At 43.2% G+C, this 58959-nt stretch overlaps 2 protein-coding genes and 1 pseudogene across 6 annotated transcripts; 2 read left to right on the top strand and 1 right to left on the bottom strand.

Moving 5' to 3' along the window:
- The first annotated feature begins 4318 nt into the window (after positions 1-4318).
- On the top strand, positions 4319-16995 carry LOC106588421 (triosephosphate isomerase A-like; annotated as a pseudogene). The gene is made up of 6 exons (XR_001324657.3): positions 4319-4555; positions 9831-9954; positions 12915-13132; positions 13882-13967; positions 15872-15959; positions 16302-16995. The product of XR_001324657.3 is annotated as a triosephosphate isomerase A-like (transcript).
- A 1216-nt stretch (positions 16996-18211) lies between these two features.
- Positions 18212-40438, bottom strand: LOC106588424 (gamma-enolase). Of its 3 annotated transcripts, XM_045709271.2 has the most exons (13): positions 40156-40438; positions 36212-36401; positions 27962-28047; positions 27667-27762; positions 27413-27471; positions 26972-27041; positions 26677-26810; positions 26220-26442; positions 22473-22670; positions 21838-22039; positions 21045-21153; positions 20845-20903; positions 18212-18862 (listed from the first exon to the last, which is right to left on the bottom strand). In XM_045709271.2, the coding sequence occupies exons 1-13, from the start codon at positions 40163-40165 to the stop codon at positions 18793-18795; spliced, it is 1506 nt and encodes a 501-aa protein (XP_045565227.1). In that variant the 5' UTR covers positions 40166-40438; the 3' UTR covers positions 18212-18792. The 3 variants fall into 3 exon arrangements, with proteins under 3 accessions (XP_045565227.1, XP_045565228.1, XP_045565229.1); XM_045709272.2 differs by lacking the exon at positions 36212-36401 and having other exon boundaries at positions 40156-40238; XM_045709273.2 differs by lacking the exons at positions 36212-36401; positions 40156-40438 and adding an exon at positions 29903-30018.
- On the top strand, positions 40047-56122 carry LOC106588426 (cell division control protein 42 homolog). Of its 2 annotated transcripts, none has more exons than XM_014177403.3 (6): positions 40047-40283; positions 41987-42091; positions 52923-52995; positions 53394-53503; positions 55072-55269; positions 55587-56122. In XM_014177403.3, the coding sequence occupies exons 2-6, from the start codon at positions 41987-41989 to the stop codon at positions 55674-55676; spliced, it is 576 nt and encodes a 191-aa protein (XP_014032878.1). In that variant the 5' UTR covers positions 40047-40283; the 3' UTR covers positions 55677-56122. The 2 variants fall into 2 exon arrangements, with proteins under 2 accessions (XP_014032878.1, XP_014032877.1); XM_014177402.3 differs by having other exon boundaries at positions 40262-40379.
- Positions 56123-58959: the final 2837 nt, after the last annotated feature.

Below are 58959 nucleotides of genomic sequence, written 5' to 3'. Positions count from 1 at the left end.
GGTCAGTAAACCAGAGGTGGGGCAACGGTACTGGGCGGCAGGCAGGCTCAGGATAAGGTAGAGGTTGGTAATCCAGAGGGGGGCAAAGGTACAGGTTGGCAGGCAGGCTCAGGCAGAGTGGTCAGGCAGGCGGGCTTGAAGTCAGAACAGGCAAGGGTCAAAACCAGGAGGGCGAGAAAAGAGAGACTGGAAAAAGCAGGCGCTGAGACATAAAACGCTGGTTGACTGGAACAAACAAGACGAACTGGCAACAGACAAACAGAGAACACAGGTATAAATACACAGGGGATAATGGGGTAGATGGGCGACACCTGGAGGGGGGTGGAGACAATCACAAAGACAGGTGAAACAGATCAGTGTGTGACAAATATATAACTATTTGGACGATCAATGTCAGAGAGGCATAAACTAAGATACAGTAGAATAGAATAGAATACAGTATATACATATGAGATGAGTAATGCAAAATATGTGATCTTTATTAAAGTGACCAATGTTCCATTATTAAAGTGGCCAGTGATTTCAAGTCTATGTACATTGGGCAGCAGCCTCTGAGGTGCTACTGATGGCTATTTAACAGTCTGATGATCTTGAGATAGAATCTGTTTTACAGTCTCTCGGTCCCAGCTTTGATGCACCTGTACTGACCTCGCTTTCTGGTTGATAGCAGGGTGAACAGGCAGTGGCCTTCCTGTGACATCGGGTGCTGTAGGTGTCCTGGACGGCAGGTAGTTTGCCCCCAGTGATAGGTTAGGTAAACCGCACCACCCTCTAGAGAGCCCTATAACTAGCAATTTTGATAGATATGCGGCAAAAGAGATGGGACTCTGAGCCCAAGGGCTGGCATTTATATGCTGATAAGCGAATTATCTAATGAAGGTAAATGAATCAATAATCCATCATTAATTAGTAGTTATGTAGCATAGATAATAAAACTGTAAGTCAATGTACTAAACGTTAGTCCCATCAAGTCTAGACATGGGTGTGTGAGATACCGGGAGAAGCCTTCAAGGTTCTCCTAATCTATGGGGAAAGGAACAGGCAGGGCTGGAACAGTGGTAGCAGGTCGAGGAAGAGATACTGTTCACCTACTGTCTGTGCGTATGTGTGTGCATAGGTTATCAACTTTTGGGTGTGGATGTGTGTGCGTAAGCGGAGAGAGGATAAAATGAACATCTTTGTGTATGTTGGGCAGAATGTTCTCTGAATAAACTGTACAAGACCTTTTGCAGAAAGCTGAGTCCTTGCCTAGTTATTAACCCAGTGTCTTACAAACCCTGGGGATTAGTCAAGGCTTATTGATTGTTAATTTATAGCATAGGATATAAAATTCCGTTATCATATGCCCTCCAAAGAAAGGTTGGTGGACTAAGATTCAAGGTCAGATTAGGAGGGAAGAGGTGGTGTTTGCTCGATTGTGCTTAGGACATTGTACATTGAACTCGTCGTTACATCTGGTTGGCAAGCATGTGAATGGCTTGTGTCTGGAGTGTATGGTTGATGAAACAGTGGAGCATGTGTTGTTATAGTGTTGTAAGTCAAATCAAATCAAACTTTATTTGTCACATGCGCCGAATACAACAAGTATAGACCTTACCGTGAAATGCTTACTTACTTACTTGCAAACCAACAGTGCAGTTCAAGAAAGAGTTAAGAAAAGATTTACCAAATAAACTAAAGTAAAAAAAATATAAGTAACACAATAAAATAACAATAACGAGGCAATATACAGGAGGTACAGGTACCGAGTCAATGTGCGGGGGTCCAGGTTAGTTGAGGTAATTTGTGCATGTAGGTTAGGGGTGAAGTGACTATGCATAGATAATAAACAGCGAGTAGCAGCAGTGTACAAAACAAATGGAGGGGGGTGTCAATGTGGCCATTTGATTAATTGTTCAGCAGTCTTATGGCTTGGGGGTAGAAGCTGTTATGGAGCCTTTTGGTTCTAGACTTGGCGCTCTGGTACCGCTTGCCGTGTGGTAGCAGAGAAAACAGTCTATGACTTGGGTGACTGGAGTCTCTCACAATTTTGGGGGATTTCCTCTGACACCTACTAGTATATAAGTCCTGGATGGCAGAAAGTTTGGCCACAGTGATGTACTGGGCTGTACGCACTACCCTCTGTAAATAAAATAAAATAAAATAAAATAAAATGTATTTATATAGCCCTTCTTCTTACATCAGCTGATATCTCAAAGTGCTGTACAGAAACCCAGCCTAAAACCCCAAACAGCAAGCAATGCAGGTGTAGAAGCACGGTGGCTAGGAAAAACTCCCTAGAAAGGCTAAAACCTAGGAAGAAACCTAGAGAGGAACCAGGCTATGAGGGGTGGCCAGTCCTCTTCTGGCTGTGCCTGGTGTAGCGCCTTACGGTCAGATGCCGAGCAGTTGCCATACGAATCGGTGATGCAACCGGTCAGGATGCTCTCGATGGTGCAGCTAGAACGTTTTGAGGATCTGGGGACCCATGCCAAATCTTTTCCGTCTCCTGAGGCGGAAAAGGTGTTGTCATGCCCTCTTCACAACTGTCTTGTTGTGTTTGGACCATGATAGTTTGTTGGTGATGTGGATTCCAAGGAACTTGAATCTCTCGACCCGCTCCATACAGCCCTGTCGATGTTAATGGGTGCCTGTTATGCCTGCCTTTCCTGTAGTCCACGATCAGCTCCTTTGTATTGCTCACATTGAGGGAGAGGTTGTTGTCCTGGCACCACACTGCCAGGTCTCTGACCTCCTGTTGAAGAGAGGGAAAGATTGAACTGTAGGGTCATTGATGCTGGACGGGGTTGGGGGGGTTCAGAAGGGATTTGGGGGATTTGGGGGATTTGGGGGATGGGGAAGGGTCTATTAGAAGTTAGTAGGGCTCTTAGAAATGTTGTATACTGTGATTGACCACACACTCCAGCACATTAGGTGGCGGCATGCACCTTTAACGTTTGTTTTCAGAGCCCCATTATATCATAGAAGAAGAAGAAGAAGAAGAAGAAGAAGAAGAAGAAGAAGAAGAAGAAGAAGAAGAAGAAGAAGAAGAAGAAGACGGGGGTAGGGGTGCTCATGTTGCTGGGGTTCCGACGTGTCCGGTGCGAGAGAGGAAGGTTGAAGTGGCCAGAGTCAGAGTAGTGCAGAGGATGTTGAATGCTGAGGCAGTGAAGAAAGTAGAGGAGGATTTTTTTATTTTATTTCACCTTTATTTAATTAACCAGGTCGGCCAGTTGAGAACAAGTTCTCATTTACAACTGCGACCTGGCCAAGATAAAGCAAAGCAGTGCGACACAAACAACACAGAGTTACACATGGGATAAACAAACGTACAGTCAATAACACAATAGAAAAATATATATGCAGTGTGTGCAAATGTAGTAAGATTAGGGAGGTAAGGCAATAAATAGGTCATAGTGGTGAAATAATTACAATTCAGCAATTAAACACTGGAGTGATAGATGTGCAGAAGATGAATGTGCAAATAGAAATACTGGTGTGCAAAGGAGAAAAAATAAATAAATAAATATGGGAATGAGGTAGTTGGGCTGGCTATTTACAGATGGGCTGTGTACAGGTACAATGATCGGTAAGCTGCTCTGACAGGTGATGCTTAAAGTTAGTGAGGGAGATATAAGACTCCAGCTTCAGTGATTTTTGCAATTCCTTCCAGTCATTGGCAGCAGAGAACTGGAAGGAAAGGCGGCCAAAGAAGGAGTTGGCTTTGGGGATGACCAGTGAAATATACCTGCTGGAGCGCGTGCTACGGATGGGTGCTGCTATGGTGACCAGTGAGCTGAGATAAGGCGGGGCTTTACCTAGTAAAGACTTATAGATGATGGGTCAAGGATGGGTCAAGGGTGAGGGATCCTATTGAGTAATATATTTGTGCCAGCACAGAGGGATAGGGCAACGAGTGAGTTATGCTTCAGTAAGGTTGGCTTCTTAGCATTCATAGCAACGGTTATCAACACTACCGAAAAAATTGAATGCAAATCGCAGAGAAAAGATGTTGTGGTGGCAGCTGCAGAGAAGTATTTGGGTATATGAGATTTGACATCAGAAGAGTTACAGGGTGCAGAAGCGGATAGAGTAAAAGTAATGGAATGGGGTGGTGGGTTTTAGTGTAGGTGGTAGCTGCAGAGAAGTAGGTTACCTGTTTACATGTAAGTATTTACTGCAGAAGAGGTGATTTGTATTTTTATGAAATAGTGTTATTTAGGTGTAGGGTTAGTTGTTGGTGCAAGTTTTTCCTTTTAGGAACAGGAATAATTCAATTAATTTGACTGGCCTCACACTTTAGTACAGTAGGTGGCGGTGTATGGACCTTTAAATTGGATGCGATCCGCCAACCAATCCCAAAGAAGAAGAAAAAGACAGCTTCTGTTTGCCCGCTGTTTGTATCAAAAGCATCACCTCCTAGGCCCGTGTCGTCGTTTTTCTGGTATCATCTACCGCCCAGCCATCATGTACAGAATATTTTTCGTAGGACTAAACTGGAAGATGAACGGTGACAAGAAGAGCCTGGGCGATCTCATAACGACCCTGAACAAAGCAAACCTCCACGAAGAAACCGGTATACTATTTTCTTTTGTCTCAAAATATCTTGTCTAAAATTACCACTAATACGTCGTTTACAGTTCATTCTGACTGATACCAATATCCAATACTTGCATGTAAAGTGTAACTGTGAAATATTTGTTTTAACACTAAGCGTCAAACGACACCATGACACTGCTCCATCCATGCAGGTTTGTTGGCCTAGCCTAGCTTAGCGCAAGCTGTGCTCATTAGACTGAGCATAGTTTCTCATATCTGAGTGCATCGATGACACCTGGGCTTTGAATTCCCAATAAGCCTGCTTGTCTGCAATGCCTTTTGACTGAGAGTGACTGGTAAACACTGTTCCTGAGGCAATTTTACCACAGTCCTAATCATCTGTCACTTACAAAGAAACCTTATGCTTGGCCAGTGTTTATGGGATAGGCCAGGGTTCCCCAACTGGTGGACCGAATTTGGCCCGCGGGTTGTTTTTCATGGCCCCCCATGTTTTCAATTGTTTTTTTATTTTTTTAAATGTCATTGTTGGACATAGACTGTAAAAACTAGAGGTCGACCAATTATGATTTTTAACGCCGATACCGATTTATTGGAGGACCAAAAAAATGCTGATACCGATTAATCCACCATTTGTTAAAAATATTTTTTATATATATTTGTAATGACATTTACAACAATACTGAATGAACAATGAACACTTATTTTAACTTAATATAATGCATAAATAAAATATATTTAGTCTCAAATAAATAATGAAACATGTTCAATTTGGTTTAAATAATGCAAAAACACAGTGTTGGAGAAGAAAGTAAAAGTGCAATATGTGCCATGTAAAAAAGCTAATGTTTAAGTTCCTTGCTCAGAACATGAGAACATATGAAAGCTGGTGGTTCAATATTCCCAGTTCTACAATATTCCCAGTTAAGAAGTGTTAGGTTGTAGTTATTATAGGAATTATGACGCATCGACTATTTCTCTCAATACCATTTGTATTTCATGTACCTTTGTCTATTGGATGTTCTTATAGGCACTTTAGTATTGCCAGCCTAATCTCGGGAGTTGATAGGCTTGAAGTCATAAACAGCGCTGTGCTTCAAGCATTGCTGAAAGCTGCTGGCAAACGCAGTAAAGTGCTGTTTGAATGAATGCTTACGAGCCTGCTGCTGCCTACCACTGTTCAGTCAGACTGCTCTATCAAATATTAAATCATACACTTAATTATATATATATATATATATATATAATAAACACAGAAATACGAGCCTTTGGTCATTAATATGGTAAAATCCGGAAACTATCATTTCGAGAGAAACTTTAATCTTTCAGTAAATATGGAACCGTTCCGTATTTTATCGAACAGGTGGCAACCCTAAGTCTAAATATTGCTGTTACTGCACAACCTTCAATGTTATGTCATAATTGTGTAAAAATCAGTCAAATTAATTATGGCCTTTGTTAGGAAGAAATGGTCGCATATACCCTGACTGCTTGCACTGAACGCAAGAGAAGTGACACAATTTCCCTAGTTAATATTGCCTACTAACATGAACTAAATATCCAGGTTTAAAAAAATATATACTTCTGTTTATTGATTGTACATTTGTGCAACGATTGTGCTTTTTTTTTTGCGAATGTGCTTTTGTTAAATCATCTATTTGGCGAAGTTGAAGTAGGCTATGATTCGATGATGAATTAACAGGCACCGCATTGATAATATGCAACGCAGGACAAGCTAGTTAACCTAGTAATATCATCAACCATGTGTAGTTAACTAGAGATTATGTGAAGATTGATTGTTGTTTTTTTATAAGATAAGTTTAATGCTAGCTAGCAACTTACCTTGCAGCCACAAGGTCCTTTTGACGCTGCACTTGCGCAACAGGTGGTCAGCCTGCCACGCAGTCTCCTTGTGGATTGCAATGTAATCGGTGCCCAAAAAGGCAGATTACCGATTTGTTTTGAAAATGTGAAATTGGCCATGCCGATTAATCGGTCGACCTCTAGTAAAAACACCAGGAAATCAGCTCCAAGTGATTTTAATTGAAGAAATCTGTCACCAAGTATTCCCACTCATATAGAGACACGTGATCGTATACAAATGTAAGCAAGGTTTGAAATGATGTTTTAGTCAAACATTATCTTTTTGGGCTTCTTGAGGTCAATTTGCAGTCTACAAATGATTTGTAATTATGTTCCGGCCCATGACCGTCGGCCCGCGGCTGAATCTAGTTGATGATCCTTGGGATAGGCTATCAACATAGATAAAAGGGGAAGCCTTAAAGGCTTTTACAGTGCCTCTCAACTGATGACTATGTGGGTGATGAAACTTTGGAAAGCCATTCATTTCCAAGCGAAGTGGGCGGAGGACTGTTGGGCAGCGCGAGCATGGGCAAGGGACGTGAACTGGGAAGGACCAAAGTTGGGGAAAGCTGAACTTCATGCAAATATTTTGGGGAATATTCAGAGGTGGAAACTTTCCATGGGAATTAATGGGAATAAATGCAAATGAATACAATTTAAATGTAGATGTCTTTTGCATTGGATATATTTACTATATCATATGGAGACAGAAACATAAACCTTTTACCTTAAGTAGACATAATTGTAAATGTATTAAATCCTTCCAGTATAAATAAAACATAACAATTTAGTTACGAATTGAACTTTAAATTAGTTGACTCTTCACATGGGATGATTTCACTGAACAACAAAAGAAAGGGAATGATCCCCAATGATCCATCGCATCTCCCAAAAACGTTTTCAACATACATCTGTAAAATGATAGTCTACAAACTAAAACTTTGGTTGTTTTACTCTCAGGCTTCTATGTCTTCTCCCTGGACCTCCTCAATGTCCACCTCTTGAACATCAGACTGAGGCCTCATCTTCACTGTCACTTTATTTTTCACCAATTTTTCAACCCTTGTATTGGTCAGCCTGTTGCGTGCTTTGGTGTGTGTGTTCCCAAACAAGGACCAGTTGCGCTCTGAGGTGGCTGATGTTGGTGGGATTTGGAGGATGATGGAGGCAACAGGGGAAAGAGCCTCAGATCCACAAAGTCCCTTCCACCAGGTGGCTGATGAGATATGTTGGCACGACTGCCATATTGCTTGGAAGTGTACTTCGCCAGACTGCCAAGAACCTTGCCCTCATCCAGGCCAAGGTGGCGAGACATTGTAGTGATGACACCATAGGTCTTGTTGATCCCTGCACCAGACAGGATGCTCTTGCCAGCATTCTTGGGGTCCAACATGTACGCTGAGGCGTGTATGGGCTTCAGGTAGAAGTCTTCACGCTTTTTGATGTATTTCATTACTGCAGTTTCCTCTGCTTGGAACAACAGTGAAGTGGGCAGGGCAGTACGGATTTCTTCTCTTACATCTGCAAGCAGAGTGAACATCAGACAGGATGGCATTGTCTCCCTCAATCCGTGCAATGGTTACTGCTATAGGTTTCAGGAGTTTCAGGCTGCTTACCACGCTCTCCCAAAATACATCATCCAGGAGGGTCCTCTTGATGGGGCTGTCTATATCGGCAGACTGTGATATGGCCATTTCTTGGAGAGACTCCTTCCCCTCCAGGAGACTGTCAAACATGATGACACCACCCCAACGGATGTTGCTGGGCAGCTTCAATGTGGTGCTCTTATTCTTCTCACTTTGCTTGGTGAGGTAGATTGCTGGTATAACTTGATTACCCTTCACATACCTAACCATTTTCTTGGCTTTCTTGTAGAGTGTATCCATTGTTTTCAGTGCCATGAAGGGCAGATTCAATGCATGAGCAGCACAGCCAATGGGTGTGATGTGAGGGTAGGACTCATCTACTTTAGACCAAGCAGCCTTCATGTTCACAGCATTGTCTGTCACCAGTGCAAATACCTTCTGTGGTCCAAGGTCATTGACTGCCTTCAGCTCATCTGCAATGTAGAGACCGGTGTGTCTGTTGTCCCTTGTGTCTGTGCTCTTGTATAATACTGGTTGAGGGGTTGAGATGTAGTTAATTATTCCTTGCCCACGGACATTGGACCACCCATCAGAGATGATTGCAATACAGTCTGCTTTCTCAATGATTTGCTTGACCTTCACATGAACTCTGAACTCTGCATCCAGCAAATGAGTAGATAAAGCATGTCTGGTTGGAGGGTGTATGCTGGGCGAAGAACATTAAGAAATCTCTTCCAATACACATTGCCTGTGAGCATCAGAGGTGACTCAGTTGCATACACAGCTTGAGCAAGACATTCATCAGCATTTCTCTGACTAAATTCCTCCATTGAGTCAAAAAAAACTTCTGATTTCAGGAGGACAATGAGCTGTTGCTATCGATAAGGTGTCTGATTCATCATTTTCACCTCGAATAGAAGTAGAGGGACTTTTGTCAGAGGTTGTGAGCATTGAGGGAACTATATGCACTTGGCCAGATGATTCTGCATCTTTGTTGCATTCTTCACATATGATTTGGCACAGTATTTGCAAATGTACACAACTTTCTTTTACATTAGCTGCAGTGAAATGTCTCCACACATCAGATAGTGCCTGTGGCATTTTCCTGTAAACATTAGGGAAAAAAGTTTAAAAAGATGATAGGTGTGTGTGCAGATAAATAGTTAAGCAGTTAAATTAAACAACTCCTTTTGTAAGTTAAATGTTTTAAAATGAAACGTGTATGGAAACAGGTGAATTAACACTCCTCGGTTAGCAGGCTCTAGCAAGCTAAAACTCACATGGTAGTGAAAGCTAACTAGCAGAAATTGTTAACAAGTTAGAAGTGATTTAAACACACTTTGCTGTAGGCTACTATTTACTATTTAACAAAAAATCATGTCATAAAATATATTCACCCCACCCAGTATTGTAATCAAAACTTTCCAGAAAGCATGTTGTCCTTGGCTCAGACAGTGTAGTAGTGTATGCAAGAGCTTGACAATCAGCTGTACATGTGATGGAAGAATGCACTGTGCATGCAGAGGGTTGCAATTCCATTGAATTGGGGATAGTTTAACCAAAATATACCACAAGACCTAGAATTGCCTTAAGTGTATTCCACAAAAAAGGTTAGCTTATAACAGCAACTTTTTTTTTATGAATTTAAGCAAAATACCCGGCCTTAACTTCCCATGGAAAAATTCCAGAAATATACCGGAAAGTTTCCGACCCTTTGCAACCCTAGATGTGACAAATACAATTTGATTTGATTTCTTCTGCTGTTCTCCTAACTCCTCCTACTGTCTCCATCTCTTGTCTCCTCACCCCCACCTTTGTCTCCCTCTCTCTTATACACTCACACAGACGTGGTGTGTGCCGCTCCCGCCGTCTACCTCGACTTTGTCCGCTCGAACCTGCGTGCCAGGATCGGTGTGGCCGCACAGAACTGCTACAAAGTCGCCAAGAGGGCTTTCACTGGCGAGATCAGGTAAGGCTCCACTCTTGCATACGACAACACGTCTTCCACCTTGAGACAGAATCTGTGACAGAGAACTTGTTAAAGATGGCCTCTTTATTCTGCTATTTTTATTTTTTGGGGGGTTGTCAGATTGTTCTGGTAATTCTCACATAGGAACTTCATTGGGAGGAAGGACGTTGAACATGTTTTTTTACATTTGTACAAAAAATATATATAATAAATTATCATGATGAAATTGGCCTATTTAGACCTATCCATGTGTCCTGTAAGAGCCTATGATCTGTGAACCGTACATGATACAGACAACATCTTGGATGTATTATACTCCTTATAGTGTTAGACATATGGCGTATGTCTAGATTCTGAAATACACATTTTCACATTAATTTATCCGACATTAAAAATATTAATCTCAAAATGTTTTCTTTTTTACATTTTGGTTAACATTCTCTTCAAACATGTCATATTTCCACAGGGGGCTCTCTGGTACTTTTTTAATGATATGACGCACTTTATACATAGAAATTGACATTATAGGTCATTAACCACTAGCGCCGACTGTCAGCTAAAGAGCCGATTACTCATTTTCACCCAGCTACTTTTTCCGCCAGAGGTGTGTTTCCATCAAACAGACTTGTTGCGGATAAAAGGCTGTGCGTGAACACGAAGTGCACATAAACATTTTGCCGTTGAATTCCCATGTACCGAATGGGGGAAAAATACCAGTTAAATGGGTTTCCATGGCATTTTCAACTCGACTGATGGTTTCGTCATGACAGACGTTGCGTTATGTAGCGAATGTGCCCACTCTGGTCTTGATATGTGCTCTCTAGCCAACAGCTGGCAGATACAGTGAGGCTAGGCTACCTACATGATGAGATTATTATAGATATGAGCGAGAATTTTTATTTGTCAAATGTCAGCCAAGCATGGATCATCATGTCACCAGAATAAGACCCTCGACATTTATTGGAAAGGAGCATCGTGCTCGTCACCGTTCACTTTCACCACCCTGTGAAGTTGATCACAACTTACTTCATCTGTAGCCTAATAAACGTTGTTCTTTCCTGAGTCGAAGTTAGAGGACTGCTTGACTCTAAGTTTACTTCGATATGATGTTTATTACATCAATATTTGCACATAAATGCATGTCCACATCCGTTTCTCGCAAATTTTATTTGACAGAAACAAGATCCCACCATGTCTGTTGGCATTTCTAAAATTGTACCGGCATTTCATGTTTCCGTCTGCCCGGTCGTGACTTTTTTCTCATGCGTCAGGTAATTAATCCGCATGAAATGGTTGGCTGGAACCTGTTTAGTGAATTTCAGGGCTCTACAGTGCGACCATTATACTCGCACTATTAAAAATAGGTGTGTGTGTGTGTGTGTGAACTGAAAGTAAAGTGAGCACATGTGCGAGTTGTGATTTCATAGCAACAAAATAAATCCTGCCGGAGCTACTGTCAAAGTATTTCTGCCGTTTGTTTCATAAGTGGTAGCTAATCACACAAAGAACCATAGAAATAAGATCGGTTTCCTATTTGTATGCCAGGAACTACGTAGGGTCCCATATATCCCACCTGGCGTGCAGCAACAGTGCCTGGACCGCAGCAACAGTGCCTGGGGTGCTGTGCACACTGAGTGAAGTTGGTTGAATTTACCCAAAAGTCTACTAAAGTGACTTTGTCCTTGTTGCTTGGCTATTTACATTATTTTGTTCCTACACTAGGTTGTTCAAAATTTGAAGAACAGACATTGTGGCTATTCATATTTTGCAGTAAAACTGTAAATAAGACATTCATCTCAAGAGAATACAGGTTAATGGTGCAATATGTAGAAATCAATCTGCCATTTCCTGGCTGCTAGAATCCTAATAGTTTGTCTAATTTCAGTTTGTGACAAAAACAAGCTGTCATTATGCAGAGAATTATTGTACCATCAAAACCGCTGTGAAACATATTTTCCATAACCCAAAATATTGTATTTTCAGTTTGAAGCTGGTGTACAAAACCGCAAGTTAAAGACGCAAAAACGAAAACTTACGAACGGGAAGCATGGAAATGGCGCACTTACAACACCTCTACCGCATCTTAGACTTGCTTTCAATGCGAATGACAGATCTATAACTCACGTTTCTATGTGAATTTGGTCTGTTTGCCAAAAAAGTGACATATTGCAACTTTAAATGTTTAATGTGCTTTTACTTAGAAAATAGTCCTGATCATAATAGGCCTAGACAATATCCAAAATAACTACAAATACACTGAATTCATACATTACCTGTAATTTAAATGGTAAAGTCATGTCCTTCTACACACAATGCCACAACTGTTTCCAATCTGGATGGTACATTTGATAATGTATTCAATTTTGCGGTGTATTTCAGATGGAATCAAGGCATTGGAATGTACCAGAGGCCACTAAAATATAGGTCATTTGGCCCGGGAAGGCCTGGCTCACTTTTTTTTTAAATTTTTGGCTGGCTATGCCTGGTGCTAGTGAAACTCGTTTCACAGCCCTCCTTTAGGATTGCACATTCAGCAAGTCACCAGCAGAGGGAGTTTCCTTTTTGAATCCATTTTCCCATTCACTGTGTTGATGGTGCTCATAACATTGATCATACCTTCAGACTTAGCGGAGAGCCCACACTGGAAATGTGATGTACCTGTAGAGTGTATTGTTCCAAACAATACCTTAAAATGAACACAATCAAAACGGGTAGTTGACAATTCTCACATTGAATATCAGAATCAAAAATGGCCCATTTTCATCATGATAAAAAAAAAAAATGCAAATGGTTTGATACAAATGTAAAATACACTTCAAACATTCTTCCTCCAAATGAAGTTTCTGTGAGAATTGCCAGAACAATCTGAGATACCAAAAATGTATTTTACCCTATTTTCAATTAAATATACTATTCTATTTTTAGTGGATGTATTGAGTCTCCCTCTCTCGCTTCCACAGCCCTGCGATGATCAAGGACTGTGACGTGGAGTGGGTGATTCTGGGCCACTCGGAGAGGCGTCATGTGTTCGGGGAGAGCGACGAGCTGATTGGTCAGAAGGTGGCCCACGCCCTGGAGAGTGACCTGGGGGTGATCGCCTGCATCGGAGAGAAGCTGGAGGAGAGGGAGGCTGGAACCACGGAGGAGGTGGTGTACGCCCAGACGCAGGCCATCGCAGGTAACAGCTGGGCTCGAACCCTGGGTCTGATGTGCGTACTGTAATCTTTCTTGCGATACACCACACCAGCACATGATGTACAATATATACCCATTGTTTTCTCTACTGAATCATTCTGTGGGATTTTTATTTTTTTATTTTATTTTTTTATGTCAATGAAAGCTCAATTGTATTCCTTCTACCCACTCTAGATTCAGTTAGCTCGCTCCGCATAGCACTGTTGCACACCTTCCAAAAATGTTTCCAAAACCCTTCCAATTTCGGTTTAAGTGGAAAATGTTTGTCTCAAAGGCCCTGGATGTTGCCTTGGGGGATTTTGTGCCCCTTATTCAGGAGGTAGTGAAAGGGGTTGGCAGTAGTTCACTAAACGGTGGTGTTGCATGATGGGAACCCTTGCCTGAGACCTAAAAATCCATTCCTTTCAATAGTTTTTTTTTTTTTACCTTTATTTAACTAGGCAAGTCAGTTAAGAACAAATTCTTATTTTCAATGACGGCCTAGGAACAGTGGGTTAACTGCCTTGTTCATGGGCAAAACGACAGATTTCTACCTTGTCAGCTCAGGGATTCGGTCTTGCAACCTTTCAATTACAAGTCCAACGCTCTAACCACTAGGCTACCTGCCGCCCCCTGTTTACCTACCACATATTGTATTATACATTAAGGCAATTAGTGGTAGGCCAAACATACCTTATCATTATCTACATACAGTGCCGTCCATTATCTTGATAATAAGCTGTTGTGTTGTAGACAACGTGAAGGACTGGAGAAACGTTGTGCTGGCTTACGAGCCTGTGTGGGCCATCGGTACCGGCAAGACAGCTTCACCCGAGCAGGTACGACTCATCACCATTTCATAACAATATTGACTTATTTACATACAACATGCGTACTTTACTGTGTTATTTAATAGTTACAAGCCGCTCTGTGGGAAATGCATATTGGTTTTACCCTCCCCAGACAGTCTGAAAAATGATTGCTTGAGAAATTGCTCTTTGCTATGAAGCATTTAAAAAAAAAAAATAATAATAATATTCAAAACAATCACAGTAAAGTACTTAATTGTTAACCAGGAACGATTTGATATTGAGATGGCTGCATTGGATCTTTTTTAATCTTTACTTATCCAGGCTAGTCTGAGAGAGACCTGGTCCAAGAGAGACCTGGTTCAAGTGTGCATGTACCTATTTACTATACAGTGCATTCAGAAGATATTCAGACCCCTTTACTCTTTCCAGATTTTATGTTACAGCCTTAATCTAAAATTGATTTAAATCTTTTTTTCCCTCAATCTACAAACAATACTCCATAATGACAAAGCGAAAACAGGTTTTTAGAAATGTTTGCACGTTCATAAAAATGTATGAAACTCATCACATTTACATAAGTATTCAGACACTTCACTCAGTACTTTGTTGAATGACGCTATTAGCTTGGCACACCTGTATTTGGGGAGTTTCTCCCTTGTCTGCATATCCTGTCAAGCTCTGTCAGGTTGGATGGGGAGTGTCGCTGCACAGCTATTTTCAGGTCTCTCCAGAGATGTTCAGCTCTGGCTAGGCCACTCAAGGACATTCAGAGACTTGTCCCAAAGCCACTCATGCGTTGCCTTGGCTGTGTGTTTAGGGTCATTGTTCTGTTGGAAGGTGAACCTTCACCCCAGTCTGAGGTCCTGAGCGCTCTGGAGCAGGTTTTCATCAAGGATCTCTGTACTTTGCTCCGTTCAGCTTTCCCTCGATCCTGACTAGTCTCCCAGTCCCTGCCGCTGAAAAATATCCCCACCGCATGATGCTGCCACCACCATGCTTCACCGTAGGGATGGTGCCAGGTTTCCTCCAGATGTGATGCTTGGCATTCAGGACAAAGAGTTGAATCTTGATTTCATCAGACCAGAGAATCTTGTTTCTCATGGACAGAGTCCTTTAGGTGCCTTTTGGCAAACTCCAAGCAGGCTGTTATGTGCCTTTTACTGAGGAGTGGCTTCCGTCTGGCCACTCTACCATTAAGGCCTGATTGGTGGTGTGCTGCAGAGATGGTTGTCCTTCTGGAAGGTTCTCCCATCTCCACAGAGGAACTCTGGAGCTCTGACAGCTGCAAAGGTCGTGACCAAGGCCCTTCTCCCCGATTGCTCATTTTGGCCGGGCGGCCAGCTCTGGGAAGAGTCTTGGTGCTTCCAAACTTCTTCCATTTTAAGAATGTTGATGGCCACTGTGTTCTTGGACCTTCAATACTGCATAAAATGTTTTGGTACCCTTTGGTATCTGTGCCTCGACACAGCTCTACAGACAATTCCTTCGACCTCATGGCTTGGTTTTTGCTCTGACATGGACTGTCAACTGTGGGACCTTATATAGACAGGTGTGCCTTTCCAAATCATGTCCAATCAATTGAATTTACCACAGGTGGACTCCAAGTTCTAGAAACATCTCAAGGATGATCAATAGAAACAGGATGCACCGGTGGGTGCTCTATTTCAAGTCTCATAGCAAAGGGTCTGAGTCATTATATAAATAGGGTATTTGTTTTTTATGTTTAATAAATGTGCAAACATTTCTAAACCTGTTTTTTTGCTTTGTCATTGAGGTATTGTGTGTAGATTGAGAAAAACATTTATTTAACCAATTTTAGAATAAAGATGTAACGTAACAAAATGTGGAAAAAGTCAAGGGATCTGAATACTTTCCAAAAACACTAAATTCCAGCGTGCGTGTAAGTGAGTGAACTTCTCGTCTCTCCCCAGGTCCAGGAGGTGCATGAGAAACTGAGGGAGTGGATCAGGGCCAACGTCTCTGAGGCCGTGGGCGACAACATCCGCATCATCTACGGAGGTCAGTAGGGGACACCCTGAACCCAGCACTGGGAAGCCTATCTTATCAGAGGGTCTTTTACATTCTCTACAAGGCTGCTGATATCTGAGACAATCCCCAGAGACACTGTTCCTAATGGAAATGGAAACGTATGTATTGGGCTGAATAGAGTTGGGCCCAATCAATTGGAATTTAGAGCATGTATAACATTACTTTGGTAGGTATGTACGTTGGTATCTTGAGAATAATATTAGTGTTCCTAAACCTTTGATATACAAGAATTTCATCAGAGTTTTATAATATATGTACACACACGCTTGTGAGGTTATTTTGTTTAACCAAAGTCCCTCCCCTCTCCTCCAGGCTCAGTTACAGGGGCCAACTGCAAAGAGCTAGCCTTCCGAACACGACGTGGACGGCTTCCTGGTGGGCGGAGCCTCCCTCAAGCCAGAGTTTGTTGACATCATCAACGCGCTTGCCTAGAGCGCACAAGAGCAACCTAACCTGCTACTAGTAGTGTCCTGTGATTGTCACATTGTCCCTCTTCCCAGAGTCCCTATGTCTTACCTGTGTTTTTGTCTGTCAACAAGGGACTATTCGACTCACTTTGTACTACACTGTAGTTTAGGGGCCCGCCACAGTAAAAGTCCCATATTAACAATTCCAGATTTCTCCATTGGTTGATGCAGATGGTATTCTATGTGTTAAGGATGTGACTTTTTATTATGGAACGGCCCTTTGGCTGCAAGTTTCTAACAACTGCTATATCAGTATACATTCTAAAATATATTTTTCTGATATATTAATAAGCTTGATGTGCCACACTGGATATGTGTTCACTCACAACTGTAGAGGGACCAGTACTTAGTGTATTGCTAGTGACTGTACAATTTGCATTGTCACTAGAAGCACAGTCATGCACGCGCTTGTTTTAGTCCTGCCCTTTCTCTCCTATTGGTTGAAGCACATGTCAGTAACATTTTCCAGCAAAAGACTGTCAAGACAAACCCACAAGGCTGAAGACTACTTGAATAAATGGTTTAGTCTGTGCTGTGAACTTGCCTGTGTTCTCCCTCTTGAGTCTGTCCTCCGTTTTCTATGGCTTTTTATTGTCATGTCGTCGACCTTGCATCATTTATTAGAGCCAACTGAAGTCTCTCCAGTTACTGCATGACCAGTAGAAATGACTCCTTCCATCCACCAAAAGCACACTGGATAATACTTTCTTATAAACAAAACGATTGAAAAAGGTGGAACAAGAACTCGCTATTAAGACGTATTTCTGTTATTTAAACAATTAAAAGCTTGATGTTTCAGCCATCAAAGGCCTTCATCAGAACCTTTTTACAATGATCGCGTTTTGTCTGCACCTCTACTCACCTGGTTGAGCACCCTCCACTTCTTTCCATTCTAAACAATCAGGATTTTAGTGTTTCCCCCTATGTTCATTTAGCAGCGGTATGCTGCTTTTAAGATCAGAGTAACAAGTTAAATATCTTCCTCTGAGAAACCTCCCAAGGTAACTAGCAAGCTGTCTTGTAATCCTGAAAGTGTAGTCAACCCAATTTTTTTTTTTTTTTAAGGGATACTTTGAGAATTTCGGCTATCTACTTCCCCAGAGAGGTGAACTCGTGGATACCATTTTTATCTCTGCGTTCAGATTGAAGGAAGCTGCTAACTAGTGTTAGCGCAATGACTGGAAGTCTATGGGGAACCACTAGCTGTTCCTGTAGACTTCGTCATTGCGCTAATGCTAGTTAGCATTGGCTCATGAAACTACCTCATTTACACAGGCAGCCCAAACTCCCTTCAGACATAAAAATGGTATCCACCAGTGTATGTGACTCTGGGGAAGTAGATAAAGGGTTTCATTGCCAACATCCTGAAGTATCCCTTATAGATGAGTAATAATTGTTAGCTAAGATACAGTAACTTTACACTAGCTAAATAGTTTACAAATGGTAACAATATGGTATAATCAATTCACTTGCCAAACATGAAATTGTGTTACAGCAAGTATTTGTCATCTGTTCTGTGTGGGATAGTGGGAGCATACTGTGGCATCCAGCGCCGTAAATTGAGAACTACAAGTACAGCACGCAGATGTACATTGGTTGTAGAACCAGAAAAGGTTTTAACATCAGTAATTTACATTTGTGTGTAGGTAATGATGTGGGAAGAGTTTGCCCCCAAATGCTGATCTGCCATTTTTGTATAACAAAAGGGGGGGCCGATCCTAGATTTGTACAACACTTTGATATTAATACAAAAAAGAGACTGTACCATTTTATTTCACATTTTTTTCATGACAGGCGTTCTGTCTTTCAACACAGCAATTCTATTGCCAGAGTAACCAAAGAAAAGTAGGCAAAGAGGAAACCGGGACAAGCATGGAGGAACAGGCCAATTCCTGCAATCATACCAACACCAGGAGAGCGTGTGGAAGTAACAAAGAAACAACAAAAACAAGGGATGACTGCAGAGCCAGGAAAGGAAAGTGGAGAAGAGGACGAAGGAGGGAGAGTGCAGTTTTGTGTCATGGGTGAATGAGAGCAAACACAACTGCAATACAATGTGTGTTTTTTTCTCAGTCAGCCTGTAGTTAGTCTGTCCTTGTCAGCCACCAGTCGGAGTGTTACTTTTTTTGTATACAACGTTGTGTTTAATTTTGTCTTTGACACTCATACCTGTCTTTCTTAGGTGCACTTCAGGCTTCATATCTACACTTGTGTGTGTCGGTCGGTCTCTTTATATCTTTATCTGTCCATCTGTCTTTGTGCCTCAAAGTAACTGTGCATCTCATGTTGCTTAGTGGCTCTGTGCATATGGTTGGCGGCGATGTGTCTGTCTAGTCTCACAGGGCAGTGGGGTTTCTGAAGTTATAGCCTGCAAAGCGAGCTTGATCCCCCAACTCCTCCTCGATCCTAAAGAGACCAACAGAATGGACAAGGAGGGAAATAGAACAGGTAAATGCATGTGAACTGAATTTGTATCTGACATCCATTTGCTCAAGGTAAAAGCCCAGGCAATCTGATCCTAGGTCTGTGGTTATATACACCTCCACCCGTAACTATTAACCCAGTGATCATCAGGGGTTATAGGAGCTGCAATCTCATGTAACTCCAAACTGGAACCATTAGCCCAGTGGTCAGGGTGTTATAATGGCTGTTAATGGTGCTGTCATTGTTTAAGAGGCCCTCCCTCCCCTGTCCTGCTAAGAGCCCAATGGGATTACACAGCGGATCCCAGGTGCTCTCCGTGCTCTGACTGGCTCTCACACATGGGGTGACACTGGCGTGTCGTTAGCATGCACGTCACAGCAGTTAGCTTTGCGACGCTTGTTTAGAATGGGATATGTGGGAATATGCTCTTGGCTACGCTCTGAGCTACGCTCTTATATGTAGATACAGGACTAGATTCAGTTTACTGTAACTGAGTACTAACCTGACCTTGAACCATTGAGGGTGGAATGTGAAACTGCCGTTAGATCAGTGTCTAGGGGCAACGTTGTCCTACTCCTATTCTTACTTTTAGGGATTGTTGACCAGGAGCTTGTTGGTCTCTACATAGTACAGCTATAGTACACGTTCATGCTTGTGTAGCACGTGGGGATGTGTGAAACCTACACCTCAGCTTGAACTGTCCTGCTTGCGCCGCCTCATTTGAGGTGGCCCGATCCGCTAAGACGCTGGAGGGAGGACGGTCACGTGTGTTTGTGTGGCAGAGGTCCCGAGGTCGCGCCACGTATGGGCCGAATCGGGAGGAAGTGGTACTCGCTAAGAAAGCAGCGTGACGTCCTTTACACTTACACTTTGTCTCCTTGAGATGAACGTACTTTGGTGCGAAAAGTGCAAATCAATCCCAGAACAACAGCAAAGGACCTTGTGAAGATGCTGGAGGAAACGGGTACAAAAGTACTATATCCACAGTAAAACAAGTCCTATATTGACATAACCTGAAAGGGTGCTCAGCAAGGAAGAAGCCACTGCTCCAAAACCGCCATAAAAAAAGCCAGACTACGGTTTGCAACTGCACATGGGGACAAAGATGGTACTTTTTGGAGAAATGTCCTCTGGTCTGATGAAACGAAAATAGAACTGTTTGGCCATAATGACCATCGTTATGTTTGGAGGAAAAAGGGGGAGGCTTGCAAGCCGAAGAACACCATCCCAACCGTGAAGCACGGGGGTGGCAGCATCATGTTGTGGGGGTGCTTTGCTGCAGGAGGGACTGGTGCACTTCACAAAATAGATGGCATCATGAGGGAGGAAAATTATGTGGATATATTGAAGTAACATCTCAAGACATCAGTCAGGAAGTTAAAGCTTGGTCGCAAATGGGTCTTCCAAATGGACAATGACCCCAAGCATACTTCCAAAGTTGTGGCAAAATGGCTTAAGGACAACAAAGTCAAGGTATTGGAGTGGCAATCACAAAGCCCTGACCTCAATCCCATAGAAAATTTGTGGACAGAGCTGAAAAAGCGCGTGCGAGCAAGGAGGCCTACAAACCTGACTCAGTTACACCAGCTCTGTCAGGAGGAATGGGCCAAAATTCACCCAACTTATTGTGGGAAGCTTGTGGAAGGCTACCCGAAACGTTTGACCCAAGTTAAACAATTTAAAGGCAATGCTACCAAATACAAATTGAGTGTATGTAAACTTCCGACCCACTGGGAATGTGATGAAAGAAATAAAAGCTGAAATAAATCATTCGCTCTACTATTGTTCTGACATTTCACATTCTTAAAATAAAGTGGTAATCCTAACTGACCTAAGACAGGGAATTTTTACTAGGATTAAATGTCAGGAATTGTGAAAAAGCAGTATGCTTTCACAAGAAGCAATATAAGCCACTGAGTACAATTCGGAGGGATAGCTAAAGAGGATCATGTTTGACCTCTGACCTCATGAGCTGGTTGTACTTGGCCAGCCTTTCAGATCTACATGGGGCTCCTGTCTTAATCTGAGAGAGAGAGAGAGAGACAGAATTAGAACAGATTTAGTGAAAGCGATACAATATTGTGGTCTGATTTGTATAATGGTTGGGGTCTTCTGTGTCTGTACGGGACGCTCCGCATGTCTTTCTGAGTGAGTGAGTGAGTACCTGTCCAGTGCAGAGCCCCACCACCAGGTCAGCGATGAAAGTGTCCTCTGTCTCCCCCGAACGGTGACTGACCATCACCCCCCAGCCATTGGCCTGGGCCAGCTTACACCTGAGAGAGAGAGAGAAGGTGTCAGGCAGCTATATATAGAGAGGGATAGAGAGAGAGAGAAACGAAGGTGGGGGCTCGGAGAATAAAGTAAATGTATGATTGATGGCTATATTAATACATTTTAATTAAACGACTTTGAAGGACTGTTGGCTGTACTTTCGGTCAAGATTGACAACAGTTATAGATGATGGATAGCTGTAAAATGTCAATGATTGATGGCTATGAGTGTTGTAACATTTTACAAGTATATAGATGGAAGTAAAGTGTTGGCTATATAAATATGGCTGATTGATGATCATACGAATGTAAAAAAAAAAGCTAATTATTTTCTTAAATCAATGATCTTTTATATAAGTAGGTAACTGCCATTGAGATGATCTCTTTTTCAAGGACTCTCAACCTGGCCAAGAGACAGACTTGATGATTGACGGCTACATAAATGTGCATGACTGACGTCACACTTTACTTGAACCCTACCTACGTCATAAGGGCTACATAACCTTGTTATAGATCATCATAGTGTTTCTCTTATATATTACCAGGTAATCTCTTTTGCAAGGACAATTTAGCCTGGCCTAGCAGTAACCGAGATCGACAGATTGGCTTGATGATTGATATATAGATGTCAAAGGGATTTATTGACAGGTCATGTGACGTGGGGTCTTGTGACGTGGGGTCACTTACGCCTGGATGGCTTCGGTGACAGAGCCGATCTGGTTGACTTTGAGCAGTAGGCAGTTGCAGGCCCGCTCCTCGGCAGCCTTCTCTATCCTCTTGGGATTGGTCACCGTCAGGTCGTCCCCGACAACCTGGATGCCCACGGAAGCCGTGAGGCGGGACCAGGCGGCCCAGTCGTCCTGGTCAAACGGGTCCTCGATGGACACCACTACAAAGAGGACAAGGGGAGAAGGGTTTAGTGGAGTGCACACTCAGTTGGGACATGTACTCAGTCGTGGTTTGGAACGGAGGTTTTTCAATAGGGAGCAAAGCAGTAGACAGCCATAGTGTTGTAAGAAGAAATGTGTTGTGGGATCTTTCAACATGAAGGTAGATATGACCTTGAACTTCTCTTTTGAATGTAAATGTAGGATCAGCCTGTTGCCTCTATAATTGAATTGAATTGAATGGATCTGAATTGAAACAAATTAATTGAATCAGTCAAGGGACCTCATTGACTTTTTTTTGTGTCATCCATGTCTAGTTTTTAAAAAATTATGCACTGTGTATTTTTTTGTATCTCAAATAAAATCAATCAATCAATCAAATTCATGTCAGATTGAATTAGGAATCCAATAGGTGTCAGGTGACTGTCTGCCTACCTGGGTAGTCGTTAACGAAGCCTTGGTAGATGTCTGACAGCTCCTCTCCGCTGATGTGCCTGTCAGCGTCCGGAGGAGACTTGAAGTCCAGGTCGTACTTCCCCTGGCGGTAGAACTCGGACGCCGCCACATCCATCCCGATCACCACCTTATCCGTGAAGCCCGCTTTCTCGATGGCTGTCTTTATCAGCTCCAACGCTGAGGGGAGGGACGGAAAGAGGGAGGGGAGGATGGGAGGAAAGAAAGATAAGTGTTGGGCGGAGATAGAGAACGAGAGAGGAAGGGTGTAAGGGTAGACTCTACCAAGCCTGTGGACCACTCTGTTTTTACTTTAGCCTACTTGTCTTGTTGCTTGTTTGGTGACATGATACTGCTGTGTTGCTGAATGCAGAAATAGTCAAGTATCCAAGCTAGAGTGGGGTCGAGAGTGAGGCAGAAAGGTTGCATGAATACACACACGATTCTGTTCTCGATGCTTGAGAGATACTACAGACCAAAAATCTATTATAAGAGCCTACAGCTGACGCTCCTTTAGGCTTTTCACACTTCTTTTTGATCTTGCCAGGGTTTCGACTTCCTGTCACACCTAGCTACTTCTTCAATAGTGGGATAGCGGCATTACTCTTTCCCCAAGCCCAGGGTTATCTCTCTCTCACACACACACACACACACACACACAGTTAGTTCAAAGAAAGCCTTGAGGAGGACACGTGACGAACACACAGATGGGCAGACACTGTACCAGAGGCAGGTTGGAAACTCATTAAAGCATACCACCTTAGTTTTATGATTTTATCTCTAACCCCATTTTAGATTTATGGCTGCTGTTGTCCCATAGACATCGCAGCAAAGGCTAGATTGTGGGTGAAACGATTTGTCTATTGGTGTAAATGCCCATACAGAATGTGGGCAACCAAAATATTAATATTGGTACAGTCCACTATTTTCAGTGCTCCCAAGTATGACTGTGGTGACCGTGGAATTTTGTCAGCCGGTGATTGTCAAGGAAATAACTGTCGGTCTCACGGTAATTGACCGTTAATTAACATAAACACATTTAGCATCTCCTGGCTTCCACACACAGCCTACAAGCCACTGATGCAGACCTTTGGAACATCTACATTTGAAAAAGTCTAATAAATCCATGTAATATAGCCTACACCTTCACAATAAATCCATTATTTATTTTAGACAGGTGTAAAGAAGCATGATATGAAGAAAATGTTATCTATTTCAGAAGAACAGAATAGCATAGCAGTTGTACTTATGTTAGGTCCTCATCTGGCTATGCCAAATGGCTGTGGGCTACAGTAGTTTATTTAGCAGACAAGATTTTCTTAGAATTCCATGGCATTATTTTATAGTATGAAGAATACAATTGAACAAAGCTGAATAAAAGAGAAAGATATTTTCTCCAAACGATTTGAGGGAGTGTGCAGATGCGACTATTCTTTGTTGAGCGGATAACATAGAAATAGGTATATGTAACTTTAGTTGTTCTACAAATGTTGGGCTATATGTTTTGATTTGTAATACATTGTAAAGCTGCATGATAAGACTCTAATGATGATTTTTTTAAAGTCGGTTGAAAGATATGAGCTCTGCTTTTTTTTGCGCAGGCTGTACACAATTCATCAGTCTCGTTCACAATTTGACAAGCACTTGATAATGCCTCAAATTTCACGGCAGCTCCCCTTTGTGTGGCCGTTGTGCCCGTTTGTGCCCTTGTCCCGGAGTGCTGCGTTGTGCCCTTGTCCCGGAGTGCTGCGTTGTGCCCTTGTCCCGGAGTGCTGCGTTGTGCCCTTCTCCCTGAGTGCTGCACTCGCCAAAGCACCTCTCACTCACATCGCTCTCCATCATGTTATCGGGTCTTTCTCACAGGCTACAAGTGAAGACAGACACATAGGAGACGCAACTGTGCACATCCTTATCCAATTCCGAGGTGCATATTGAAGATACTGGTAGAACTGTCCACATTTACTTTTCATCAGCCAACAACATGAGTAGGCCTAATGAACAGAAAAAGCACTAGCCTATGTCAATCTACTATCCCCCATAGTACAAAAGTTTACCTATTCTGTGCGAGTAATAAATATTCCAAACATAGTCTGGGACAGTTGTGGGATGTGATAGATCCCAAATTAATACAACTACTAGCATCCCCCCCCAAAAAATTAAGCTTTGTAGCTGACGCAACAGATCAGAGCGTTTAGCTTAAAATGTTGATAAACAGCGGTCTAAGGCACTGCATCTCAGTGCAAGAGATGTCACTACAGTCCCTGGTTCGAATCCAGGCTGAATCACATTCGGCCGTGATTGGGAGTCCCATAGGGCGGCACACAATTGGCCCAGTGTCGTCCGAGTTTGGCCTGGGTAGGCCGTCATTGTAAATAAGAATTTGTTCTTAACTGACTTGCCTAGTTAAATAAAGGTTAAATAAAATAAAATAAAAACATTTGGCTATTTCTTCACATTATAAGCGCAGAAATGTATAAACAGCAGTAGGCTATAAGCATTAGCGGGAAAACAGCATTATCAAAATGTGATTATGCATGTAATGCTTTTATTATAAAGGTGCATTTTTATGATGAAAATTAGCTTCCCCAAACTTGAAACTCACACGCTTATATATGCCAGTTAGGCTCTACACCCCTTATAAAGCAGATGAATGTGCTTATTTTTAAGAAGTTATTTGGCCACTTTAGTTGTGATACAAACCTTATCAAAACATATAGGCCTATAGGTGAGGCTAAAAGAGGTGTGCGACTATGATTCTATAAAGATGCACAAAAAAGGGCATTGTCTCTTGCCTTATGCTGGGCATCATTCACAAGTGATAATATATAATTATCACAGTAATTCAAAAGTGATAGGTTAATATCACCCATCAGACTATTCTTGATTTAATCTTACCTTTACATATACTAAATAATATGTGTGAAATGTGTTTTGATTTAGAATGGACCGTTATCATGCGCCTATCTCGAAACAGGGGCAGGGGAAAAAATACATCTTAAATAGCGAATGGAGGATCGCTTTTACCTTGGTTCATTTTCATGCCATCTAGGTAGGCTATACTCCTGTTGTAAAGATAAGCAATGTGCTTAGTATTAGGAGTTGAGAAATAAACATAGTAGGCCTAGCCTATAAAAAGCTGATGGGATCCTCCTCTTTTTAATAGAGGCCGTCATCATGTTTTCATACGTAATTGCATAGCCTATAGAAATGTTGCGCAACATGAGCTCTCATGAAGTGTTTGATTAGATAGTCGATGACATTTGCATTGATGTCAGAGTGATTAGAGGGACAATAGAGTGGTGAGTACCAGGCAGTTAGCAAGTTTAGTAGGCTACTAATGACCATCAGCAGCATCAGAGCTTGGAGAAGACTAATTACCGTGACTAAACGATGCAACAGCCCTACCCCCAAGAGCATGTATAATTTGAACCCTGGTTAAATTGTTACAAGAGTAGTGTTCAGTGGGGCACACAGCAAAATGTTTTGAAACAGAAAACAAAAACGGAGTAGTCCATACTGCTTTCTTGTGTTTGGTACGTTATGAACATGACCCAAGATGAAGTAAAGTGCCATGGATATCCTATGGTTGGATTTGTACCGGAGATGTCTTGCTCGGGTAATCCAACGTTTTAACCATTAAATCAACTATAAAATCCCTGTAGACCGAGGGTGAAAACTGCGCTTACAGGTCACAAGACTGGGGTTCTAAATGAACTCTGCTGCACTTACCCTCACTGTTCTCCAGGATATTGGGGGCGAACCCCCCCTCGTCGCCCACGTTGGTAGCGTCCTGGCCGTACTTCTCCTGGATCACCCCCCTGAGCGTGTGGTACAGCTCGGAGCCCACCCGAAGCGCGTCCCTGAAAGACTCCGCCCCGACAGGAAGTACCATGAACTCCTGCATGGCTAGCTTGTTGCCTGCGTGGGAGCCTCCGTTGATCACGTTGAATGCCTGGGACGGAGATGAGAGGAGACAAAGGGATATTAGCAGTTAGGCCAATACCCATGTTCAGCAGGTACAGTTTCTAATTTCCCATATATTTTTCATATACAGTATATGCTCGTTTTATCATACATACCATTATGGTAAAACCATTTACACAATGACTGTTTCAGTGTTGAATCATTGTTATTATGCTACTGCTACACCTTCTCTGGTATAACCGTTATATAAGTAGTGTCTTACTGGAACTGGGAGTACCAGCTCTGTGTTTCCCGCCAGGTCAGCGATGTGACGGTACAGGGGGACCTCTTTTTCTGCTGCACCAGCCTTGCAAATGGCCAGGGAGACTCCCAGGATAGCATTAGCACCAAACTGAGCTGTCGACGAGGAAGCAAATGTGACAAATTTCAAAATGGTCTACCAAAATCCGGGTGCAGACAAAAGCCCATTCTCTCAGTTGATGGTGGACCTGAACTGATTGGGGGATACATCTTGACACATTTGTTATGTTTCTTTGGTAGGAACCCGGGAGACTCACACTTGTTCTCTGTGCCATCCATTTCAATCATCGTGTTGTCCAGTTGCTCCTGCTCCACAACACTGATACCCTATGGGACACGTCATATTTACACAACTCCTTTATAAGCATATTATAAGCATATCGAGGACCAATTTTCTAATTCAACAAATGGATGGATGACCCGCGACATATCTGCACACAAGAAATATCTCATATTTGCAGCCACCAATGACCCAAACCCTCAAAAGTATTCCCTCTTGCACAGATCATATATATAACAGATTTGGTTGTATAGAATCATTGAGTTGTAAGATGTTCAGCTCATTTCTATATTTACGTTCTATAACCGCAGCCCAATGTCTCTCTCTCTCATCTGCAAATCAATATGCACTCACACGAAAACATGATGACTGTCACCTAGCTGACAAAACATGTCCAAATCACAGTCCTCCAACTCACCGATGCTATGAGGGCTGGAGCCAGAGTTTCATTGATGTGGCCCACTGCCTTGAGCACACCTAGAGCAGAGAAAGAAGGCAGATGGGAGAGAAGATGGGGAAGGAGGGACCAACATCATTCTGTTTACTCAAGCATTAGATATACACACACACACACACACACACACACACACACACACACACACACACACACACACACACACACACACACACACACACACACACACACACACACACACACACACACAAACAAACCTTTGCCCTTGTAGCGGCTCTTGTCTCCATCCCTCAGCTCTAGAGCCTCATAGATGCCTGTGGACGCTCCGCTGGGCACTGCAGCCCTGAAAAGACCTGAGAGAGACAGAAAGAGAGGGATGGAGGTGTAAGAGATGGCAACAGAGAGAGTGACGTTAGAGGGGAATGATCCGGGAAATAGTACGAGGCCTTAGACGGCGACGCTCTTAAGAATTTGATTGTAGCCTTTGGCTAATCTTAACACTCTTTGTACGGTTCGATACTACGCTTTGTAGACAGGCTTGAGAGGGGTCACCTTTCTCTGTGCACAGGTCCACCTCCACTGTGGGGTTTCCCCGGGAGTCTAGGATCTCCCTCGCAACGATGCTGACAATCGACATCCTGTGAAAGAGAGAGAGAGAGAGAGAGAGAAGGGGGGGGAGAGAAAGAGAGAGAGATCAAGTGCCTCTATTTTTACCATTGCATTTGCACATACAGTAAGGAAGTGCATAATGGGAGTGCAAACGAAGTGTGCAGAGAGTGACATTACGGTTGCTATAAACCATTATGATTTATGAAAGAGTTACCCCCAGATTTTACAATGCTTCGTGTACCAGGAAGTCAGATGGAGCTATTACCACGGTAAAAGGACCAGACTAAAATATAAGTCCATGATGCTAAAACATGGCTCACTCAGACACTACGTCGCTATCGGGTGTGGAATCTGTGGACGGCCGGTGACTCGAGCGAAACGACGTCATCGTTCCTAGTCACTTGGCTCACAACTCCACGAGACACAGGGAATCCGTCACCGCCATTGGTCAAGATTGGACTGTCAGCGCTCACCGTGTCAAGCATTACCCATAAATCCACAGGCTAAAAGGCTAGGATTTATATGTTGGTATGGATGTGGGTACGCAGACCCGCGAGCCACTGCGGCTCCTCATGACGAGTGCCCATCCCTGCCCTATGCTGTACCATATGATGTCATAACGTTCCTTATTAATAGTCTCTGACAGTCTTTGTTGCTAATTGCTCACTTATTTGAATTAACAAAATAACATGGATCCCTACAGAACTGCACAGCTATATAATCTCCGGTCTTTACAGAAAGACTGAAATGTTACAGCAACTGAAATGACAACTGAAATATAGTGCGCTGAATAATAAGCCCTTGTACACTTACAGCTCTATTCCATGACATTCTGTCAGCCATTACTGTGTAAAAATGTATGAATGTCGCTGTATGTTTTTCACTGAAATGGTTGTAGTGCAGAAATATATTATACATACTTTTCAGCAACTATGAATTAATTTTTCCTTATGTTCTTCATTTAAATGCTTGTGATAGAGGTTAATGGGGCCACAATATGCATAAATCCCTATCCACTTTCAGCCAATCAGCCCCATCCATTATCGTGACTCATACATGAATGCAGCTGTAAGTTATATAACCCCTCCCTCCCAGCAGTGTGCAGCATGAGGACACCCATGTCCACACCGCACCTCCTGAAGATTGCAGCGCTCAGCACAAATAACCAGAGAGAGCATGATGGGAGGGAGGGAGGGAGGGAGGGAGGGAGGGAGGGAGGGGAGGCAGGGAGGGAGGGGTGAGGCGATGGGGAGAAAAATAGATAAATCATTAAATCCCTCCTTTTGGCTGAAGAAGAGAGGAGATTCAGAGATGGAGGGATAGAGGAGGAGGAGAGAGGGATGGTTGAGTAAAAAGGAGAGCAGGAAGGGAGAGAGAGAGGGACACAGAAGGATCATTTTCGCAGGAGTGGCACCGATTGGACAGACGCATGGAGACCAGTCTAACGCATGGCACACACACACACACACACACACACACACACACGCACTAGCTCAAACACAATCACATTTTCTCCATACACACACACAGATCATGCACTGAGGCAACTTCAAAAAACCCAGACACAAATGCTCTAATACAAACTGACACACACGTATCACACAGTACACAAACACACACTCACAGTGAATCAATATAACACCTCGAACCCAGAGCCAGGCAGGGCTGACACATTAGTTAGCATACACAACCGTAATGCCTCACATACAGCACTAAGCAAGCAGCATCCTCACCATCACCACGACCTACTCCAACCCAGCACATCTCTGCTACTGGGAGGCAATCAATACAAGATGCAGGAATAAAACAGGGGATGACAGCCTGGAGAATGAAAAAAAGAGAGTGGAAGAGGGAGAGAAGAGAATGAGGATTTTCCATCGTTACCTGCCGTTTGTGTTCCGCCTAATAGGGAAAGCCAGAAAATACTGGAGAGACGGATGAGAGAGGGAGACAAACAGAGAGAGGAAGGGGGAGAAACAGAGAGAGAGAGAGGGAGAGCAGAGAGGAGGAAAACAGAGGGTGGGGGTCAAATGTATGACAGAAGGGGGAGGGGATGACGGGATGACTCACAAAAAGAGGCTGAGAAAAGAGGAGCGAGAGAGGGAAGGGAGTGGGGAAGATTGATTAATTAGACAGAAAGAGGGATGGAGGAGAGGTGGATTGGAGAGAAAAAGACAGGGTGCTGCATTTTGAACTGCAAATCAGCGGTAAAAATAGAGAGGGGAAGGAGGAAGTGGTCTGTCTACCCCTTCTCGCTCTCTCTCATCTCTTTCCATCTCTCTCATCTCTCTTCACCCCTCATCTCTCTTTACCTCTCTCATCTCTCTTTCCCACTCTCATCTCTTTACCGCTCTCATGTTTCTCTTTCCCTCTCATCTCTCTACATCTCTCTTTCCCTCTCTCATCTCTCTTTCCCTCTCATCTCTCATCTGTCTCTTTCTTTCATGATGCTGTTAAGGCTGTGTAGTCTGTATACAAGGCACCATTCATATACTGTACACCATTGCATCATCTATACTAAACACTGGCTCAGCAATGATGCACCTACAGCGTATACCACTTCTTATATATGACTAACTGTATAGGCACTAAACAATGAACGGCAATGTTGCACTGTTACAGCATCAAAGTGGATTTGGAAACATTGAATGTATTCCCCATTCTATAGCATATATCGAAATTACTACTATTATCTTGTTGTTTGAAAAATGTTTGTAAACTGTAAGAGAACAATTACACGTAAGAAATACCAACACATTTCAAATGTATTTTGCTTTAAGATGTGCTTATATGCAAAACCCTCCATGAAAAGTAATGCCCTTAAAAAATAGCAATTTGTTGATTACTGGAAGAGTTTAATGTTTTAGGACTGCTTGATGGTTATACAGATAGACAGGCGGTGTGGGTGAAACAGCGTGTGTGTGTTTGTGTGCACATTTATTTATTTATTTTTAATCAAACCTTTATTTAAACAAGGCAAGTCAGTTAAGAACAAATTCTTATTTACAATGGCGGCCTACCCCGGCCAGACCCGGCCAATTGTCCGCCGCCCTATGAGACTCCCAATCCCGGCCCGATGTGATACAGCCTGGAATCGAACCAGGGACTGTAGTGACGCCTCTTGCACTGAGATGCAGTGCCTTAGACCGCTGCGCCACTCGGGAGCACATGCGTGTGTGCGCATTGCTGTGTATGTGCATTTGTGTGTGTGTGCATTCCTGTGCATGCATGTACGTGTGTGTGTGTGTGGTGTGGTGTGGGTGTGTATGCCTAGACAAAGGAGAGTGAGAGATCTATAATTCTATAAATAAATGGTCAAGTAAAAATGGGATTATCTTTGGAATACAACAACAACAACAATGTCCTTGACACCCATCTCACTCAGAGAGAGAGAGAACTGTACAAGGAAAGTGCCTCTATCCAACTGCTATTTTAATCATGGTTGATTGACAACACTTCCTCCGCCCTCTGGTCACACGTCTGGTTCTCCAACCTCTGTTTCAGTCCACACAGCTGCTGCTGTCCCATCCTCCTTTCTCTCATTTCCTCCTTTTCCTTTTGCTATGTTTGTCTGGGGAGTGTGAATGTGAGAGTGGGGTTGTTCTGTATGTGTGTGTGTGTGTGTGTTATTTGTGAGGAGAGAGGGAGCCAGAGGAGGTGCAGATGTCAGGGGAGGCACAGGGGTGTATGGGAGGCCAGTGGACAGAGAGCCAGTGTGTCAGTAAGGGGAGTCTGAATGGACTTCTCTCATAGGGCAGTGTGTGTGTGTGTGTGTGTGTGTGTGTGTGTGTGTGTGTGTGTGTGTGTGTGTGTGTGTGTGTGTGTGTGTGTGTGTGTGTGTGTGTGTGTGTGTGTGTGTGTGTGTGTGAGTGAGTGAGTGAGATAATGCATTGGTGTTAACGCTCTAGCTTCTAACCATCCTCTATCGTTTCCAGATTCATGTCGAGATTCATGGACACATTACTTTCTACAGTGGGGGGGAAAAAAGTATTTGATCCCCTGCTGATTTTGTACGTTTGCCCACTTACAAATAAATTATCAGTCTATACATTCAATAGTAGGTTTATTTGAACAGTGAGAGACAGAATAACAACAAAAAAATCCAGAAAAACGCATGTCTAAAATGATTTGCATTTTAATGAGGGAAATAGGTATTTGACCCCTCTGCAAAACATGACTTAGTACTTGGTGGCAAAACCCTTGTTGGCAATCACAGAGGTCAGACCTTTCTTGTAGTTGGCCACCAGGTTTGCACACATCTCAGGAGGGATTTTGTCCCACTCCTCTTTGCAGATCTTCTCCAAGTCATTAAGGTTTCGAGGCTAACATTTGGCAACTCGAACCTTCAGCTCCCTCCAAAGATTTTCTATGGGATTAAGGTCTGGAGACTGGCTAGGCCACTCCAGGACCTTAATGTGCTTCTTCTTGAGCCACTCCTTTGTTGCCTTGGCCGTGTGTTTTGGGTCATTGTCATGCTGGAATACCCATCCATGACCCATTTTCAATGCCCTGGCTGAGGGAAGGAGGTTCTCACCCAAGATTTGACGGTACATGGCCCGGTCCATCATCCCTTTGATGTGGTGAAGTTGTCCTGTCCCCTTAGCAGAAAAACACCCCCAAAGCATAATGTTTCCACCTCCATGTTTGACGGTGGAGATGGTGTTCTTGGGGTCATAGGCAGCATTCCTCCTCCTCCAAACACGGCGAGTTGAGTTGATGTCAAAGAGCTCCATTTTGGTCTCATCTGACCACAACACTTTCACCAGTTGTCCTGTGAGTCATTCAGATGTTCATTGGCAAACTTCAGACAGGCATGTATATGTATTCTTGAGCAGGGTGACCTTGCGGGCGCTGCAGGATTTCAGTCCTTCACGGCGTAGTGTGTTACCAATTGTTTTCTTGGTGACTATGGTCCCAGCTGCCTTGAGATCATTGACAAGATCCTCCCGTGTAGTTCTGGGCTGATTCCTCACCGTTCTCATGATTATTGCAGCCCCAGGCCGAGGGAGATTGACAGTTCTTTTGTGTTTCTTCCATTTGCGAATAATCGCACCAAATGTTGTCACCTTCTAACCAAGCTGCTTGGCGATGGTCTTGTAGCCCATTCCAGCCTTGTGTAGGTCTACAATCTTGTCCCTGGCATCCTTGGAGAGCTCTTTGGTCTTGGCCATGGTGGAGAGTTTGGAATCTGATTGATTGATTGCTTCTGTGGACAGGTGTCTTTTATACAGGTAACAAGCTGAGGTTAGGAGCACTCCCTTTAAAAGTGTGCGCATAATCTCAGCTCGTTACCTGTATAAAAGACACCTGGGAGCCAGAAATCTTTCTGATTGAGAGGGGGTCAAATACTTATTTCCCTCATTAAAATGCAAATCTATTTATAACATTTCTGACATGCATTTTTCTGGATATTTTTGTTGTTATTCTGTCTCTCACTGTTCAAATAAACCTACCATTAAAATTATAGACTGATCCTTTCTTTGTCAGTGGGCAAATGTACAAAATCAGCAGGGGATCAAATACTTTTCCCCCCACTGTATAGGTGGATTCTGGATGACGAGGGGGTGTGCCAGGCTATGCATGGGTAGCTTTGTTTGCAGGTGTATCGAAAAATGAGTGGACTGCAGAATTCCTATACTACCAAATTTATCAGATACACTACACTAGCTCCACATTGTCCAGATGTCTTATGTCCTTCTCGTTTCTTTTCTGCCTTGAACTGTGCCTTCATATCAGGGGTCTAAAGTGGCTTCCTGCTCCTCCTGTCTCTGTATCCTTCGTTGTGATCTGGAAATTGGATTGATAAAAGCAATATGGTGGATGTGGTCTATGAGCCAATGGCTGTCGCTTGTCTAGTTTTTAAAAATCAGTTCAGATATACAGTGCCTTCGGGAAAGTATTCAGACCCCTTGACTTTTTCCACATTTTGTTAGGGCCTTATTCTATAATTGATTGAATTGTTTTTCCCCTCATCAATCTAAATCAAATCAAATGTTATCTGTCACATGCGCCGAATACAACAGGTGTAGACCTTACAGTGAAATGCTTACTTGCGAGCCCTTAACCAACAGTGCAGTTAAGAAAAAGTGTTAAGTAAAAAATAGATTAGTATAAAATGTAGGTAACAAATAATTAAAGAGCAGCAGAAAAAGAACAGTAGCGAGGCTATATACAGGGGGTAATAAACAGAGAGTAGCAGCAGCATAAAGGGGGGGGGGGACAATGCAAATAGTCTGGGTAGCCATTTGATTAGCTGTTCAGGAGTCTTATGGCTTGGAGGTAGAAGCTGTTAAGAAGCCTTTTGGACCTAGACTTGGCGCTCTGTTACCGCTTGCCGTGCGGTAGCAGAGAGAACAAACTATGACTAGGGTGGCTGGAGTCTTTGACAATTTTTAGGGCCTTCCTCTAACACCGCCTGGTATAGAGGTCCAGGATGGCAGGAAGCTTGGCCCCAGTGGAGTACTGGGCTGTACGCACTACCCTCTGTAGTGCCTTGCGGTCGGAGGCTGAGCAGTTGCCATACCAGGCAGTGATGCAACCAGTCAGGATGCTCTCGATGGTGCAGTTGTAGAACTTTTTGAGGATAGGCTTTGTTGAAAGCTTCACAACTGTCTTGGTGTGTTTGTCGACACACAATACCCCATAATGACAAAGCAAGAACAGGTTTTTAGAAATTGTAGCTAATGTATTAAAAAAAAAAAAAAATGAAATATCACGTTTACATAAGTATTTAGACCCTTTACTCAGTACTTTGTTGAGGTACCTTTGGCAGCGTTTACAGCCTTGAGTCTTCTTAGGTATGACGCTACAAGATTAGCACAACTGTATTTGGGGAGTTTCTCCCATTCCTCTCTGCAGATCCTCTCAAGCTCTGTCAAGTCGGATGGGGAGCGTTTCTGCACAGGGTTCAAGTCCGGGCTCTGGCTGGGCCACTCAAGGACATTCAGAGACTTGTCCCGAAGCCACTCGTGCATTGTCTTGGCTGTGTGCTTAGGGTTGTTGTCCGGTTGGAAGGTAAATCTTCGGCCCAGCCTGAGGTCCTGAGCGCTCTGAGGCAGGTTTTCATCAAGGATCTCTCTGTACTTTGCTCCGTTCATCGTTCGCTCAATCCTGACTAGTCTCCCAGTCCCTGCTGCTGAAAAACATCCCCACAGCATGATGCTGCCACCAACATGCTTCACCGTAGTGATGGTGCCAGGTTTCCACCAGACGTGACACTTGGCATTCAGGCCAAAGAGTTCAATCTTGGTTTCATCAGACCAGAGAATCTTGTTTCTCATGGTCTGAGAGTCCTTTAGGTGCCTTTTGGCAATCTCCAAGCGGGCTGTCATGTGCCTTTATCTGAAGAGTGGCTTCCGTCTGGCCACTCTACAATAAAGGCCTGATTGGTGGAGTGCTGTAGAGATGGTTGTCCTTCTGGAAGGTTCTCCCATCTCCACAGAGGAAGTCTGGAGCTCTGTCAGAGTGACCATTGGGATCTTGGTCACCTCCCTGGCCAAGGCCCTTCTCCCCTGATTGTTCAGTTTGGCCGGGCGGACAGCTCTAGGAAGAGTCTTGGTGGTTCCAAACTTCTTCCATTTAAGAATGATGGAGGCCACTGTTCTTTGGGAACTTCAATGCTGCAGAAATGTTTTGGTACCCTTCCCCAGATCTGTGCCTCGACACAATCCTGTCTCGGAGCACTACGGACATTTCCTTTAGCATAATGGCTTGGTTTTTGCTCTGACATGCACTGTCAATGGTGGGATCTTCTAGACAGGTGTGTGCCTTTCCAAATCATGTCCAATCAATTGAATTTATCACAGGTAGACTCTAATCAAGTTGTAGAAACATCTCAAGGATGATCAATGGAAACAGGATGCAACTGAGCTCAATTTCAAGTCTCATAGCAAATGGTCCTAATACTTTTGTAAATAATGTATTTATATTTTTTATTTGTAATACATTTGCAAAAAAATTCAAAACTTGTTTTCACTTTGTCATAATGGGGTATTGTGTGTAGATTGCTAAGGATTTTTTTTATTTCATCAATTTTAGAATAAGGCTGTAACGTAACAAAGTGTGGAAAGGGTCAAGGGGTCTGAATACTTTCCGAAGGCACTGTAGGAAAGGTGACAAGGAGAGCTTAGGACACCACTTTAGAGACTATTGACTATTGGACGGAGTGTGTAGTCTGGAGACCGTTGTACCCACCCTTTGCTGCTACCACACAGCTTCCCATACTTCAGTGCCCTCTTGTGGTCATCTTCCCATTGCTGCCTGAGAGAGTCCAACCTAATGTAGCGTCCCTGTATGTCAGCAATCCTGTATGGGTTGGCGTGGGTAGCCTCAAGGTTAGAAAGTCGGGCCAGTAGCCGAAGGCTTGCCGGTTTGAATCCTAGGGCTGACAAGAAAAAAGGTGGAGAGAGAGAAAGAGATGGCATTTAGACCTCAGGTACCACCTACTGCCATTGAGCCTTTGAAAAAATGCACAATAAAGATCTATTCTATAATGCACGGGTCTGAATGTTATGGTACTTTCAGGACAGGTATCAAGCTTGTCTTGTAGCTGCAAGTTCATGCCCCATCCCTGCTATTCTCCTGACGACTCACACTAAATGAATTCGCTACATACTTTAGTCAGAGACTGCCATCGTTGAAGTTGTTGGTGGTGAGAAAGGGAACGAAGGGTGTTGTAAGAAAACAAAGTCATCAGAGATTGGATTGTCTCTAACCAATCAGAGTATCAAAGCCAATGACAAATTTTCATACTGCTGCGTCACCCAGTTTCCTCTAGATAGCACAGCCACAAAGTCCCAAAATGGGCTATATCTAAGAAATTCATGAAAACAAAAATGTGCTTATGGTCTTAATTTAAGGTTGGGGTTAGGCAAAAGGTTAGCAGTGTGGTTAAGTTTAGGGTAAGGTTTAAAATCACATTCTAAAGCTTCAATATGTAACTTTTTGGGCGACCAACCAAACCCACATAGATATGTGAGTTATAGATCTGTTATTCTCATTGAAAGCAAGTCTAAGATGCGGTAGAGCTGTTCTATGTGCCCTATTTCTATGCTTCATGTGCTTGACATTCAATTTTGCCATCTTCAAACAGCTGAAAATACAATATTTTTGGTTACTGAAAATATATTTTAGAGCGATTTAGATGATACAAAGACTGTCTACACATTGCTTGTTTTGTCACAAACTGAAATTAGACAAACTTAGAATTTTAGCAACCAGGAAATGGCGAATGCACCTTTAAGATAAATTGTAGAAATAGGCGGGGTTTATGAAATAAAACATGTTGTTGATCAAATTCGACACTCTCATTAACTGCAATACAAAAACTCCTTGCATGGTGAGCGAAAAAAAAAATACCCACCTGCTGGAGAAGACCACCAGAAGACAGATTTTGGGTCCATTTATCCCTCTCACTTCACCTCTTCCTCTCTGATGAAGTGTAGGGGGGTACCATAGAGAATGATAGAGGCCTCTAGTAGCCAAAAAGCTATTTTAGCAAGAGCAGCGCCATTGAGGGCTTCCACCATTTTAATGTAGTCAACTGAGTGGGACTTCCAGCTTCATTGGCTGATCCCTCCGGATGACCCAGTTGGAATCATGTCCAATCGGGTCATCATGCTCAAGATGGCGCTGACAGAGGGCTGCCTTGCTTCTAGTCCTTCTAGTATTTTGCAGTATTTTGCTTTTTTATGTATTATTTACATATGTGGCAGGGTAAATGACGCCTTGCTTCCAGACAAACTAAACACCTTCTTTGCCCGCTTTGAGGATAATACAGTGCCACCGACGCGGCCCGCTACCAAGGACTGTGGGCTCTCATTCTCCGTGGCCGACATGAGTAAGACATTTAAACGTGTTAACCCTCACAAGGCTGCCGGCCCAGATGGCATCCCTAGCCGCGTCTTCAGAGCATGCGCAGACCAGCTGGCTGGTATGTTTACAGACATATTCAATCTCTCCCTATCCCAGTCTGTTGTCCCCACATGTTTCAAGATGGCCACCATTGTTCCTGTACCCAAGAAGGCAAAGCTAACTGAACTAAATGACTATCGCCCTGTAGATGCACTTCTGTCATCATTTAGTGCTTTTAGAGACTAGTCAAGGATCATATCACCTCCACCTTACCTGTAACCCTAGACCCACTTTAATTTGCTTACCATCCCAATAGGTCCACAGACTTTGCAATCACCATCACAATACACACTGCCCTATCCCATCTGGACAAGAGGAATACCTATGTAAGAATGCTGTTCATTGCATAGCTCAGCATTCAACACCATAGTAACCTCCAAGCTCATCATTAAGCTTGAGGCCCTGGGGCTCAACCCCACCCTGTGCAATTGGGTTCTGGACTTTCTGACGGGTCGCCCCCAGGTGGTGAAGGTAAGAAACAACATCCCCACTTCGCTGATCCTCAACACTGGGGCCCCACAAGGGTGTGTGCTCAGCCCCCTCCTGTACTCCCTCTTCACCCATGACTGCGTGGCCATGCACGCCTCCAACTCAATCATCAAGTTTGCAGACGACACAACAGTAGTAGGCTTGATTACCAACAACGACGAGTCAGCCTACAGGGAGGAGGTGAAGGCTCTCAGAGTATGGTGTCAGGAAAATAACCTCTCACTCAATGTCAACAAAACAAAGGAGATGATCGTGGACTTCAAGAAACAGCAGAGGAAGCACCCCCCTATCCACACCGACGGGACAGCAGTGGATAAGGTGGAAAGTTAAGTTCCTCTGCGGACACATCACGGACAAACTGAAATGGTCCACCCACACAGACAGTGTGGTGAAGAAGGCGCAACAGCGCGTCTTCAACCTCAGGAGGCTGAAAAAATGTGGCTTGTCACCTAAAACCCTCACAAACTTTTACAGATGCACAATTGAGAGCATCCACAACCACCCACCACCATCCACAACCACCAACCACCCGCACCACCCACAACCACAGGGCTCTCCAGAGGGTGGTGCGGTCTGCACAACGCATCACCAGGGGCAAACTACCTGCCCTCCAGGACACCTACTGCACCCGATGTCAAAGGGAGGCCAAAAAGATCATCAAGGACAACAACCACCCGAGCCACTACCTGTTCACCCCGCTACCATCCAGAAGGCAAGGTCAGTACAGACCGAGAGACTGAAAAACAGCAATCTCAAGGCCATCAGACTGATAAACAGCCATCACTAAACACAGAGATGCTGCTGCCTACATACAGACTTGAAATCATTGGCCACTTTAATAAATGGATCACTAGTCACTTTAATAATGGCACTTTAATTATGTTTACTTATCTTGCATTATTCATCTCATATGTATATACTGTATTCTATTCCATCTTAGCCTATGCCGCTCTGTCATTGCTCATCCATATATTTATATATTCTTATTCCATTCCTTTACTTAGATTTGTTGTGGAATTGTTAGATATTACTTGTTAGATGTTACTGCACTGTCGGAACTAGAAGCAGAAGCATTTTGCTACACTCGCAATAACATCTGCTAATCATGTGTATGTGACCAATAAAATTTGATTTGATGGTCCAATCGTTAAGAAGAAAAATGACTACTTTAAAATGGAGATAGCCTCAACGGCCACTGCCCATGCTGTCACAGATGCTATAATGTGTCCTCTATCTCTATGATCTATCTCTATGGGAGATCCAAACTACTTGCGTGGGCGTGGCCTCGCGTTTGGCCGGAACAAGAAATCTGGATTGCCAGGCAAGCGATCCTCCCCATAATTCACTATGCTCACAAGTAGCCCACTGTTTAAAAAAAATTCGTTATTCACTCCTGCTAGAATAGCATTCAGTAGTGCTTACTCGTCTCACCTAACTCAAATCTCCTGTGGCATGACTCCGTTCCGGGCTTGCTCTGAACCTCAATGTTTACAGACTCTCAATGTGCACTGATCAGTAAATCAATACCGCAGATTGATTAATTATGTTTAGTGAAAAACGTTTTGCCAATGTCAACCCCTCCATTGAAGATCACCTACCTGCCCTAATAAAAGCTATTCAAGGTTGTCTCACCACTTGCCAAGGACAATGTATGTAGTCTCTTTGGAGGATGTCTCTCTAGATGTTCTTATATAACTAAGCGGGAGGGTAGATAAAAAGGTAGAATATATACTCACTTAATGCCATACGATGAGCCACAGATGAACCTCAAGAATATTGGAGGCTGTGTTGTATGAAACGCCTCCTTTACAGTGATCATGTGTATGAACCCCGGATGTGACAACGCCTGTGTTGGATTGATACGGTAGCGAAACTTTTGCAATCTAAGTCTGATTTGAGATAAATCGTGAAATGTATGTTATGTAGAAAGAGTACATATTTACATCTGGAACAACTTAGTGTATGTATTTATTTTTAAACAACCGCATTAGCAGTTGACACCTAGCTAACCAGCTTGCTAAAGTTAGCTGCTAAGGACGTCAGCTGGCTTTTGTTTGTTGTTTTTACTAGTTAACGCTACGTGCTAAGTGTCTACATAGCAGCTTGGGAAAATAGCATTCGTTTTTGTTTACTTTACTTTGTTGTTTTTTTTAAAATGACATGGCACTGAAAATGATTGAGGCGAAACGGTTTTACAGGCCTCGTCTGGGATTTAGCTAGCTAACTAGCAAGCAAACGTTAGCCTAGCGACCTATGATAGGTAACGCTCAGATATAAAACGCTCTGTTTAGTCCGTTTGGCAGGCTCTAGTTGAGATTTAGTATGATTAAAAACTTTACGTGTTTTTTTTTCTCCCCCTTTTTTATTTGCTAGTTCGCTTCCTACCTTAACATTACCTCGAACTTTGTATGCGGAAGTGACAGCCTGTAACCTTAACGTTAGCTAGCTAACTGTAGCTAGTAAGCAACAATGTAGCAATAAGCAAGGTTTGAAAGTGCTACAAAAAAGTTGGTTAGTAAGCTAGCTATAATTGTGCCCATATTATCCATGCATGTTATGGTATAGTAAATAACATTTTTGGGGGAATTAACTTGCTTCCTTAACGTTAGAGGTTGGCTAGCCTGCAATCCTCGTGTGATAGTTAACGTTAAGTCTGATACATTGTCACATTTTTTTGTTTCGTCTGTTTTTGTTGGACAGCATTTAGAACTAGCATTGTTGTTAATTACTTATGTCATACTCCCAGCCCACAACCGTCAAAAATCATAAGATTGATGAAATGGTGATGTAAACAAGAGATACTCTATATAATGACGAGATGGTCTTGTCTCTGCTCTAAGAGCCAACTTATGCTTGATCCGAAAGTGTGGTCGGTGGTGTGACGCAATTCCTGGGCCTCTGGAGGCACCCTGTTCCGCATCGCCTTAGCCTCTCAAATTGTGTAACAATGCGGAGGGCTCGGTATTGCTCCGCATGGACATGATTAGGTGATGGCGGGAGGTCATGTATCAATACATAGTCACATCCTTGACAACAGCTCCGCGCTGCTCCATGACTCGCAAAAAATATGTTTGCTCTGATTTCTGCGGAGGCCGCATTAAAGTAAACGCCATACGGCCACTGCAGAAAGCGTATTGACCATGTAGCGCATTTAACAATGTGAGTCGTTGCTCAGCAACATACTGGTCACAGGGTTTTGTGCTGTAAACGGTGTATTACTGTCTGACAGCCTATTGTGTGCACTTGAGCGGTCTAGATGGTTGGAATTCTTACCACTTGTTATTCACAAACACACTGTTGGGTCTGTGGCCAATGAGTCATACAATGGTGGTGTCTGCTCTCACTCTTGTGCCCACCCTCTCATGATGTGTATTATCTTGCCTCTCTCTCTCTCTCAATATATTTTATACTTAGTGAGATAAACCAATGACTCGCACCTCTTCTCTAAATTATGACTACAGCTACCAAAAAGACAGTTCATTTGCAGATATTTTTTGTCTTCCCTGAAGTTTCACCAGCATCAGTACATTCAACCCTGTTTCTGTCTGTCTGTCTCCCTCCATCCAGATGCAGACCATAAAGTGTGTGGTAGTGGGTGATGGTGCAGTGGGAAAGACCTGCCTGTTGATCTCCTACACCACCAACAAGTTCCCCTCTGAATACGTCCCCACGGTGAGTGGCACTGATTGAAGTGTTGTCAAGAAAGGTCTTTGAGCGGGGCATGGCCAAGTGTCAGGGTTTGTCAAGTGTCTAGGCTAGGGGGTATGCAGAATGGAGCCACTGCAGTTTGTGTCGTTTGTTCCAAACCATTTGTATCACATTTCTGTTTCAACTAATCAATTTTAAACCGCTATTGAATGAATCCGGTGTGTTTAGTGCTGGGCAGGAACAAAAGCCTCCGCACACTGTCTGTAATTCTTGATCTGTGCAGAATCTCACATATAGAATCACATATAGAATGGGTTTTGATAAGAGAAGGTATTTGTTTTCTAGCTGAAAAGAGGAACCCTTGGATGAAGAGCCAGACTCTTATGGAAGTGGTTATGGAAGCAGTTGGGCTTCAAGCCTTTTCACTTTTTTCTACTATTTGCCAAATAGGGATGAAAACAAACAACTCAGTCCAACTGATGGGCAACTTTGATGGGGGTGGGGGCCACAAAACTCTGAACTCATCATGAGGGGCTACAGTTGCTTGCGGGTCTACGTACCCACATCATAACCCCCCCCCCCCCCCCCCCCACACACACACACACACACACACAGCGAGCAAAACATTTTAGTGCCCCTCTTGACAGCGGAGAAGCATTTTTTTTTACGTTTTAAAGTTAATTTTGTGCAATTCTACACATTTAACCATGGGGTGTAGAAAAAATGATGCTATTTAAAGCAAGTTTGTTGCAATTCTACACATTATGCCATGGAGCAGAATATTTAGCAATTTTATAACTAATTTCATGCAATTCTACACATTTTGCCGTAGGGTGGAGAGATGTTAGCTGTTTTTAATATGAGTGAGACTAACAAAATGAATGGAGGCCCCCGGCTGGTAATTCGACCATGGTAACAAGTTTAGCTAGCTGGCCACTAAACTAACTTAGTAATCAAAATAAAAATATCAGTCAATTAGCACATATCAGTGACTGACATAACAAGAGAGAAACTGCTGATGCACAAACAAATTTAGAAATTGCACCTTGTGTATTCTACTATTGTAACTCTCAACATTAAGTTGAGACTTCGACTAAGTCCCCCCCCCCTCCCAAAACATATTTGGGGTGGGATTTATCCGAGGGCCTTCAAAAAGGGGGCCGCCAGTTGTCCATCCCTTAGATAGCCTTATCCTATAGCTCACGGACTCAGCACTGTACTGGGGTGCTGCAGACAGTGTGTGATGGGCTTGATAGAAATAGCTTCTCATCTCTCTCTCTGGCAGTAATCAGCACAGTGCTGTACCAGAACCTGGCAGAGAGAGTCTGTCGACTCAGTCCTTTATGTCCAGTCAGGTCCAACTGGGTGTGTTCATGTTGGCCTGTAAAACAGACCCAATTGTCTCCATGATGTTTCTCCGTCCTTCTGTACTCACTACAGCGCACTCTTCTCGTAAAAATCACGTGGCATTTTACGTTTAAAAAAAATTATAAGCAGATGACTCAAAATACTCAATGCTACTGGTTGATTTGGTAGGTATTGAAATACTCCTACACATCTTACATGTACAGAAATAGGCTGAGATGACCTACAATGGCCTAGTGTATTCTTATATTAGATGCATGTAGTGCATTCTTAGAACCTTTCATTTATTGGTGAATACAATCCTTGTACTACTGCATTTGGGGAGTTGAAACATCTGAATATGTGTGTAGTGTGGACAGTCACCCTTGTAGAGGCAGTTCCTTTTTTTTTTTTTTTTTTACCCACCATTCTCTATGGTGTTAGGCCTGGCTCTGTCCAAACACATTATCGTCATGGTGATCAGAGATGTGTTTCTGACTTTGCTTGGTTGCTGTTCAATGTGTGCTGCCTGCCGCGCCTTTCCACTGCATGCCCCAACGCCTCACTGTTTTTATGTCTAAACTTGAACTGCCCTATGGTTTCTCAACCAAATAACGGATAAGCAGACCAATGGTGTGTGGCAGACTGAAGTCCATTGTTGCATCTTAATAGTCGTCTTTCAGCACTGGTGTATAAACACACATGAGAGGTGAAAGAAATAAGCCTATGATAGATTGCTTTCACCTCTCCAATTCTTTCATATTCCGACAGTATTCAATAGTGTTGTCACGATACCAGAAATCGGACTTCGATTCCAGGTTTAGTATCACGATTATCAATACCATCACGATACTCGATACCAAAAGGATACTACAGCAAAAACATGACGGCATAATAGCCGAAGTGCACAGATGGCAAAACAATCTGTTTTCTTTACATTTGGGACTTATTTTATTGTACTGATCAACAACATTGGCATAAAAGAAGCAATCTCTCTTATTTTATCAAAGTGTGCTCTTTAAGACCTAATGACATCATTCACACACACAGTGAGAGAGACGTGACTGAGGCGAGGAAGACGAAGTGAATGGGGGTATATATATATATATATATTTTTTTTTTTTTACATCGTTCGGCGTCCTGGATCGGCAAGGTTTGCTCATTTCGACCATCCTATTGATCTTAAGGAGAAATCTCCACAAACCCGGGCACCGGGCCATGCAAAACAAACTTGCCCAAGGAATAACGATTTTTGGATATGACTGTAGGGCTTTTGGTGCCAATCAGCTTGGGAATAAGCATATTGTGTGTTACGGTTTGCGTGTTATCACAAACAAAGTTCTAGGGTAGTGAATTGATGTGAGCTTCAGCTGTAAGCTAGCAAGAAAAGTTGCCCTACGTAGCTGGAAGCTACTGGTATCATCTTGCATTGTGAAGTGTTCTAGCCTGGAATGAACTTTGTTTTGCGAACAGTAATTAACAGTTGCAACATTTCTACATGCTGTGTTGCATTATTGAAGTGTGTTAGCTCCACACTCTTGCTGCACAGAAGTTAACATGATGCAGCCCAGACTCCCAGTGAGTGCAGGGATTCCACAGGACAGGCTAGAGCTAGCAATGACTAAGTGGAGCAGACACAGTGCGCTCGGGCTAGAAGGTGACATCAGCTTTGCTGATAGACAGACTTGATCCTCTCTCAATCAGTAGACGACTTGTGACACATTTGATAGAAGTACCGAACCGCCTTTCATGTCCTAGTATCGAAAAAGTACAAAAGTTTCGGTGTTCAGTGCAGCACTAGTGTTCCATCATATTCAGTGCAGTTAAAGGAAAGGTGATGAGGAGAGGAAGACATATGAGACCATTGAGATGCATCCCAACTCTAGCAAGCATGACTTGTGGGTAGGGCTGTACAGGTACACATATTCCTACCGAACCGTTAGGTACCAGGACCTCTGTTCGGTACACACTGTGAACCCGAATGAATGCATTCCAAATGAAAATACATTTTTTTTAACTCTAGGTTATGCCTATGCTGCGTTGTATGCCATTGTCTTGTGAGTAAATCTGAGCGGGAAAAGTTTATGGAATTCCATTTAAAACAACTACAGCCTATGCACACGTTGTAATTAAAATGTGAATCTTCATTTCAAACTATCCTGGTGGTGAACAATTAACCAGAATTTAAATCTCCAGTTTAGGAACATTTTGGCTTCACAGTCGACTACAACGGCGATGGACAGAGAGTTGTGGATAAAAAGCTAATATTATGTTCTCCGCTGCTCAACGAGAATAGCCTATGCAGAGTGGCGCGTGTAGCTTGCTTTTGTCGGCCAATCACAAGTCATCAAAGCGCCAAGTCATAAAGCCTTCGCGTGTGGCAAAGCAAGTTAGGAGATGATCTAATCAATGCGAGATGGAATTAGTTTAAATGAGAAGTATATGCTATAATGTGTTATTTGTAACTAACTGTAGGACAGGAAGAAAGCGCATGCAGACTCAATTAGCCTAGCTAGCTCTTAGCTAGCTTTTTTAGCCAACCAGCTTCTCTCGGTTTGATGCAGTCGAGAGGTACTACGTAATTATATTGGATGATAAATAACCTAGCTATGACAAGCTAGAAGTCGGTCTACTAGCGCAAGTCGGCTCGGTTGGTTGCTGCCTCTCCCTCCTTCCTTGCTCCCGTTTCACTTGATCACAAGACACACACCGCAAGGCCTGTCCTCCGCCTACTCTCCTTCACGCTGTATCAGCTCTGATTAATAAAATAGCTTACAAGTGGACTTTTCTGCTGCTTCCCTCACTCTGATCTGACCACGTCTATACAGAACTGGTCATCCTCGGGTCTGTTCGGAAAAGGTCTCTGTATTGAAAAATATATTTGTCTTGGTGGGAAAGCCCCAGGTCCATTTCGGATCGTGTCCAACTTTTTAGACCTCTACTTGAAGGCCAAAAGACAATGCCAGGAACATTGTGAATGATGTCACAGAAACTGTGCCACAAATAGGGTACTTTTGAATTTTGCGTATTTTGTTAACTAAAGTAATTGTTGGAATTTCATTTTTCCACTTTACCGAACCGTGACCCCAAAACAGCAACACGTACGGAACCGTGACCCTAAAACAGCAACACGTACCGAACCGTGACCCCAAAACAGCAACACGTACGGAACCGTGACCCCAAAACAGCAACACGTACCGAACCGTGACCCCAAAACAGCAACACGTACCGAACCGTGGGTTTGGTGAACCATTACACCCCTACTTGTGGGTGCATCTCAATGGTCTGAAATAGCTTCCTCTCCTTGTCGCCCAGTGAGGCTCAAACTCAAGTGTAAGAATGGACTAGGATGAGGCCTGAGATGAAACAGGGAGTGGACAGCCAGGGAAGAAGGTAAATTGGTGGTTTATTGACTACACACAAGGCAGGAATGTCAGGAATCTCCCACCCAAATTAAGGGAATGTCCCTCAAGCCCCACACTACAATGACAAACATGTACGCTAAAGTAATAGTAGTTAACACTGTTATTAATTCCCAGGTGACAGCCATAAGACTCCTTTTTAAATAGAACACCTATAAATGGCAGCAGTGATTTAGTGTTTCACGCTAGTCTACATTTTCCAAAGCAACGTCAAGAACTCCCTACACCAATTTGTCCGTTCTGGCCCCGGTTGGGAGAACCGGGGAGAGACATGTGTTTTGAGCACAGGGTTACAATTTTCCCTCAAAATTTTCTGACCGACAAATAAGCTTGAAAATGATACCACCCGTGAACCTGCCCTACGGTAGTCACTGTCTACGCAGTATTGTGCGACGGAGACAAAAAAACGAGAAATGGCAATCCAATTCAGCACGAAGCGCAGTGGTTTCATCTGCACATTATAGATGAGCTGAGTCTGACAGTTCCTCATTCTTACTGAACAGTATGTGGCTTCTTTCTCTCCACGGGGAGGCACCTTAAGAGGAACAAGAATGCTGTGAAACATTCTGATACCCTACATACGCAACACAAGCATGCTACGCAAAATGGCATTATTGCGTCAAGTTATGAATGACTGGGCTGCACAAGTCTACGTAGTTTCTCTACGCAATACCATTTTGGAGCTCTGGGCTTCCATGCGTACATATGGTATAAATCAGGGCTTGCTTAGTTGACGACATGGTTCCCTTTGACCACCTACCACTCTAAGTACCATACACTGTTCTGTCAAAGGAACCAAAGTGAGGGTTTTTCATGTATGTATGTATGTATGTATGTATGTATGTATGTATGTACAGTTGAAGTCGGAAGTTTACATACACCTTAGCCAAATACATTTAAACTCAGTTTTTCACAATTCTTAACATTTAATCTTAGTAACAATTCCCTGTCAGGTCAGTTAGGATCACCACTTTATTTTAAGAATGTGAAATGCCAGAGTAATAGTAGAGAGAATTATTTATTTCAGCTTTTATTTCTTTCATCACATTCCCAGTGCGTCAGAAGTTTACATACACTCAATTAGTATTTGGTAGCAATGTCTTTAAATTGTTTAACTTGGGTCAAACGTTTCGGGTAGCCTTCCACAAGCTTCCCACAATGAGTTGGGTGAATTTTGGCCCATTCCTCATGACAGAGCTGGTGTAACTGAGTCAGGTTTGTAGGCCTCTTTGAACGTACACTCTTTTTCAGTTCTGCCCACACATTTTCTATGGGATTCAGGTCAGGGCTTTGTGATGGCCACCCCAATACCTTGACTTTGTTGTCCTTAAGCCATTTTGCCACAACTTTGGAAGTATGATTGGGGTCATTGTCCATTTGGAAGACCCATTTGCGTCCAAGCTTTAACTTCCTGACTGATGTCTTGAGATGTTGCTTCAATATATCCACATAAATGTCCTGCCTCATGATGCCATCTCTTTAGTGAAGTGCACCAGTCCCTCCTGCAGCAAAGCACCCCCAAGACATGATGCTACCACCACTGCGCTTCATGGCTGGGATGGTGTTCTTTGGCTTGGAAGCCTCCCCCTTTTTCCTCCAAACATAACAATGGTCATTATGGCCAAACAGTTCTATTTTTGTTTTATCAGACCAGAGGACATTTCTCCAAAAAGTATGATCTTTGTCCCCATGTGCAGTTGCAAACCATAGTCTGGCTTTTTTTATGGCGGTTTTGGAGCAGTGGCTTCTTCCTTGCTGAGTGGCCTTTCAGGTTATGTCGATATAGGACTCGTTTTACTGTGGATATAGATACTTTTGTACCAGTTTCCTCCAGCATTTTCACAAGGTCCTTTGCTGTTGTTCTGAGATTGATTTGCACTTTTCGCACCAAAGTACGTTCATCTCTAGGAGACAGAACGCGTCTCCTTCCTGAGCGGTATGACGGCTGCGTGGTCCCATGGTGTTTATACTTGCGTACTATTGTTTGTACAGATGAACGTGGTACTTTCAGGCGTTTGGAAATTGTTCCCAAGGATGAACCAGAGTTGTGGAGGTCTACAATTTTTTTTTTCTTCTGAGGTCTTGGCTGATTTCTTTTGATTTTCCCATGATATCAAGCAAAGAGGCACTGAGTTTGAAGGTAGCCCTTGAAATACATCCACTGGTAGACCTCCAATTGACTCAAGCAGGTTTAAAGTCACAGTCAACTTAGTGTATGTGAACTTCTGACCCACTGGAATTGTGATACAGTGAATTATAAGTGAAATAATCTACCTGTAAACAATTGTTAGAAACATGACTTGTGTCATGCATAAAGTAGATGTCCTAAACGACTTGCCAAAACTATAGTTTGTTAACAAGAAATTTGTGGAGTGGTTGAAAAACGAGTTTTAATGACACCAACCTAAGTGTATGTAAACTTCCGACTTCATACTGTGTGTGTGTATATGGGATGGGATATAGGCATAGGCTATGCAACTGAACCTATCCGCAGCATGACCATATTCCTGTATCCATACCTGTACCATATAGATTCAGTGGTTGTAAAGATGGGGAGAGGTCTGTCCGTAATCAAGAGGTGCTCTGCTTTTTTGACACCACCCTCTACAAAGCAAGTCCTGCAGGCTCTAGTTTTGTCTTAATGTTATTTATTGTCCAGTCATATGGTCAAGTGCTGCAAAGAAGGACCTAGTTAAGCTGCAGCTGGCCCAGAATGTCTTGCTCTTCATTGTAATCAGAGGGTTAATATAAATACTACGCATGCCAGTTTCTCTTGGCTGAGAGTTGAGGAAAGACTGACTGCGTGACTTCCTGTTTTTATAAGAAACATTAATGTGTTGGCAATTCCTATTGGTTGTATAGTCAACTTACACACAGCGCTGACACACACACTTAACCCACCAGACATGCCACAAGGGGTCTTTTCAAAGTCCCCAGGCCCAGAACAAATTCAAGGAAACGTATTGTAAGTGAACAGCAAACCTGTTTTTTAAAAAAACAAATAAAGTAACACCTCACGGCACAACGCCTCTCCCCCATGTGACCTACTTGTGTGTGTGTGTGTGTATGTATTTGTAACTGATGGATGCACGCACACACACACACATTGCTCATCCATTTATATGTACATATTCTTATTCATTCTTTTACACTTGTGTGTGTATAAGGTAGTTGTTGTGAAATTGTTAGATATTACTGCTCGGTCAGAACTAGAAGCACAAGCATTTCGCTACACTCGCATTAACATCTGCTAATCATGTGTATGTGACCAATAAAATTTGATTTGATGTAAACCAAACCAACACACACACATACAGAAATGTTATAAATTGATTTGCATTTTAATGAGGGAAATAAGTATTTGACCCCCTCTCAATCAGAAAGATTTCTGGCTCCCAGGTGTCTTTTATACAGGTAACGAGCTGAGATTAGGAGCACACTCTTAAAGGGAGTGCTCCTAACCGTAGTTTGTTACCTGTAAAAAAAGACACCTGTCCACAGAAGCAAGCAATCAATCAGATTCCAAACTCTCCACCATGGCCAAGACCAAAGGGCTCTCCAAGGATGTCAGGGACAAGATTGTAGACCTACACAAGGCTGGAATGGGCTACAAGACCATCGCCAAGCAGCTTGGTGAGAAGGTGACAACATTTGGTGCGATTATTCGCAAATGGAAGAAACACAAAAGAACTGTCAATATCCCTCGGCCTGGGGCTCCATGCAAGATCTCACCTCGTGGAGTTGCAATGATCATGAGAACGGTGAGGAATCAGCCCAGAACTACACGGGAGGATCTTGTCATTGATCTCAAGGCAGCTGGGACCATAGTCACCAAGAAAACAATTGGTAACACACTACGCCGTGAAGGACTGAAATCCTGCAACGCCCGCAAGGTCCCCCTGCTCAAGAATACATATACATGCCCGTCTGAAGTTTGCCACTGAACATCTGAATGACTCAGAGGACAACTGGTGAAAGTGTTGTGGTCAGATGAGACCAAAATGGAGCTCTTTGACATCAACTCAACTCGCCGTGTTTGGAGGAGGAGGAATGCTGCCTATGACCCCAAGAACACCATCTCCACCGTCAAACATGGAGGTGGAAACATTATGCTTTGGGGGTGTTTTTCTGCTAAGGGGACAGGACAACTTCACCGCATCAAAGGGACGATGGACGGGGCCATGTACCGTCAAATCTTGGGTGAGAACCTCCTTCCCTCAGCCAGGGCATTGAAAATGGGTCGTGGATGGGTATTCCAGCATGACAATGACCCAAAACACACGGCAACAAAGGAGTGGCTCAAGAAGAAGCACATTAAGGTCGTGGAGTGGCCTAGCCAGTCTCCAGACCTTAATCCCATAGAAAATCTGTGGAGGGAGCTGAAGGTTCGAGTTGCCAAACGTCAGCCTTGAAACCTTAATGACTCGGAGAAGATCTGCAAAAAGGAGTGGGACAAAATCGCTCCTGAGATGTGTGCAAACCTGGTGGCCAACTACAAGAAACGTCTGACCTCTGTGATTGCCAACAAGGGTTTTGCCACCAAGTACTAAGCCATGTTTTGCAGAGGGGTCAAATACTTATTTCCCTCAGAGCTCTCTGCCTAGGCTACCCCATGTTCGTCATGGCAACCAAAGAACTGTCTGATTAACTTGGAGACAGTGTTTAAAAGCCAAAGGCCTTTGTTTTGTTCAGGTGTCTCCAGAGATGTTCGATGGGATTATTTCGCTCAACCCTGACTAGTGTCCCAGTCACTGCTGCTGAAAAACATCCCCACAGCATGATCCTGCCACCACCATGCTTCACCGTAGGGATGGTGCCATGTTTCCTCCAGACATGACGCTTGATTTTCAGGCCAAAGAGTTCAATCTTGGTTTCATCAGACCAGAGAATCTTGTTTCTCATGGTCTGAGCGTCTTTGGATGCCTTTTGGCAAACTCCAAGCGGGCTGTTGTACCTTTTTACTGAGGAGAGGCTTCCGTCTGGCCACTACCATAAAGGCCTGATTGGTGGAGTGCTGCAGAGATGGTTTTTCTTCCATCTCCACAGAGGACCTCTGGAGCTCTGTCAGAGTGACCATCGGGTTCTTGGTCACCTCCCTGACCAAGGCCCTTCTCCCCCATTGCTCAGTTTGGCCTGGCAGTCAGCTCTAGGAAGAGTCTTGATGGTTCCAAACTTCTTCCATTTAAGAATGATGGAGGCCACTGTGTTCTTTGGGACCTTCAATGCTGCAGAAATGTTTTGGTACCCTTCCCCAGATCTGTGCCTCAACACAATCATGTCTCGGAGCTCTAAGCACAATCGTGGCTTGGTTTTTGCTCTGACATGCACTGTCAACTCTGAGACCTTATATAGTCAAGTGTGCACCTTTCCAAATCATGTCCAATGCATTTTTTAATAAGGCTGTAACGTAACAAATGTGGAAAAGTCAAGGGGTCTGAATACTTTCCGAATGCACTGTATGTAGCTGGCTATTTGGATTGAAATAAAAACAATTATCTGCTTGGAATGACAACAACAATTGCATGCAATGTCCAGGAATGGCAGAGAAGGCTAAAGGACTGGTTCCTAACTACTATCTGTGTGGAGTCTTCTTCGAGCGCTTTTTCAGCAGCCGTGGCATTACCCAGGTGCCACATTTTTGGCAATGGAGGACCAGTACCTGCAGAGTAGCGGCTCCTGCGGATGGACTGAAGGTCAGAGAAACCGGTGTTGGTGCCCTGACAAAAGGCTCCGGGCCTGTATTTGTTTCTCCCTGGATGTACCGACAATGCCCTCCACTCAAGCTATACTGCCATTCCAGCCCACTGCCTCAACTCCCTTTCCAGCCCACTGCCTCAACTCCCTTACCATTATCCGGAACCGACTACTAGAGAGACTTTTCAATCGCCTTTTCAAAAATATAGATATATTTTTAGGGACATCAATGGAAATAAGTCTCAGATTTTTTTGTGATATCCCTGTCACGTTTTTTAAATGTATGCTGTGTATGATTTTTATTTGTTTACTGGAAAATAAAATAAATCTATCAAAACTCAACATGTTGTGAAATCCCTAATGATTGATCCTCTTTCTATCGGTCTCTTCCTCAGGTGTTTGATAACTATGCAGTGACGGTGATGATCGGAGGGGAGCCCTACACTCTGGGGCTGTTCGATACAGCAGGTAAAACAAAATTCTCTGTCTGTCTGTCTGTCTGTCTGAGCGCTTCCTAACTACTGTGTCTTGAGCCTCGACTTGTAATACCTTCTTCTCACTCACCATTGTCTGCCTGTTTTACTTTCACATGGTGCTTACGGATCGTGTTTCTCTCCAGGCATCTAAGCATTTAACAGGCTAGTTACCCATGCAATATGTATTTATAGCATTTACCATCGTGTCTAAACAAGTTTTTGTGTTTGTGGGTTAGTCTGCTTGTGTTAGTCCACCAAGCTCAAATATAAACTAGATCATGTGGAGTCCATTGTGTAGTTGTCTTACTTAGACTTTTTCTTGCATATGAAAGGTATCCTTGACGTAAAATCCTAAACAATGTTTCTGTCTCTCTCTGTCGCCCTCCCCAGGTCAGGAGGACTATGACAGACTGCGACCACTCAGCTACCCTCAGACAGATGTCTTCCTGGTGTGCTTCTCTGTCGTATCACCTTCCTCTTTTGAGAACGTCCGTGAGAAGGTGTGTGTGGATACAACTTTATTGTCCATTTGCTAGAACATAAATTCGTTTTCTGCCTTTCCCAACACCCCCAAAACACAACACACACACGTGTGACTTGTGTTTTCAAGACTATGTCTTTACACCTGTGTTTCTCTGTAAACATAGCATTGTGTGTGTTTTGTTAGTTGGGGTTAATGTTCTTTCTCTCCCCTTTGCCTTGATGACAGCTTTGTGCACTCTTGGCATTCTCTCAACCAGCTTCATGAGGTAGTCACCTGGAATGCTTTTCCAACAGTCTTGAAGGAGTTCCCATATATGCTGATTATTTGTTGGCTGCTTTTCCTTCACGCTGCAGTCTAACTCATTCCAAACCATCTCAATTGGGTTGAGGTCGGGTGACTGTGGAAGCCAGGTCATCTGATGCAGCACTCCATCACTCTCCTTCTAGGTCAAATAGCCCTTACACAGCCTGGAGGTGTGTTTTGGGTAATTGTCCTGTTGAAAAACAAATGATAGTCCCACTAAGCGCAAAACCAGATGGGATGGCGTATCGCTGCAGAATGCTGTGGTAGCCATGCTGGTTAAGTGTGCCTTGAATTCTAAATAAATCACAGACAGTGTCATCAGCAAAGCACCATCACATCACCTCCTCCATGCTTCAAGGTGGGAACCACACATGCGGAGATCATCCGTTCACCAACTCTGCGTCTCACAAAGACAAATTGGGTCTTTGCAGCAATTCGAAGGCCTGATTCATGCAGTCTCCTTGGAACAGTTGATGTTGATATATGTATTTTACTTGAACTCTGTCAAGCATTTATTTGGGCTGCAATCTGAGGTGCAGTTAATTGCAGATTTCTAATGCTGGTAACTCTAATGAACTTATCCTCTGCAGTAGAGGTAACTCTGGGTCTTCCTTTCCTGTGGCGGTCCTCATGAGAGCCAGTTTCATCAGTGCTTGATGGTTTTTGCGACTGCACTTGAAGAAACTTTCAAAGTTCTTGACATTTTCTAGATTGACTGACCTTCATGTGTCATACCGACATTTTTCTTGGTTTTATTTGAGCTGTTCTTGCCATAATTTGGACTTCGTATTTGACCAAATACGGCTGTCTTCTGTATACCCCCCTACCTTGTCACAACACAACTGATTGGCTCAAACACATTAAGAGGGAAAGAAATTACACAAATTAACTTTTAACAAGGCACACCTGTTAATTTAAATAATTCCAGGTGACTACCTCATGAAGCTGGTTGAGAGAATGCCAAGAGTGTGCAAAGCTGTCAAGACAAAGGGGGGCTACTTTGAAGAATCTCAAATATAAAATATATTTTGATTTGTTCAACACTTTTGTTTTTTTGGTTACTACATGATTCCATGTGTTATTTCATAGTTTTGATGTCTTCACTATTATTCTCCAATGTAGAAAATAGTAAAAATAAAGAAAAACCCTTAAATGAGTAGGTGTTCAAACTTTTGACTGGTACTGTATATAACATGAAACCCTCCCATACTCAATGGACATAATATATCCCAGGATCATAACCTGGGTGTGATCCTAATATGCCCCCCTCCTCTTCCACAGTGGGTCCCAGAGATCTCCCACCACTGTCCGCGTACACCCTTCCTGCTGGTGGGCACCCAGATGGACCTGAGGGACGACAGCAACACAGTGGAGAAGCTGGCAAAGAACAAGCAGCGGCCCCTGGCCCCTGAGAGCGGAGACAAGCTGTGCCGGGACCTCCGGGCCGTCAAATACGTCGAGTGCTCAGCCCTCACCCAGGTGTGTGTGTGTGTGTGTGTGTGTGTGTGTGTGTGTGTGTGTGTACACGTGGGCAAGAGACACAATCTCTATCTACTAAGTCTCTGGCCCTCATTCATGTAAACAGGAAATGGTGGGTGTAAGTGACTTGAATGGTTTCTGAAAAGTAACTTCCTCTCACTCTGTCGACCTCTGTCCTTCGTTGTCTTGATGTCATACTTTCTCACTAGGAAATACTATCGGATGATGGCTACTGTTGACAGCCTTTAATAGTGCAACTGTGGACATTGTGGATCAATAAATTAGTAAATTGACTTCTTTCTCTTTCTCTCTCTCAGCGAGGTCTGAAGAACGTGTTTGACGAGGCCATCTTGGCCGCGCTGGAGCCGCCAGAGACCAAGCCCAAGAAACGCTGCGCACTCTTATAAAATATTTTAAATTGGGCCAAAGAGCCAGGGGAAAAAGAGACAGGCGGACACGGAGAACAGACAGACAAAGCTGGGAGGGGTGTACAGGGAGGGAGAAAGGGGACGAGTGAGACATTTGTTTAATAGTGCCTTCAGCGATACAGGTGGGGAGGGGCGACGTTGCATGGATAGGTAACAAACAGAGACCTAGAAATACATCCTAATATGTAATAGAATGTATATCTATGTTTCTTGTAACAAGCTGATCAATTCTCTTCCAGACCAGTATAGTCCTTCTTAAAAGGAGACCGACAGAGCAATATAGGGAAGAGACAAGGTTTTGAAACCTCTATTGCCTTAAAGTTACAGTACAAACAAAATAAGTTAGACAAAAGGAGGAAGAGACAGTGTGGAGTTTATTTTGTGTTTGATGATACTTAAAAACTGACTGGAAAAATGTGCTTAATCTGTGCAATCTAGATGCACACACACGCCAGTGCTTTACTCCCTTCAACCCACAACTGAACTCTTCTTCTTCACCCGCTATCTGCCATCACTGCTCCCATGGAAACTACAAGCGCTTCTTATTCCTCTTGGTTTTCACTGCCCCCTAACATGAACTGAATTTCCACTTACTTCCTTTTTTGACATTTACTGTTTTGGAGATGATGGTATATTAATGACGATAATAAGAGTATTATTTTTTTGCCTCTTTATTTCCGGGGATACCCCTAGTGGTTAGCGGTTTGGACACTTGAATTGTTTTTAAAAAATATATTTTTCTTATTTTTTTTATGGTTGTGTGCCAATGTGTTGAGTGTTACTGGTTTCATTTGACATAACAATCATAATATGCCTCTAATGACTACGTAGCTGGTTGTGATGTCAGTAGTAATAACAGCAAATAGCAATAATGGTTATGAGTAACAGTAATAGCTGTATTGAAGCATCCTCATCCAGTTGTTTGAAATAAATAAAAAATAACTTGCAAATGGTCTCTAACTTTGAACTCTTCTCAATTTCCCCATAAAGCATACTATAATTAAGCAATAATGCCCGAGGGGATGTGGTATATGGCAAATATACCACGGCTAAGGGCTGTTCTTATGCACGACGCAACACGGAGTGCTAGGACACAGCCCTTGGCCGTGGTATATTGGCCATATATCACAAAACCCAGAGGTGCCTTATTGCTATTATAAGCTGGTTACCAATGTAATTAGAGCAGTAAAAGTAAATGTTTTGTCATACCCGTGGTATACGGTCTGATATACCACGGCTTCCAGCCAATCAGCATTCGGGGCTCGACCCCACCCAGTTTATATAATATTTGTACAGTGCCTTCTGAAAGTATTCAGACCCCTTGACTTTTCCACATTTTGTTATGTTACAGCCTTATTCTAAAATGGATGAAATATTTAAAATGTCTGCAATCTACACACAATACCCCATAATGACAAAGCAAAAACAGGTTTTTAGACATTCTTGCAAATGTATTAGAAATAGTAAACAGATACCTTATTTACATAAGTATTCAGATCCTTTGCTATGAGACTTGAAATTGAGCTCAGGTGCATCCTGTTTCCATGGATCAACCTTGATGTTTCTACAACTTCATTGGAGTCTACCTGTTGTAAATGCAATTGGTTGGACATGATTTGGAAAAGCACACCTGTCTATATAAGGTCCCAGAGTTGACAGTGCATGTCAGAGCAAAAACCAAGCCATGAGGTTGAAGGAATTGTCCGTAGACAGGATTGTTTCGAGGCACAGATCTGGGGAATTGCTCCGAGACAGGATTGTTTCGAGGCACAGATCTGGGGAAGGGTACCAACAAATTCCTGCAGCATTAAAGGTCCAAAAGAACACAGTGGCCTCCATTATTCTTAAATGTAAGAAGTTTGGAATCACCAAGACTCTTCCTAGAGCTGGCTGCCAGGCCAAACTGAGCAATGGGGGAGAAGGGCCTTGGTCAGGGAGGTGACCAAGAACCTGATGGTCACTCTGACAGAGCTCCAGAGTTCCTCTGTGGAGATGGAAGAACCTTCCAGAAGGACAACCATCTCTGTAGCACTCCACCAATCAGGCCTTTATGGTGCAGTTGGAGACAGAAGCCACTCCTCAGTAAAAAGCACATGACATCCCGCTTGGAGTTTGCCAAAAGGCACCTAAAGGACTCTCAGACATTGAGAAACAACATTCTCTGGTCTGATGAAACCAAGATTGAACTATTTGGCCTGAATGCTATGCGTCACATCTGATGGCAACCTGGCACCATCCCTACGGTGAAGCATGGGGGTAGCAGCATCATGCTGTGGGGATGTTTTTCAGCGGCAGTGACTGGGAGACTAGTCAGGATCGCGCGAAAGATGAACGGAGCAAATTACAAAGAGATCCTTGACAAAAACCGTCTCTATAACGCTCAGGACCTCAGACTGGGGTGAAGTTCACCTTCCAATAGAACAACGACCCTAAGGTCTCTGGATGTCCTTGAGTGGCCCAGCCAGAGCCCGGACTTGACCCCGATCGAACATCTCTGGAGAGACCTGAAAATAGCTGTGCAGCGACGCTCCCCTCCAACCTGACAGCGCTTGAGAGGATCTGCAGAGAAGAATGGGAGAAACTCCCCAAATACAGGTGTGCCGAGCTTTTACCGTCATACCCAAGAAGACTCGAGGCTGTAATTGTTGCCAAAGGTGCTTCAACAAAGTACTGAGTAAAGGGTCTGAATACTTATGTAAATGTGATATTTCAGTTTCTTCTTTTTTATAAATTTGCAAAAAAAATCTAAAAAGCTGTTTGTTGGTTTTGGGGGTATTGTGTGTAGATTGAAAACCATTAAATCAATTTTATAATACGGCTGTAACGTAACAAAATGTGGAAAAAGTCAAGGGGTCTGGATACTTTCCGAATGCACTGTATATACACTACTTTTGTCCTTCTAGACAGAGTTCTTCTGTCCAGTGTCTGTGTTCTTTTGCCCATCTTAATCTTTTCTTTTTATTGGCCAGTCTGAGATATGGCTTTTTCTTTGCAACTCTGCCTAGAAGGCCAGGATCCCGGAGTCGCCTCTTCACTGTTGAAGTTGAGACTGGTGTTTTGCGGGTACTATTTAATGAAGCTGCCAGTTGAGGACTTGTGAGGCGTCTGTTTCTCAAACTAGACACTCTAATGTACTTGTCCTCTTGCTCAGCTGTGCACTGGGGCCTCCAACTCCTCTTTCTATTCTGGTTAGAGCCAGTTTGCGCTGTTCTGTGAAGGGAGTAGTACACAGTGTTGTACTAGATCTTCAGTTTCTTGGCAA

This window comes from Salmo salar, chromosome 27 (genome assembly GCF_965601325.2).
Source record: "Salmo salar chromosome 27, fSalSal1, whole genome shotgun sequence".
NCBI lineage: Eukaryota > Metazoa > Chordata > Actinopteri > Salmoniformes > Salmonidae > Salmo > Salmo salar.
The sequence above is the reverse complement of the archived record's forward strand: the minus strand, read 5'-3'. Positions and strand labels throughout refer to the sequence as shown.

What these genes read in the sequence shown, in the direction of transcription:
- LOC106588424 (XM_045709271.2), bottom strand. An exon ending in TATCCTGGAGAACAGTGAGG is followed by an intron (nt 22,671 to 26,219) that starts GTAAGTGCAGCA and finishes CCCTCCCCTCAG; the next exon opens with CGTTGGAGCTGATAAAGACA. An exon ending in GTCACCGAAGCCATCCAGGC is followed by an intron (nt 21,154 to 21,837) that starts GTAAGTGACCCC and finishes TCTCTCTCTCAG; the next exon opens with GTGTAAGCTGGCCCAGGCCA.
- LOC106588426 (XM_014177402.3), top strand. Translation starts at nt 40,335, where the DNA reads ATGTTATGTAGAAAGAGTACATATTTACATCTGGAACAACTTAGT. An exon ending in TACATCTGGAACAACTTAGT is followed by an intron (nt 40,380 to 41,986) that starts GTATGTATTTAT and finishes CCCTCCATCCAG; the next exon opens with ATGCAGACCATAAAGTGTGT. An exon ending in AGTGCTCAGCCCTCACCCAG is followed by an intron (nt 55,270 to 55,586) that starts GTGTGTGTGTGT and finishes TCTCTCTCTCAG; the next exon opens with CGAGGTCTGAAGAACGTGTT.